General features: G+C 42.1%; 2 protein-coding genes across 2 annotated transcripts; one reads left to right on the top strand and one right to left on the bottom strand.

The window, feature by feature from the left end:
* The first annotated feature begins 17,366 nt into the window (after positions 1-17,366).
* LOC128424532 (proteinase-activated receptor 3) lies at positions 17,367-20,687 on the top strand. Its single transcript, XM_053410746.1, has 2 exons — positions 17,367-17,850; positions 18,479-20,687. The coding sequence occupies exons 1-2, from the start codon at positions 17,787-17,789 to the stop codon at positions 19,537-19,539; spliced, it is 1,125 nt and encodes a 374-aa protein (XP_053266721.1). The 5' UTR covers positions 17,367-17,786; the 3' UTR covers positions 19,540-20,687.
* Positions 20,688-32,510: 11,823 nt separating this feature from the next.
* On the bottom strand, positions 32,511-70,950 carry LOC128424920 (synaptic vesicle glycoprotein 2C). Its single transcript, XM_053411365.1, has 13 exons — positions 70,823-70,950; positions 62,607-63,478; positions 49,328-49,508; positions 47,256-47,407; positions 40,072-40,205; positions 38,453-38,542; positions 38,254-38,364; positions 38,062-38,150; positions 37,008-37,172; positions 35,731-35,864; positions 34,271-34,474; positions 33,908-34,067; positions 32,511-32,694 (listed from the first exon to the last, which is right to left on the bottom strand). Exons 2-13 carry the CDS (start codon positions 63,211-63,213, stop codon positions 32,511-32,513), a joined length of 2,211 nt encoding a protein of 736 aa, XP_053267340.1. The 5' UTR covers positions 63,214-63,478; positions 70,823-70,950.
* Between the last annotated feature and the right edge of the window lie 1,139 nt (positions 70,951-72,089).

Raw genomic sequence — 72,089 nt, 5'->3', positions numbered from 1 at the left:
ACAAAAGGTTTTATTTATAACTTGAGGGGAAAGGGGAGGAGGGCATCCAAAGGTAACTCAAACTCTTCACCTGGTTCGCAGTTTGCATCTGTGGCTCCGTCGGGCTATTTCTGATCCAACAAGAGAGAGACAGCAATAATTCTTCAGGAGAGTAGACAGGCAGGCCGCTGGCCTCTTACCCTGGTAGTGTTTGGCTGTAAGCGTCTGGGTCTCTTTCCTCTGCAGCTCCCCTCTCACTCCTTTGTTTGGGGGTTTTAAGATGGCTCCTGATTGCCCGGCTGATTCCCTTCACCTGTGAGGGACAATCAGAGCCACCTGGGAGGGGAGGAGTTCCCTATGATGATCCTGTGGAGTAGTACCGCCCATCCAACACCACACCCCTTGATCTCTCTTGTCTGGCTGTCCTCAACCATGTGGGGCACTGCTCACCGGCTGGGCCCTCACACTATATGCTGCTGACCACTGCTGGTGTTGACTGCTTCAGTCTTTCCTTCCCTCCGCTGCTGACTTCTGAGTATGAAGACTGCTCTGATGTTTCCTCCTCAATGCTGACTTCTGATGATGAAGACTGCTCTGATGTTTCCTCCTCAATGCTGACTTCTGATGATGAAGACTGCTCTGATGTTTCCTCATCGATGCTGCTGACTTCTGATGATGACGACTGCTCTGATGTTTCCTCCTCAATGCTGCTGACTTCTGAAGATGATGACGACTGCTCTGATGTTTCCTCCTCAATGCTGCAGAACACTGATGATGTTGACTGCTCAGATCTTTTCTTCCCTCTGCTGCTGACCTCTGATGATGATGACGACTGCTCTGATCTTTTCTCCTCAATGCTGTTGTCCTCTAATGATGATGACTGCTTCTTTTTTTCCAGTGAGTCGATGGCCATTAAAGAGTCTGACACTCTGGTTGTGTGGCAGTCAACTTGTTTGTTCAGCCACCAGCTTATCAAGGACAGAAAACAAAACTCCCTGGTCTGAATGTCTGCAAATATGCCCCTGTGTGAAGTAGGAACACAAACCTTTTTCACTGGACCTGAACCCATGTCTGAATTCCTGGCTGGTGCGATGCGCAAATAGATGAGATCTGAAAGCTGTTTTGTGAATACAAGAACCTTTTCAGATGGAGGCTTTTTCAGTGTTTGGAATGCAGAACTTTCATCTCCAGCTCCTGGCTTCTCCTTCTCCAGGAGCACAGCGTCAATGCTAGCAATTAATGACTGTATCGCCTGCCTGCTAGTGACTTTGGGATTCTCATTGAATTTTTTCGCGACCTGTGACAGTAATTCGACCGTCCCTGCTGTGGAGAACTTTTGAACTTTCTCATTCCTTTACCGATTGAGAAGTTTGGCTCTGCAGATTCCTTTCCATTTGCTTTCCTCACTGATTGACTCAATTATTTCATCTAAAGCCATATCAATCTCTGAAGAAAACGATGAATTGAGAGAGAGGCTGTCTTTGAACTCAAAGAAGTCTGTGATGTCAGGAGCTTGGAGCTTACTCGTGAAGAGTAGGAGCTTGAAGAAGTCCTACACACCAGGATGGAATCATCTGAAGGGTCCTGTTCCTCTGAGGAAATGGCCCGACTTTGCTTGCGCCATTGACACTTGACCAATTGTTCAATTTGTGTCACGAATTCGCCTTCTTATTAATATTTTCAGTTTGTCTGTTAAGTTTTGTTTACTAATTCTCTTCTCTTTTCAGAACTCTGCCAATCCCCTCCTGCTCTGCACCTTCCTCATTCCTCTGATCCCTTCACCGGCTCCACCCACAGACGCACCTGTCTTCCATTCTCTCATTAGTCTCCCCTCTATATCTGCATGCCTGTTCCCCTTGTCCTCTGCCAGATCGTTTAGTGTGTTCGTACCTAATCCATCCAGCGTTTACCTCCTAATTCCTTTCCTGCCTGATCTCCACCGTGACCTTCCTGCTTTTCCCCTGGACTCCTCTTCTGCCTGCTCCTTATTGGATTTGTTTGCATCGGACTGACTACCTGGTATCTGACCCCTGCTACGTTCCAATAAACCACGAACTTTGCTTATTCCCACTGTAACCCCTCTTTGCCTTATGAGGTTACAGGTATATTTGGGTTTCGGTTTCAATTCACAGTTGGACCAGTTACCAGGATTCTAGGTTAACGCTCATGGAGCCCAGAATGGAACATCAACATTGACCACACTCACACAAAATATGGTTTCAAAACTGTATTGTTAACAACAATTTTCAACATGGAAAATAATAAAATGCGCGCAAAATAAAATAGAAATATAAAGAAATGTCTTTATGGTCTTCTCTTCCTTGATATGAGCTCAGTTTATATCGTTGGGGCCCTTTGATCTTTGTGTTTCCTACCACACCGCAGGTTTGGGAGGTAGTTCAGTTGACTCTGTTCCTTAGTTCCGGCTCGCCATCTGGTTATCTCCAGCGGATGTCTGGAAGCCGCCTGGTGACTATCCAGTGCTGCTCTCCTATCTATCGTCGACTACCGGTGTCGCTGATGTCCCCTCGACATCGAGCGTCACCAATTCAAATCCTTCACAAAAACCTGACCGCCGAGCGGGCAACATCAACCGTGGACTGTTGAGTCAGCTCGTGGTGTTTTTTAACTACTTCTAGATATTTTCCAATCAGAGCGTTCCTCGTGCAACCGAACGGTGCGTTCTCTCCTCTCCCACACAGAGTTTTGCGTACCTGCAACGCCGCTGCACCGTGACGTCATGACGCACGTCTCTCTCCTCTCTCCGACACAGTTAACCCCATAAATGCCAGCTATCGCTCTCTCACACATTCATACAAAGTAATAGCGGACTTTTACTCTTTCTTTTAACTTTTTCACAGCTTATGAAGCCTGGGCTACACTCTCCCCCCCTGAGCTCATGCCCGTCCCGGGACATGGCAAGGGTTGCGTAGTTACTACCTGGGAAGTTGAGGAAGAGGAGCCTACAAAGTTCTCACCCAAAGCAGTGTCAACAACTGTGGATAAGTCACGAAGAAATGACTGCATCATAGCTAACAATGGGCTACCTAGTTCTGTGTATGTGAGTCGGTTAGGTTGGCCCTTAGTCCGAGTTGAATGTCGACCAGAACTAACCTGTTCTTGCTCTTGTGTATCAGATGTACATGTACCTACTGTCTGATTGTCACCAGTGTCACATGGAACGTCTGGAGATTTGTCACATTGTGTGTCAGTACAGTCATTTTCAGTAAAACCCATTGGTTCAGCCGTTGCGGCTATGTCAGTAATCGAATGTACAATGTCACTTGGCTGACTATCAGCCTGGTCAAGTACCAGAGAGGCGTCTGTAGTACAGTCAAGCCTAAAAGGTTGTTTGTCAATCTCAGGTAAATAATCAACACGCTGAACACTTGGAGTACTCTCAACAAGATGATCAAGTGGAAGTATCTGACGTTGTGCATCTTGCTCAAGGGATGTCCCTGGATTAAACTGAGCTGTGTTCTGAAAAGTTGGGAACTGAACACTTGAAGGATCCCTGAACCAGTAGATAGGAATGATCTCATCTTCCTCCTCGTCCGAGGGGATTGTTTCATCTGGGGAAGGATTTGCACGAGTCGACGGCCTACGCTTGCCGGACTGTGGGACAGGATGGCTGTCCTCTGTTGGTAAGTAGCCACACGGAAGTAGTAAGTCCCTATGTAATGTCCTTAAAGGACCTTCACGGTTCTCAGGCTTCACTGTGTACACTGGGAGTGTTCCAGCTCTGCTTACCACAACATGGACAGTTGCTTCCCATTTATCAGAAATTTTGTGCTTTCCCCGTAAGCGGACATTTCTGATGAGAACTCGGTCTCCAACATCCAAGTCCGAAGCCGTTACACGCTTGTCATATCTTGTTTTGTTTCGACTTGCTGTTTTTGCAGCATTTGCTGTTGCCATTTTGTAGCTTTCCTGAAGACGAGACTTAAGAGTCTGAACATACTGAGAGTGCGACATGTGCTGACCACCCTGCACAGGCAAACCAAACGCGAGATCGACTGGTAAGCGAGGCTGGCGGCCGAACATGAGCTCGTATGGCGTGAACCCCGTCACCTCGTTCCTCGTACAATTGTACGCGTGAACTAGCGGTTTTACAAACTCACGCCACCGAGACTTCTCTTGATTCCCCAGGGTACCTAGCATGTTCAATAAGGTGCGATTGAACCGCTCAACAGGGTTCCCACGAGGGTGGTACGGAGTTGTCCTCACCTTATGTATTCTAGCTACTCTGCAAAGTTCCTTGATCATGTGGGACTCGAAATCAGGTCCCTGATCACTGTGGAGTCTTTCCGGGAACCCGTAATGTACAATGAAATTGTCCCACAGACACTTCGCCACAGTTCGGGCCTTTTGGTTGGGCGTTGGTATGGCAACCGCGAACTTCGTAAAGTGATCTGTGATGACAAGGATGTCTTTTGTTCAACTACTGTCGGGTTCCAAAGAAAGGAAATCCATGCAAAGTAACTCAAGAGGTCTCGTGGTGTTGATATTGACCAACGGTGCCGCTTTCTCTGGCAATGCCTTTCGGCGCACACATCTGCCACATGTTTTCACCTTCTTTTCAACATCTAAAGCCATCTTTGGCCAAAAGAACCTTGTTCTGGCAAGATCTAAGGTACGATCAGCACCCATGTGTCCCATGTGATCATGTAAGCTCACCAAGACCATGTCACGGAGCTCAGCTGGCAAGACCAGCTGATAAGAAGTCTGGGCGCCGACTTGCCGTCTTCGGTATAGCACATTATTGAGGAGCTCAAGACGCTGTAGCTCTCTCAATAAGAGTGGAAGTTCTGGGAGTTCGCTCCGTAGCGTGGGAGGTGGCTTCTCCCCGCACTCAAGTTGGTAAATAACATGCTTCAAACACTGATCAGCCCTTTGTTTGCTCGCTAACTCAACTTCAGTTAAGTGAGGGATGAAAGGCAATCCTCCAAGCTGGTCCTCTTTCCCATAGCTGTCAGGTACAGCTCTCGTGGAGGTGGTAAGAGTTTCGACCAAAGTAGCACCACCATGAACATAAAGATTGTCACTGTAGACAAATTGCCTCTCACAAATGGCTTGAACAACAGCTTGGTCGACAGCATCGATACTGTCCGGGTCAGAGAGATGGTCGCGCGCGAACTGACAAATCCGTTCCCTCTCCTTCAGCGACTTGGGATCGTCTGACAGTTCGCCATGAGGTCTGCGCGACAGTCCGTCGGCATCTGAGTTTTGTTTTCCCGGTCTGTACACAAGCTTGAATGAAAAGGTAGACAAGGTTGCAAGCCATCTATAACTCGTTGCGTCGAGTTTTGCAGTGGTCAAGATATACGTTAATGGGTTATTGTCAGTAACTACAGTGAAGTGATTTCCATAAAGATAGTCACAGAATTTTTCAGCGACTGACCACTTAAGTGCCAAGAATTCCAGCTTATGGGCTGGGTACCGGCTCTCACTCCGCGATAGCCCCCTGCTCGCATAAGCTATGACCCGGAGCTGACCTTCTTGTTCTTGATAAAGAACAGCACCAAGGCCGCTGGTGCTGGCATCGGTATGTAGTACATACGGCTTTTGAGGATCGGCGAAGCCCAATACCGGAGCGGTGGTAAGCGCTTCAATGACCTGCTTAAATGCCTGCTGACAAGCAGGTGTCCAACGACCGCCAAAGGGTGCCTTTGGGTCATGGTAAGTCTGATCGGTTGATGGTTTCAAGTTGGATTTCTTACGTGGAGGTGGGTACCCGGAGGTCAGGCCGTGCAAGGACTTCACGATGTCAGAGTAACCCTTCACAAACCTCCTGTAGTACCCTGCAAAACCCAAGAATGACCTCAATTCTCGCAGGTTTCGGGGGACTGGCCAGGTTTTGAGAGAAGCAACCTTCTCTGGGTCAGTTTCAACCCCGTTCCTGGAAACGACATGTCCGAGATATCGGACAGATGTTTGAAAGAAAGAACACTTCTCAGGTGAGAGTTTTAGACCAAACTCCTTCAGACGACCAAGAACTTTCATAAGTCGGGTTTCATGCTCCTCCAAGGTCTTTGAGAAGATGATCAGATCGTCTAGGAAAACCAAGACTTCCTGCAAATGCATATCGCCCATGCATTTCTCCATTAACCTTTGAAAGGTACTTGGTGCGTTTGTCACACCCTGAGGCATCCTATTGAACTCCCAAAACCCAAGCGGGCATACGAATGCTGTCTTGGATTTGTCTTTCTCTTCGACTTCAATCTGGTAATAACCAGACTTCAAATCGAGGACCGAAAACCACTGAGAACCTGAAAGTGCAGAGAAGGTGTCTTCAAGCTTGGGAAGTGCGTATGCATCCTTTATTGTCTGCAGGTTCAGCTTGCGGTAGTCAATGCAGAGTCTGACGGTACCGTTCTTCTTCTTGACAACCACGATTGGGGACGAAAAAGGTGACTCAGATTCCCTAATTACCCCAGTTTGTAAAAGCTCTTGGATATGCTTGCGAACAGCTTCAACATCAGCTGGATGTATTGGCCGAGGCCGCTGCTTGAAAGGAGTCTCATCCGAAAGCTTAATGTGATGTGCCACTTTATCTGTTCGCCCAAAATCCAAGTCGTGTTGCGCAAACACTTCTGGCATGTTATGAAGTTTCTCGACAATGCGCTCTTTCCAATCGGGTGGGATAGGCGAATTCCCAAAGTTGAAGTGCAAGTTTGACTTCTGAGATGACTCAGCATCGGCTGGTTGATTCACTTGCTGTTGGGACAAGACGCTCTGGTAAGTACCGATGTCTGCAAGTTTACACCCTGCAGGGATGATAACATCATGTTCAGATACATTACTAACGATGACTGGAAGCTTGAAGGGTCGCTGGTTGGGAAAGTCAACCAAGCAAGACTTCACTATTAACCCGCCAGGCAAAGTAGATGAAGATGAATGCTCAACAACAACAGTCTTCTCATTCTGGAAGTCGTTAGCTACAGTGAAACCTTCGATGACAACGGTCTTTCCAGCCGGAACGACCTCTGGTTTCTTTTCTTGTAGCTTCACCATGCCATGGCTATTGCTAGCCTGTCTGCGCCTGAGTTCAAGGACCTTGATCACAGCTTGGTAGCCGTAATGGGCTGGCTGATAGTTGGTTGAATCACCTTCTGAAAATGTGTCATACAAGACATCCATGGTGTTGGTACCTATAAGCACAAGAGACTGTGAGGTGGCCCTGATATCAGGCACAACCAAAGCAAGGGTAGGTACCTCGATCGAAACACCAAGCAACGCCTGTGGAAAGACAACTGTCATTTCAATGTAACCTTGGTAGGGCACGGATTGTCCGTTTGCTCCCTCTACCTCTAGGAGATCGTGCAAGGGTTTGATTTCTTGTTCGGCTAGGTGCTGTTCATAAAATGAATGAGGAATAGTGGTGACCTGTGAACCTGTATCAAGTAGACAGTTAACTTGTTTACCGTTGATGGTCACTTCAGCTGTACTTCTGGTACCTACCAACCCAGAAGGAAGCTTAAAGGAGTGGTTTCTTTTAGAGTGTTCTGAAATGGTAAACTTTTGAACCTTGTATTTCTTTGAGGAACGTGGTTGCTTCTCTTCAGCCCCTGTCTGCCCCACGACAGAGACTGAATCTAGTTTAAAGGTAAGTCAGGGCGGTTCTGTTGTTCCCACCTGTGCTGTCTTTCCTCTAATTTTTTTCTCTTTTCAGTCACTAAAGTCGGGTTTGAGTCATTGGTGCAAAATGTTGATACGTGTCCATCCTCCCCACAACTAAAACAATACCAAGGTCTGGGTTTGTTTGTGTAGTTCTTTCTTGGTTGTTTCGTCATGTCTGGTTTTGTACTGTGTGATGTTGACACTCTGCTTTGTGTTTTTCCTGCAGCCCCTCTATCACTAAACCCCCCAGGCGTCCTCTGAGCCATTAAGGTGGTTAGCTGACTCTGGAGGCTAGCTACCTGCTTCCTAAGATCGTCAATAGCACTGGGCTGGGTCTCTGGGTTCTCTGTTGGCTCAACAATACAGCTACTTTGTGACTGGAGCTGAACTCTCTGCCTTGTGGAACCTACATGCTTCCTCATGCGACTAGCTTTTACTGCCTGTCTGTCCTCCTCAGTACGTAGCATTAGCAAAAGCTCTGAGAACGGAGGTGGAAGATTTTTCTTCTGCTCAAGTTGTAAACTAGAGAGCAGAGCAGTGTCCCAGCATCCTCTACAAAACTGTTTGAGGAGGTGTTTACCTACTTCCCCTGGTACGACCCCCCCTCTCTTAACAGCCTGGTTGAGCGTGAGCTGCAACCGCTGCAGGTAAGCTGATGGCTTCTCGCCTGGATCCTGGAGAGTACTCATGAATTGAGCAAACAGCTCTTCTCCATCTTCAACTGCACCAAAAGCAGAATCTAGAAGTTGCAAATAGGCTGAAGGCAATGAATTAGAGCACAAGCCTCTTACCACATCTGCTGCAGGTGAAAGCAAACTCTCCAAGATCCTTCGAGACACTTGAAGAGGAGACATACTGGGATCATTCAAGAGAAGGTCAATGTGCGAACGCCAAGTATCATAGTCCACTTCACTATTCGGTCTGGGAATTTTCCCTGAAAATGAGCGAAGTCGGACTGGGAATGAAGAGGAAGAACCTGCATCCCCCCTCCTCACAATGTGTTCAACCACAACTTTCTGAACCTCTGGTGGATTGACGTCACTCGCAGAAAGGGATAGGACTCTTCTTTGATCAACAACTGGTGCTGACATAGCACTGTTTTCACCACTGTCATCCTGAGGGGGACCTGAGAAAGGACTGGTGGGTTGTGGGGACTCTACAGGAAACTCACTGAGTACTAGAGGCGACGGCTCGTTTGCAGATTGCATGCTTTCAACATCACTACCGATATGCATCATCATCTCTCTTAAGACTGCTTCGTAGTCTTTGCCGCTTAGCTTTGCTAGCTCTTTTAGCTCTGTCAGGTAAGTTTTTGTAGCACTGCTACCTAGCTTAGAAGTGTAAACACTACTTAAAGCCTCAACATTGTACACAACATTTGAATCACTTTTTAGTGTGTGTCTGTATGGTAAAAGTGACTGCATAGCTTGTACAGCTGAGCCACTAGCGTACTCGACGATCAGGTTTTTGTGTAGATCAGAAGACTCATCCTCAACCAAAAGAGTGCGCTGAATGGCACCATACTTCTTAAGGAAATCAATCACTTCTTCAACCTGAACTGACTCAGTTATTCCATCAACGATGACTGCGTTGGGAATTTTAACACTTGACCTCTGGATAAAATCCATGTTTGAATAAAGCAATATTGATGTCACCTAACTGGGCTCCTGGCTAGCTCGCCACTTACTGTAACCCCTCTTTGCCTTATGAGGTTACAGGTATATTTGGGTTTCGGTTTCAATTCACAGTTGGACCAGTTACCAGGATTCTAGGTTAACGCTCATGGAGCCCAGAATGGAACATCAACATTGACCACACTCACACAAAATATGGTTTCAAAACTGTATTGTTAACAACAATTTTCAACATGGAAAATAATAAAATGCGCGCAAAATAAAAAAGAAATATAAAGAAATGTCTTTATGGTCTTCTCTTCCTTGATATGAGCTCAGTTTATATCGTTGGGGCCCTTTGATCTTTGTGTTTCCTACCACACCGCAGGTTTGGGAGGTAGTTCAGTTGACTCTGTTCCTTAGTTCCGGCTCGCCATCTGGTTATCTCCAGCGGATGTCTGGAAGCCGCCTGGTGACTATCCAGTGCTGGTCTCCTATCTATCGTCGACTACCGGTGTCGCTGATGTCCCCTCGACATCGAGCGTCACCAATTCAAATCCTTCACAAAAACCTGACCGCCGAGCGGGCAACATCAACCGTGGACTGTTGAGTCAGCTCGTGGTGTTTTTTAACTACTTCTAGATATTTTCCAATCAGAGCGTTCCTCGTGCAACCGAACGGTGCGTTCTCTCCTCTCCCACACAGAGTTTTGCGTACCTGCAACGCCGCTGCACCGTGACGTCATGACGCACGTCTCTCTCCTCTCTCCGACACAGTTAACCCCATAAATGCCAGCTATCGCTCTCTCACACATTCATACAAAGTAATAGCGGACTTTTACTCTTTCTTTTAACTTTTTCACAGCTTATGAAGCCTGGGCTACACCACTCTGCCTCATTGTCGTTTGCTTTTGGGTTCACGCCAGCCATTCTGCCAGTCCTTACAATTTGTGTGTCTGTCTTTAAAGTCTCGCAGGCATATCAGAGATAAATTGTGGATAAAATTCACATATTTTTCATTCGGAGAAGTGATGAATGTCTGATCTGTGTCGGCGCCAGGTTGGGATGTGCAATTTGGTTTTATAGTTTGTATTAAGCATGTATTAAACAAAGCACTTTGTCAACTTCAAAAACAAATGGCTTCTGAGTCCTGTTTTCTATTGCTGTTTTCAAAATGACAGTTTTTACTATGTATGACTGATAAAGGCATTTTCTTCTGTATCTGTGTATGCTGAGTGAATTTTATAGAAGTGACACTAAATTTGATTCTGATTGGGTTGCAAGTTGATTTTGCGCACCAGCACACATGCCAAGAAGTTAAAACCTGAACAATACGAGCTCTTCACAGAAATATCAGTAGTGGCATATGTACCAAACAGTAGCCAACTGTAAGCTGGACAAATTTAAGTGAAATTTTTGTTTTTATTCCCTTAGATTTTTCAATAATGTGTGTCAACTTTTTTAAACAAAAGTAAATGAAGAAGACAAATGTTTATGACTGTATTCGATTCTAAGCAGAAATTAGTGTGATCATATGATGTGAAGGCAGCAGGACACCAAGTCGAGCAGACAGGACACAGACTGACTCCAGGCTGGTGAACTGATAGCCCCTCCCCAGAAAAAGCATGTCGTAGGAGATTTGAGATCGAGGCTGTGCCGCCTGACGACAACTTTTGGACGTGGCTTGTTCGTGGAGTCAGAGCCCGCTCAGAGGGATGGAGGGATGGCAGTTGATCGCTGATCGCTGATCCTGGTCTTTTGGAAGCCATTTCGTTTAAACTGTAGTATATTTTGCTGCCTTTAACCTTTAACATGTGATTCTTTTCAACCAGAATCACATGTTTAAGCATGCGTCCCCCATCTTCAGATTCTCAGTAATTCTTCTATGCATTTCTTGTTAGTTCTCTACCCTAGGGAATGATCTCTGACCTATTAATGGATGAGTATAGAATGGGTTTATGTCTATTAAGCACGAGGCATGTCCTTATGAATTCATCCTTACATTTACATGTTATGCGCTCAGATACATGCAGTCATGCACCTCTCAACCATGGGATGTGGGACGTTGTCATGGATGTAGGCAACCTCTATATAATGTGGGCTTGACTCCTTCAAAGCAGGCTTCACTATTGGCGTGTGAATGTCTCCGGATTTCTAGAGTCCGTCCTGACCTGTAAAGACTTCTGTGTAATAAACTTTAACTATACAAGCAAGTTCTGGGTCTGCGGAGAATTCTTCCTTCAGCATCAACTTCACCATCATCAACCTCTCGGCTGCCCAAAATATACGATAAAATGATTAAAAATAAACCTTGGATCCTGTGATTGAGTTTGCAGATGTTCACCTGCACACACAGCAGTCTCACCTACGGGATGTGGGGATGGATTAGAGGGAAAGGGGGGGATGCATTTTTGGACATTGTCGTTCATTGGGGGTGGCATCTCCCATCATCCCTCTTTTACTGTATAAATGGAATATTCTAATAACATAACCATCTGCATTACTTAGTGACATAACCTCCAGTGACTCAGACTGAGGAAGACTCAAAATTAATGATTGATATTTAAGTAATTTAATCTACAAAGGTTAACAGTTCAGTACTAAACCAAATAATGAAATGTGTTAATACACAAACACTCACACAGTGTAAAGTATTAAACATCTTTATTAGAACCTAGTTCCATTTAAATTCACTCAAATGCATCACACACATTACATTACACGAATATACCTAACAGGTATTTATTAAGACATATTTAAATTTTAAAATTGATCTATGGAAACACTGCTCACACAAAGATGTCTTTCACAGGCAATGTTTGAAATTTCCTCACAATTCGATTCTTTGGCTGACAGAGCATCTTTTAATGGAGGAAACTTTAACTTTTTTCTTTTTTTGGCTTCTCACTCCAGCAGCTTGTTACACCCCAATAAATACATCACATAACAATGATTACAAAAAAACATTATGTTGGCTGGGGCCTTCTTCACAGGTTTGAAGAGGGTCCCAGGTGTGCGGACATAAGAACACATTCTCAAACATGGTCATATGACATAGAAAGTGAGTTCTGATTCCTTTGTCTCACGCACAAAGGAGGAACCCAAATCAGCGAGGCTCATACCACAAGCTGCCTCGACTACATTTTGCCACAAGTAACAGCTCAAACAGTGCTGTGCCAAATCCAGGCATCACTTGTCAGGCAAGTGTTTTTATAATACCTTGAAATATCCAGAAATGAACTGATTTGATTGTACACATGTTGGACTTTACTTTGAAAAATCTCTTAATCTATACAGTAAAAATGTTTTATCTTCAGTATGTAGTTAGTCAGAGAGGACCTGAACACAGTCGCTCTCTGAACTTATTGAGCAAAGTGTTTTTATAGTACTTTGAAATATCCAGAGGTTACTGCTGCATTTAATTTAGAAAGGAAAACAGCAACTTGAAGAATGATAAAAATAATAGACAGTCTGTACCATCAGGCCATCAGGTTACTCAATTTGCAGTAAGCTTAAATCAGATGTACTTTGTCGTTCACATGGGGATATTTCTCTTTGGCCAAAGTGATACATCAGCAACTCTACTACAAAAGACAGGACATCTTGTGTAAGACATAATGATGCAGAATAAAAGTGAGTTGAATGTTGCACCTTCCCTAAAAACATTTAAAAAGATAAAACACTCAAAGGATACAACTCATAAACGATGAGCAACTAAAACTGGCATTTAAACCTAAAAAATAGAGTGTAAAATGTACCAGACAAAGTACAAAGATTATTGAGACACAACTCATGATCTGCATCTCTGCACTCTCCATCTGCACATGTGTTTTTCTGCCTGTTTGCATTTTATTTAGAAAAATGTAGACCTACTGTAATTATTAATTGTCTACTCTCAATTATTGGGGTAGGTACATTAAATACCTAATGTTTCCTGATGCTGGGGATGTTTTTACATTCTGAGCAGTGACACACAGACATGATCCAAATACAATTTGAAATGTCATGAGGTGAATGCAGAATTTATAATCCTATTTAGGCAGAGGGATGAGGTTTGGGATACATTTTTGGAAGATGAGGGAAAATGCTGATGAGAAAACATAGAAGAAACCAAAAATACACCATGACCCACACGGCCAAATCTAATTATAAGAACAAAATGTCTTTCTAGTAATTAAAAAAATCCTAAAGAATTTTTGAGTTGTAGAAATATTACATCAAATTTAACATATACATGTTTTGTTATTCAAATAATAATAGTAATATGAAAAAGCACCCCAAAGGGAAATAATAAGAACTAAAAATACCTTTTTCTAAAACTTCTAGGACTGCAAAGCAGCACTTGGCGGGCCCGAGCACATGCATTTTGAAGCGTTGCATGCATTTTGCCTGAAAAAAATAAATAATGACTGAGGAAATATTGACACATAGAGCTGTTCAGGCTTGGACTCTGATCATGATACAGAAGTTTGGTGGTGATAGGACAATGCACAGTGGAGTTATGACAACATCGTCTCCTTTGGTGAAGAATGAACCTTCGCCGTACCTCAATGTTTACATGGTTTGAGGAAATGTCCCAATTCTGCAAGACATAAATATTCCATTGATCTTTGAACACTGACACTGCAGTGGAGCTGCAGTGTCAGTGTTTGTTTACCGCTCAGCATCAAAGGATTCATGGTCCAGAACATCGTGTTTTAATGGCGTGTAATAAAACTTTGACGCCACGCCACGGTCACACCGTGTGACTAAAAATCGATCTTTAATAACTTTGTATCTCCATCTTGTTGTGATGACACTCATATGGCGAAAATGGCCAATAAATGCAAAATAGCAGGCTTCCTGTTGCATTTTTCCTATTGCACCTTCAGACGTTTTTGTTTTTCTGGTCAAGATACACCTGTGTATCGATGTTTGTAAAGATCGGTCAATGTGAACACGTTCCGGAGGTCTCGGGGGTCACTGTTGAGCCATTTTGCGACGCCCATTGGAAATTCCTCCTGAATACTTAAATTTTCAACGCTATCTAACTTTCTGCAAATTTTGGTAAGAATTTGAGCATGTTTAAGCCCTGAAACAAAGCCAATACATTTGCCTGAATAATAATAATAATAATAATAATAATAATAATAATAATAATAATCCTTACAATTTCATAGGGCCTCACGTCTCTCAGTGCCTGTCAGTGCTCGGGCCCTATTAATAAAGACTTAACTGAAACAACTATCGTATATTCTATGTAGCCGAGAGGTCGATGATGTTGTAGAAGTTGTTGATGATGAAGAAAGGACTCCAAGGACCTAGTACCTTCAGTATAACAAAGTTTATTACACAGAAGTTTCACAGGTCAGGACGGGCATCTAGAAACCCGGAGACATCACACAGCCAAATGGTGAAAATCTGACTTGCAGGGGTCTTACACAAAGTTATATAGGGACATTGGTTCCTCCCTTGACTTCAGGTAAATGACGTCCCCTTATGGGATGTTTGACTAAATAAGGGCACGTTTTTGTGTCCGAACATGAAGACACATTGGTCAAAAAGATTCCATCCACCAGCTGGTCAAGACAACTCCCTAGGTCAAAGGTCATACCAAAAAGGTAGAGAGTAAATAAGACAAACATCTGGTGGACTCTCTGAGAATGTCTGAGTGTCCAGAGGGTAGACATCATAAATGTTAACCTGTCATTATGTGTTTTAAGCATATACCAACATGTTTTACTCTAACGAATACACGACACAACCTCCTGCATGAGCTCCTGGATCATTGTTTACAGGGAATAAGTGAATGGGGAATGGGCTCGCGTTGATTAAGTTCCTGCCTTTTGTACACACAACGGCACTTTCACTCATGTGCCCCCTGAGAGAGAGGTGCGCCGTGCGTAAAAGCGTGCTAAATCCACTTCCTCACAAACATATCTGTTAGATATGTTTCTTATTTGTAAAATAAGTGCATTTGAGATAAGCAATCATTTCATGGTCATATATTCTAATATGTACATATATATATATATCTTAGACTGATGGTTAAAAAAAAATAGCCATTTCATTTCATTTCATGGAATAACACATTTTTATTAAGTATAAACAAGTTGAAACATCATTCAAGATATAACAACATTTTCCAATTTTAGACCTTTGGGTTTACAACAAAAACCGAGAAAGCAGCTAATTTGAGAGGCTGAAAAAGTTTTTAAAAAAAAATTAACAGATTATATTTGGGATTTACAGTTTGAACTATAACTCATTATTAAATGTTGGAGCTTTAACTTGTTAATAAATGTATATATACAGAGTTACCAGGTCTGTGCTGGATTCTGACATGTTTCTGTGTTCAAACTCTGGATTCCTCATACACTCAAACAACTTAATAATAAAAGTGTAAAAACACGTCCATCATTTCTGCCACCAGCCAGTCTAAACATCACAGGAAAATGACAGAAATTGTGGGCCTACTCTTGGTGGCACTGAACTAAAAGAGGTAAATTATGTTGACATTAAGTAACTTGAATATCAGATAAGCAGTTGAATGATCTAATCCTATTAAAATAAGATAAATGTCGCCCTCTTGTGGGAAGAGCACATTTTTTAATGAATTTTTTCAAAGTTTTCAAACCAATAAAAAGCATATTTATGTTAAAAACGTTTTTTAACTAACCTGAAAAGTTTTTTTAAATCATTACAGGCCATAAGTCTAGGTATGAATCTAACATTTAAATATTTTTGAATGGACACGTGGGAGAAAGCAAATTAGGTTGTTATTATAATCTTTCATATCAATTATCTCAGTGTTTGCATCAACATAATCCTCCTCCCATGTCTGATTGTCAGTGAATCCATTCTGAATTAATCCACTTAATGTATTTAAGAAGAATTCGAAACACAAAGCAGTGTTGTAGGAAGTGAATTTAGTGTATTATACCTAAATCCACTAATGTCTAACCCTTAGACAGGAAACAGATGTTTGATGCAGATGTATTGCTTTTCTTTGAGAGAGTTAAAGAGAAAGGAGGAAGGTGCATCATGGCTCTAGAACTCAAATACTGAATCATTTCAATCGCTGACCATGTATTTGTGTTTGTTATTCATATTTATTTATTTAACAGGGACAATGCATGATTGTGAACATTGTTGCAGAGCTGTCACAGTTTTCCAGTTTTAGAAAGTTGACACAAAGTCATCCTAACAGTAAAAAAGTAGAAAATATAAATTACAGTTACTCTTTGAGCAACAGTAATTAAAAAAAAAGACAATATTCATGTTTATGTACTTGAACTGATATGTGACTCATGCAGGACGACCCTGACTATGTTTGTATCTTACAGTAAACATAACCTCCATGACTTTTCGCAGCTAGTATGAAAACAAGTTGTTTATGATTTGTTTGTGACGATTGTAAACTCAGTGCGAGCAGACGCTTCGCCCTGTTCTCCGTTTTGAGTCATGCAGGATGTTGTTAGCTGCACGTCAGCGGTAACGTCACAGGCAGGAAATAGATATCGCACATCTGCGAGGTGTCTGCATGTGGTGCACACTGAGGTCAGACACATGCTGTCAGTGAATGCGTCGCTGTGGCTAATAAACAGATTCAGCGGGAACAGGACACAGGTCACATCTGCAGTCAGCTGGGTGTTAGGGATTCAAAGAATAAAATAAAAACATTAAAAGGGTACTTCAGTGTGTGTGTCCAAAAGTGGAGAAGAAAACATAAAAGACACATTCCCCCTAATACAGATGCATTTACAAAATTGGACTTTTCTCATCCCTCAACATTTTTTGACACGTCAGTACACAACTTCCCAAAGGGTTTGTAATGTAACCAAAGTATGGTAAGGCTTACATAAGATCTTTCAAGAAGACTGGGAGTGAAGACTAAACAAAAAACGCTCATGTCCGGACAAGCTTATCGTCTTCAGACAGACATTTCCTTGCTTATCTAGTGGCCTGTTTCTGTTTATCCCCTCTCTCCATGTCACTCCAGGGATCATAATGCCACGGGTAAAAAGTACAGAAAGCTCCCAGATGCACAGATGTGCCACATATGTGAGGGTGGAGTTTTAGACAATTGACACTCACCCTGGGGGTTGAATATTTCTGTTAAGAGCCAAGTGGCTTTGGAGAAGTCTACACAGAATAGTAATGGAAAAACAATGTACATTCCTTTCAGAATTATCCCTGCTGAGGTGATTTAAGGGGAAAAAAGAGGAAAAACACAAAAGAGAAAGTGGGTTGTGACAGATACACATGAACTAGAGTGTAGATCAGTATTGTCGCCTTTGAATCTCATAAAACAGTATGATAGGGTGACAAAGTTCGTATGCGAGGGCGTCTCACTGTGCATGTTCAACAGAAGGTAAATTGAACCCACACATGTTTTCGAGGACGTCATGTTTCCTTTTTTTCTCTTCATTCTCGCTTGGGGGAGGTGTTTCCCGACCTGAATACACCCACAGAGAGGCAGCAGAGAGAGGTGGAACTGAGCAGAGTTGAAATGTGGAGCTGAGGCAACAACAAACACCGGAGAGAAGAGAGAGTCGTGACATTTGAGCTGAGCGCTGTTCAACGACAAGCAGAGATGAGGAAACTTGTATTTCTGCTCACTTTTGTTCTGTGCATAAGTGGCACACTTCAAAAAAGGGGTAAGTGGTGCTTATTTAAGTTGAGTTTTTACGAATAGACCTTTTTCACATTAGACTTATTCTAGTGATTCTCTTGGTGATGGAATGAAACTCTGAGTTGTTCTGTGAGCTGATGTGGAAACTTAACAAGCAAGTTGCAACTTGTGGAGTATTTCCTCAATGATTCTCACCAAATAGTTTAATATTATGACACAATGGGGTTCATAGCTCGGCTAGAGCTGAATAAACAGATGAATTGATTAGCAGGAAAAAGATACTATGATTATCGATCAACCATTTTAATCCTTGTTTTCACTTTTTTTTCTTTTTTTCTAGAAGTTAATATCAGTAGGTTTTGGACATAACGTGATTTGGATGTGTTGTCTTGTCCTTTAGAAAACTGCAATGATTATTTGTCCACGATTTTCTGATGTTTAACCACATCTTACTATAGGATACATCTATTAATCTAATAAAAGACAGAAAACACATGATTGTATAGTTGAAGCATTAATCAGGACCTTGTCTGTGTTTTCAGTTTATTGTTTAGTGATGACGACACAGTTGAATTTTATTTTGATCAAATACTTTTAGGTCCAAAGAATGAACAAGTTTTCACTAGCTTTTGTGTGTTCTCGTTTGGTTGCAGGTAAACAGAGGATGAAAAGGCATAACAGCTCTGACTCTGCCTTCCCTATGCCCAGAACATTCAATGCGGACCTAATCACTGAGACAGTTGTCCAAAATGGGACTCAGGCTCTCAATTCATCTCCTTCTCATCCAGCTCTGACGTTACGCAGCAACAGCACAGCAGGGTACCTCAACAGCGCTCTCAGCACCCGGGTCATACCCATTATTTATATCCTGGTGCTTGTTGTCGGGATCCCGGCCAACGCCGCCATCTTGTGCACGTTGGCCTCCAAAATCAGGAAGGTGTCCTCTGCCATTCTGTACTGCAGCCTGGCTGTCTCCGACCTCTTCCTCCTCCTCTCCCTCTTCTTCAAGGCTCACTACCATTTCTATGGAAACCACTGGGTTCTCGGAGAAGCCGCCTGTCGAGTGGTCACGGCCTGTTTCTATGGCAACCTCTACTGCTCGGCCCAGACGTTGGCCTGCATCAGCATCAAGCGCTACCTGGCTGTAGTGCACCCGTTCAAGTACAAATCCCTGCCCAAGAGGATGTGCACCGCCTGGGTCACGTTTGCCGTGTGGGCGGTGTTTGGAGCCGCCGTTGTTCCTGAACTCCTCGTCCAGCAGAGCTACTGGCTCCCTGAGCTGGGACGCTTCACCTGCCATGATGTATTGCCTCTGGAAAATGACTCCCATATGTTCCTGCTCTACTACAACCTGATCCTGACCATCTTCGGCCTCCTGCTGCCGCTGGTGATCACTGTCGTGTGCTTCATACGAATCGTCTGTGAGCTCAACCAGTCACACAACGACTGGTCGTTATACATCAAGGCCAGCTCACTGGTGTTTTCCATCTTCCTGCTGTGTTTTACCCCTGCTGGTGTTTTGCACTTCCTCCATTACGTGCAGCTGTTTGTGGACAGAACAGAGACTCTGTACGTGTACTTTAACGTGGCGGTGTGTTTGTGTTGCCTCCATGCCTGTCTAGACCCTTTCCTCTTTCTCTTGATGTCCAAATCTGCAGGCTCCAGCCGATACTTCAGGGCCTTTAAAGGCAAGACCCTGAGCCTATCTGTATAAGAGACTCACAATGCCAAAATCTGATCATCATACAGACAATTTTGTATCAATTTAGAGACTCAGATTTACCTAACCTCAATCTGCATTTTTTAAGATTATGAAAGTTAATCTAACACACAGGACAGACATTTCTTTGAATAATCAATCTGGTAGTTATTTGGAAATCTGGTAGAGTCAGGGTTGGGTTTGGTTTGAATCTAAGAGCACATGTGGGTCAAATGAAAGTTCCAACAGTCCGGGGAGGTTACCCCTGGAAGTTTGAAATGTCTAACTCCATAAAAACAGAGATTTGGGCTAAATTGGGCCCTAGAATGAAGCTGGCCAGTTCAGTTTTAGTTGCCAGGGTGTAGGTTGAAGTGGCGTATGATGAAAATAACAGGAATATTTGTTATATTTTGCTTTTTTATAAAAAAACTAAACAAATCGAAGATAATGTCAATGTTAAATCTAAATATTGGATTTAAATCTAAATGTTGGAACGTAATTTGGATTTAAGATTTAACATTCAGGTTTAGAATTATAATTCAAGATTTGGGTTTATATATGATACTAGTATGTAGTTACTTTTTCACCTTAAAATAAGAAATCACCACATTTAATTCATGGAAAGTTTTTAATGCGTATTATTTCAAATAAGTAACGTTTGGCTAATGCATTTTCTTTGTGTATTTTCATTTATATTTTTTTGTTGAATTGGGGGGAAAGGTTTTTTGGGGCTGGAATCCAAAAAGAAAGTAAAAGGACCACCTGTGCATCTTGTAAATGAGAGCTGGACTTGATTCTTGTGACATCACTTAGATAACCTCTTCTTGTACTTAGACTTGTATAGTTTTGTATCTGATTGTCTGTGACAGATGGAATGAGCAGACAAATTCTAAATATGCTATAAAAGATAAAATATATAAATGTTTAATAACACACAACAGTTAATGTTTTAGGCCTATTGCTTTTCCCTCTGTAGACATTCGAGAAAAGTTACACGAAAATAACTTGATCCTCATGTATTTACAATAAGCTTGAAATATGTTACTTACCATAAACAATGTGAAACAGGCTGACTTTAGGAAATAATCTCCCAAACGTTTGTGTGTTCCTGTAATCATATATACAGTGTTGTCCGTTCAATAAAATTGAAAACATCTCCAAGATTTTTTGTTACTTTACATTTTTATTGGAGGTTTTTTTTAGTGCTGCAGTGTTGTGCAGCTTCCCACGAAGAACAGTTTCAGATATAATCTAATCAACTCTGAGTCTAGATCTTTGTTTAGTTTTATCTTCTGATCTCATGTAGAGAATAAACTACGGTGGCCCTGAAAGCTCAACGAACGGCAACTTAAGAAAACACATGCAAGTTGACAAAACACCTGCAAAAAGAGAAAAGCGCTGCAAATACCGGAACGAGCTGCAAATAGAGAAACGCGCAGCAAATACCGTAACGCGTTGCAAAAAGCCAAACGCGCAGCAAGAAGCCAAACGCGCAGCAAGAAGCCAAACGCGCAGCAAGAAGCCAAACGCGCAGCAAGAAGCCAAACGCGCAGCAAGAAGAGGCCACAACACAACGGAAGTGTTTCCAGGGGACAGCTAAAAGTGATGGACACTGCTGCCACAAAAACGTCCAATACACCATAGAAATTCGGTTCCACACAGGGTTCGGCCACCCGCGGCTCTTCGGCCCCTCTGCAGTGGCTGTACAGTACAATGTTGTGCATATGTTTAGCGAACGCTGAACTTAACGAATCAGTTTTCATATTATTAACGTGAACGTAACGATGAACGTGAGTGAACGTCACGTACATTTTTTAAATCATCACCATATCAGGCCATCATGAAATACCAGGAGCGGGCGAGTGTGTGTGTGTGTGTGTGTGTGTGTGTGTGTGTGTGTGTGTGTGTGTGTAGCGAGTGCTCCGGTCCCGGGCATAGACTGTATACAGGTCCCGGGTCCCGGGGCTCCGACCCCGACCACTCGCTCTTTTGATAGTAAAGGTTTCGTACCCCTGCACACTATGGACAATATATTGCCTCACAAACAGGGGCTTGCTTGTTAGCGCTGTTTATTCAGTTTAACAGGAGAAGACGACATGTCTCTAGATCGGATCATCTTCCGTGATCAGAGCTCACTGTGGCTCTCTCCGAGTGAGTGGGCGGGGTTGGAGCGCCGGGGGACACACGTACACACACACACACACACACACACACAAACACACACTCGCCCGCTCCTGGTATTTCATGATGGCCTGATACGGTGATGATTTAAAAAATGTACGTGACGTTCACTCATGTTCATCGTTACGTTCACGTTAATAATATGAAAACTGATTCGTTAAGTTCAGCGTTCGCTAAACATATGCACAACACTGTACTGTACAGCCACTGCAGAGGGGCCGAAGAGCCGCGGGTGGCCGAACCCTGTGTGGAACCGAATTTCTATGGTGTATTGGACGTTTTTGTGGCAGCAGTGTCCATCACTTTTAGCTGTCCCCTGGAAACACTTCCGTTGTGTTGTGGCCTCTTCTTGCTGCGCGTTTGGCTTCTTGCTGCGCGTTTGGCTTCTTGCTGCGCGTTTGGCTTCTTGCTGCGCGTTTGGCTTTTTGCAACGCGTTACGGTATTTGCTGCGCTTTTCTCTTTTTGCAGGTGTTTTGTCAACTTGCATGTGTTTTCTTAAGTTGCCGTTCGTTGAGCTTTCAGGACCACCGTAATACGCCACATTTACGCTTCTCTAACTGCGTTGGTATTTCCTGTCCAGCAAGTGACAAAGTTCAGGGTGACACACAGGCACAGACTTCCCATTCACTTTGCATCACACCATTTACCACATTAGTCAGGTGCACATTTATGCTCCAGATCTCCTGCTCTACCAAAGGTGTTTTTCTGGATTCACATCAGGTGACTCTGGAGGTCCCTCAACTCACTGTCATGACACCAGTGTGAGACTTGGATCATTATACTGCAGGAAGTAGCCATTAGAAGATGGTTAATGTGGCCATTAAGGGATGAACATGATCAGAGACAATACTGAGATTGTCTGTAAAACTCAAACCTTTATCGATTGGTATCAAAGCCTAAACTGTGTGGAGACAACACCATAAGTCTGGACTGTTGACACAGGCAGGTTCTCCCCATGGATTAATGTTGTTGACTCCAGATTAAGACTCTAACGTAAGCAGCCTCTGCAGGAATCCACATCCATCTGGCCAGGCTATGTTATTCAAGCCTCAACTGTCCAGTGTTGGTGAGTCTGTGTCCCTGAAGCCTCAGGTTTCTGCTCCTGACTGACAGGAAAAAAAAAAACTCAGACCACTCCGCCTAACCTAAACTCATTCTGCATGTTTTAAGATTGTGAAAGTTTATCCAACCAATAGGACAAAAGCTCCTTTGACTAGTCAATCTGTTATTTATCTGTAAATCTGGTCAGGATTGGGTTTGGTTTGAATCCAAGAGCACATGCTGGCCAAGTGAAGTTCCAACAGTCCGGGGCGGTTACCCCTGGAGCCTTGAAATGTCTAATTCCATAAAAACAGAGACTTTGGGTAACTCATGGCACTAGACAGGAGCCGGTCTAGTGCCGGCTTCTGTTTTTACTTGCCAAGGTGTAGGATTAAGTAGCGTATGCTGAATATAAGAGGAACTTCTCACTAAATTTAGTGTTAGGATTAGGGTTACCCCCCTAACCCTCCAAAAAAGTGAGTATTTTTTAGTTTTGTCAGATTTGTAGCTTCTTCATAAAAAGAAAAATGATAATGTCAATGTTAAATCTACACATTGAATTTAACTGTAAATGTTGGAATGTAATTGGGATTATAAATTTAAGGTTTAGAATTATAATTCAAGATTTGGGTTCATATATGATATTAGTATTGTTGTGCAATAGTAGTAGTAGATTTGACGTTGGCTAATTATTAATAATCATGAGAAATGATTATTAAAGTAGAAATTATTTGTTAAAAATAATTAAAAATTATAAAGCTAGTAATTAAGAATAGTAAAATAATTAATTAGAAATGATACGGTTATCAATTAATAATGGTTAAATAATTAATGAAAACAATAAAATTATCAATTAAGAATGAAACAATCTGTAATTAATGCTTATCGTAGCGGGGCACCACCCTGGTTACAGGGACCAACGAGTCAAACTATAGTTATCAGTCTCAAGTGATAAAAGTTAAATTAATAATCTCAATATTTAATATTAATGATTATATAATAAACAATGAAGGGTTTTAAGTTCGAGCACAGGCTATAGTAATCCAGCTGTATTCACATACATATGTACAAATAATCACAGAAATACAAATACTTTAATTACAAAGATATTTATTCAAAAGGGGAAATAAAGTTAATGTTATTAATGTGGTGTGTGTGTGTGTCTAAAGAGAAAAGGGAGTGGCTATGGCGTAATGACGAGATCACGTAGTGACGTAGTCTGGCCAGGATCAAGATGTTACGTTCACGTACTTTCAAGATGGAGGTTTATGACCCCGGTGACGACATGAGGTCGAAGACAAGATGGCGGTCGGTCGCCTGTTACACAAAGGAACTTTAGACAAAGGGATTTCTTATATCCTGGTTCTGGCGCCGAATGGCGTCGAGATGTATTAAGGCTCTTTAAATCTAGAATTTTCTATGCCACATGAAATATGTAAGTGTAGGTCGGGACGTGTGTAAAAACAGGTTTAGGAGAAAAGGGAGAGAGAGAAAGAGACATCAAAAAACATCGTCTGAGACCAGCTACAGTGACTTCACCACTCAGTACACAAATTAGAGTTGTGCACCGATCTTTTAACAGGTTAAGTCTCTGCAAACTTAGTCGGACGATAACAGTGCTGCCGGAGGCTCTCTGTCACGGCGCGAGGCACTTTAAAACATTCGACAATGTAAACAAGGAACCGGAAGTGACGCATCGTTCCCTCGTGTTACACTGCTTAAAACCAGATCAGCGATCTACAAACAAACACACTCAAATAAACATGACACGCTAAGTATTTAAACTAGTCTCTGCCCAGACAATAAAGCCTCTTACTGTGACCTTCGCGGTGTTGCTTGCGCGTGGCGCGGATTTTCCAGAAGTCCAGTGAATCTCGTGTTGTGTTCCTTGGGGTACATGCGGTCAGTGTTGCCATAGTTACTTTGAAAAAGTAACTTAGTTACTTTACAAGTTACTTGATTTTAAAAGTAACTAAGTTAGATTACAAGTTACTTGATTTTAAAAGTAACTAAGTTAGATTACAAGTTACTTTATTAGTTACATTCAGCAGCTGCCGACAACCAACACCCCCGCCGCCTCAACATAAAAATGACAACTGGTTTGGCCAACACTAACTTTATTAGACACCGCCGGAGCCCCCCCCCCCCCCCCCCCCCCCCCGCGAACGGAGGGTTCCCCTAACGGGCGCTGTAGCTGAGGTGATCCGCGAGAAGAGCCCGACACACGTCCAGAGTCGCTGTCGCCGACCGTCGTACCCGGTCCCCTCCAACCGGTCCCCGCCTTCCGCAGCGCCGACGGACACCGCCCCGCGGCATACTATAAGGAAAGCCCCCGCACCGCGGACGAGCACCTCCCCCCCTAAAAAAACGTCGAGGCGTGCCGCACACCGAGCCTCCGGCGGCGTGGTGAGGAGGGCGACGGGGCGACTGCTCCCCCAGCCGCAGGACGTGCCCAGCGGGCTAACCACAAATACCGAAATAGTAACGCAAGGTGACTTGGACAAGTAACTTTAATCTGATTACTGGTTTGGAAATAGTAACGCGTTAGATTACTCGTTACTGAAAAAAGCGGTCAGATTAGAGTAACGCGTTACTAAGTAGCGCGTTACCGGCATCACTGCATGCGGTCAGCGAATCCCCGGAATTAGGTGAAGAAGTCATGGCTCGAGCTGGATAGCGCTGGTTCATCTGTTGCAGCGGCTTCGTGCTGGGACCGGATATGGAGCGAATTAGTCTTGCTCGTGGAACGGAATTCGGCCTCGTCTCTTCTGTGACAGAATGATGCTTTGTCCTGCAGGGATTAACAGCTGTGTCGCAGCTGTGGGGATCGTGAAAAGAAAAGTCTGTGATGCTCGGCCGGCGAGCGAGTTCCTGTGCGCGGCCTCTTCAAGTTAAAATAACAAAAAGTCCTATCAAAATAAAACGTCGACTGAATAAAGAAATAAAAGAAGATGGAAATAAAACAAACGTCTGTAATTGCTCCCTAAAATTACCTCCGGATCAACTAACTGGAAAGGTCAGCTCTATCTTCAGGGAATCGGGAATGGGCCGCGATTATTGATGAGCAGCCCCTCTTATTAACCTGTGGAGGCCCAGCCTCCTTGAGGTGTGGTCATGGGATGATGCTGGCTTTAAGCCAATTGAGTGTCAGAGGTCAGATCAGAGTGGGAACGGCCAGGAGCAGAGCAGGGGTTTCTGGGAAAACCCCAGGGAGGAAGTTACCACCAATGGAGATGCTATCTCCATGCTTGATCTTAGATGGAAACTTTAGAGCTGGTTCCATCTTGGCTCACAGGCCTTACTTTTACGACTCATTGTGTGGATCCCACCACATGGCCAGTTCAGCAGGGACTCTTGCCCAACAGTCCCCCTTTTTGGTCTGGAGAGTGGGCTGTGACCCCGGTCTCCAGGGCAAACTATGGTCGAGAGTCCAGTGATAATCCATGAGAGGTAATCCTTGAGTGGAGTTGAAGCAGTGAAAGTTAGTTCATTATGAGGCAGAGAGGCATAAATGTCTTTGAGGCATAATTTGGACACAGAGAGGCATGATTTTGTCTGGGCAGACAGAGGCATGAATCTGGGCAGAGAGACTAAAATAACACATATCTAAAACACGGCACACACTTTCAATTTAACAATGCTTATCGGCAGTAATGGTCAACGTACCAATGAATTTGTGTGAAGAGTGAAATGAAAGAAAAGGGAAAAAGGAACAAAGAAAATTTTGAATATGTGCTGGTGTTTTTGAGGTAAACATGTGTTATCATGTCAAACCACAACATTTAGAACGGCGAATCACATTCTGTTGTTTGCTAATCGGTAAATTAATGATGAATCCTATTCCTAGGTTCTGCAGATCTACCGATATAGGAAATTGCACTGTCTAGACTGAATTGCCAAGTTTACCCGGGAGGGCTGCATAACCGTAGTGGTAGAGGACTTCAAGATTCACTCAACGAGGTCTAAGAAGGTTCACTACCTGAACATACGTTATACAATTTACTGACAGAGTGTCTAAGACATGCAACTATTGATGATGTGAGTGGTTTGAGTGATCTCTCTGTTTGGAGTTGGGATTTCTCCCCCCCCCTTTTCAGATGTGGAGGGGAGAGGGAGTTTTGTTTAGTTTTGCCCATGGGGAACAGTGTCTGGTCTCTTAGGAGAGCCTGGAGGAACAGGTGGCACAATGTCTCATTGTTTCAGCCACACATCTCCCTATTAACTCCTCTGTCCCAGAATGCATCCCATGTTTGGGTTTCGGTCACCATATCTATACTCCTGGTACTGATATGGTTTCTGTTGGCTAAACAACTTCTCTTTTGAGAGGTATTCATATAATGAGATCTAAACAGATTGTGGGAGTTTTGTTTTTGCTCCGCCAGGCATGCTGCTAGCATGACTCTGAGAGCATCAACATATTCTTGGGCTTGTCCCTCTGTTTGCAGAGGAGTGCCAGGTGATCCAGAACTTAGGATAAACTCAATTTCGGACCAGTGGTGTTGTTGAGGTGTATGGTCAGTTCTTCGATCCTTTGATCGCATTAACTGAAATCATAATCACTCAACTAACTCACTTCATCACTAGAAAAATTGATCAGACTGGCAACTGTCTCTGACAGGTCGTCTGGCCTTGAGGGAGCCCTGCCCCAGTGTGGTCCATGCTACTCATCATCTGAGTGCGAAAACACCTGGTGGGCTACACAAGCTTGCTTAGATAAAAGCGGACAAAAACTTAATAAACACTACACAAGATGCAAAGGTGAGCTTCACTCTGTGTCTATATAGTAGCGCTATGTAGGATAGCTCAATCCTTTAGACCTAGTTGGTTAACAACTAGTCTACTCGTAACTAGTCTCTCAAATCTAGTTAGTCTCCTTGAAATTCAAAGCATGCAGAAATTCTCCAATAAAAATATTACTAACCTACTGAAACGTAGTCAGCAACCAACCATAGCTATACACAACGCCTGCTTAGCAAAGGGAATTAAGAATAAAGAAAATTCAAAAAGATAAATAAATTTCCAAAATTATTTTTCTCTTAAGAAAATTAATTATAATTATTGTGCATTGAGATGACACAACCGCTAATATGCAATAAGCATCCAACCACGGATACACAAGGCAATAGTATACCTGCTTGGCACAGGTGCAAAGGGATTACAAATAAAAATTCAAAGAGAAATAAATTTCCCAAAATTATTTTTCTCTTTAAGAAATTAATCATAAATATTGTGCATCGCGAATACACAACCACCGATTGCACTCTGCAGCCAACCACAGATACGCAAGGCACGAGTGTACCTGTGTTGCAAAGGTGCAGGGGAATTTAGAAATTAAAAAAAATTATTTGCAGAGAAATAATTTTCAAAATTATTTCTGGATCATTGTACACAGTATTTTGGTTCTAAGTGTGACTTCACTTAGAACCACTTCCTCTTTCGAAATTAGAGAACTGGTTTTTGACATCTGTCCCTCAACTTTCTTTCCTGATGGTTTTACATCTCTGTGTTTGTCTGGGTGTTGAACTTCCTCTCTCGAACACTGAAGCTGTGGCGTTACATTGTGCTGCTGTCTACACAGTTATGATCTCTGATATTTTCTGAAGTGGACATAAAAATGAAGTGTTCTGCCTTTTTACTATTCAGCACTTATTATATTTATATTATTTAGTAGCGTATGAGCTTCTGTTCTTACGTTCATATATGTACAGATGAAAAAATAAAAGAAATATATGTCTTTCATGTATCAAAGGTTGGTATGACAAGTTTCTTCTTGATCTGAATGAGTTTGTTCTCTGGATATTATGCAATTTCCTGTCTCACAGCTTAACGTGGTGATAAAAGAAACCCCAGTTTGTTTACTCTATTAGTAAACTGAGATTAAGTTCTGCTTTATACCCTATCATTTTCAATATTTGACCTGGCCTCTGACTTACTTTTCTGCCAGACAGGTGATCTTACTTTTCAAGCAGGAAATAACACAATCTTCCCTTAGCAAATTATCTATTGAATTTGCTAAGGGAATAAAATTTGATTGATAAGCAATACGACAGATGCCTGTGATAGTTTAATTCACTCAGGGGTTTTATCGCAACATCCTTACTTGGTCTTATACGACCAGGAACCATATAATGGGTAGATTTATAAAATGACAGTTCAAATTTGCCACATAAACATAAATTATTTCGTCCAGTAAAAGTTGCACAATCTTGCTTTGATTAGACGGGCTTCTCTGAAAGAGCGACTTGTCTCAGTGACTTGCACGAGTCGAGTAAGAATCTTGTCAAGACTTTTCAAATAGGAAGTCAAAAAGTTATTCAGGTGTTACTCTTAAAATAAGGCCCCATCTCTGAAAGGCCATAACACCTGTCACTCCAGAGGAGCACGTCCTGGTTCATTTATTGTTAATGGTGCCATCTACAGGTGTAAGTGGATACTACGGGGACACTGAACACAATGAATGAAGCCCCACATCTGTTCAAATGAAACTCTTTATTCAATATGTAGACACCAGAGGAATCCACCTTTACATCGCATTCTCTTGCACCTTTTCTTATCAAAATAAATCATATCAAGGACAGGTAATTATTTTTTACACACTCCTCCACATTTTGTTTGACAAGCAGAGGTTTTCAAATCTGAAAGTAACAGCATCCGCATTTCCACTCCTTCTCCAGTAACAATGGTTAATCCAACCGGAAACAGATTTGACCACCCCTGCTACATCTCACCACGCCCCATTCACGATGACCTCGAAGTCAACTTGATTATAATGAACACCAGTCCACAACAAATCTGACAACACGCACCAATGATACATTCACCTTTGACCCCGGGAATTGCACGCCTGCTTCCTCCCGCGGAGGAACACTGAAGACACCGAAACAGAAAGAGCATACACAACAGGGGGAACTTCGGTAACAAACATGCAGGATTTCTTGGGGGAAACAGTGAAGTTTAGGGAGTTTGTTCAGCACAGCTGGTGGTATTCGGAGGAGGGCACAGTGCAGACTAGTAGACGGATAAAGCATCACACACACTCATAAGGAAACCAAATTCACTCCTCCATTGAGTGGCAGAAACTAATGAAATGTCAAATGTAAATTGATTTCCATAGTACGAAATGATATTAGCAACAGAACACCACATACAGTATATTGACAGTAGCCCTCATCATCATATAACCCATCCGAATGAACCATTACTTCACTCTTGTATTAACTGACTCCTTTGAAGAGATATTATAGGAATTGATTTTGCAAAGGATCTGATGCATTTGAACATGAATGCACTCACACTGTAGCAGCTAGAGTACCAGTCACAAGAGGTTTTAAAGGGCCTGTTCACCCAAATCACCAAAAATACTTATATAATTTAGCTTAAAGGTATCTAGCCATGCAGATAGATTTCATTCTATGTGAACAGATATCCCTCTCGCATTTACCTGAAAGCTCTCTATTGGCACCTTCTGTACAATAATGGTCCATTAAAGTGAAACAGGGTGCTATGGTTTTTTATACAGGACAGAGGTCGGTCTGAACTTGGCCTTCATCTCCTATACATGTCATTTGTCAGTGTTAGGAGCATAACTCAGCGAAAATCTCAGCACAAAGCCATAAAACCCTGTGTAGGTAGTGCGTTTATTTATTTTTTTCAATTTGGGTGAACTGACCCTTCTTCCATGGCTTATAATTTCGCTTTATTATGTTAACAAACTCTGTTATTAGGTAAAGAAAAGAACAAGAACAATTTAAAAAATACCTTTTTCAGCATATGCTATGCTCACTGCGTCTACTAAGTGTTCATCTGAAAACGCACTCATACACACACACGCACGCACATACCTAGAAACTGCAGTATTAATATATGAGAGGCCGAAAAAGCAGGGCAGAGCGGCAAAGCTTTCAGCAGGGGTTAGAAAGAGAGACGAGGAAGAGGCACTGCATTTGAGAAAGGCCTTTGAGTTTTAGAGGGAGTGGCGCAGCAGCAAGGCAGGAAAAGGTAAAGAGAGAGGACAAGAAGTCAGGAGCAGACACACAATGAGGAAACCATGACGTGAGACGCATAAAGAGGAAGGAAACACAGGGAGAAGAGCAGGTTCTTATAACAGCAGAGGTTTCCTACGGTATAAGTTCTTCTTGACAGATCAGATTACAACGGAGAGCAAAGCCCTTCATGGTGAGCTCAGCGCCACGAGACCAACACAACACAGACACGAGAGAAGGAGAGAGGAAGCATTCAGACAAAAGGTTTCCAATCTCAAAAGTCTCTTACTGTAAAAAGCAGAAAATGTAAACTTCTTTTCCCTTTAGAAATGTAGCTGCAGAAGGTTTCGACTAAACTACTACATCGTTACTGTATTATTTTTTTCTATGGCCTTTTCATTCTTGCACATTGCGGCAAAAGGCTTGAACATCATCAACTGTTGGAGGAATACTGATCGCAGTTTCAGCTGGTAAATCAATAAATAACACACATAAAATACTACAGGAATAAATATGCAAATAAACGTAATCATAAATACTCAGTTGCTACAAATTGGTTTGTACTTAATAGGTATTGTTCAGCATTTTGTACAGTTATTCACTTCCTTGCTGAGCTAGAAGTGAAGACTGATACCATTGTCAAATATGAGCCAGTTAGCTTAGCTTAGCATAAAGACTGGGAGCAAAGGGAACCAAGTAGCCCAAGAAAACCAAATCCACCCAACTGCGCCTCTGAAGCTCACTAAGTGTGAAAACTTTTGTGTCGTCGTTTTAACTTAGTAAAACCACACAACACTTTTGTGATTTAAGGATTATGGGGCACTTGTGGGAGGAAAAGCGGGTCGTCCACTAACCAGAAAGTCCACGGTTCGAATCCCAGTCTCTGCCATTCTGCATGCCAAAGTGTCTTGGGCAAGATACTGAACCCCAAATTTCCCCATGATGGCTGTGACAGTCGGGAGGCAGATGGGAGCATGGCTTTGCGTGGAGTTCATCTTTGATGAACTTTGACCTTCGACATTTGCATATGTGTGACCGTGCCCTGAAGCGCTTTGAGTGGTCATCAAGACTAGAAAAGTGCTATATAAATACAGACCATTTACCATGAATGTGTTAAAAGTTGAGCTTTGGATGTGATATCTCCAGACAGAGGCCAGGCTAGCTGTTACCTTTAGCTCCACTCTTTATGCTACTCTACTTTTCAAAACACACATTTCCCAAAATGTTAAACTATTCCTTTAATCTGAGTAAAGTCGGATTTAAAAGAGGGTACGATGTTGGAGTTCCAAGCCCTTTGCCGCTTAGACACATGTGTTTGTTGGTTGCACGTGAGAACAGCCCATGGTGGATACAGAGCTGCTGATATACAGAGTTTTAGAAGCACTAATTATCAAGTTCTTTGTTTCCTAAGATTAACTCTTTCATCCAGAATCCCTGGAAGAATCGCAGGGTTTTGGTAATCTAGTCTCTGACACCACACAAATTTTTGATTAGTGTCTTCAATCTCTTCATATCCACAGCTCTATGTAAAGTTAAACTGCATCTGATTATCCCAATTGACCAGGTATTTCACTCAGAAATAGCAGAATAACAGTCTCTGTCCTGTTGTTTGGATTGTGGACAGAGTAACATTATTTGTCAAATAATAACTACCAGGGATGATCACAGCTACACTTGTTTTACTGAAATTCAAATAAAACTTTACAGGACACAGCGTAAACAAATTATCCAGTGCACTGAGTGAAAAACCTGGTAAACAACATATTGTTCTGGGTTGAAGTTTACATGAGGACATTGGCGCGTGTGTCTGGCAGTCGCAGGCCCACCAGGCCGCCGCCAACCAACACGGTTGATGCCAGCAGGATGGGGATCGCCTTGGTGATGCCAACCAGTGAGCCAAAGATCAGGTTGCCCATCACCGCTGCCAGCTTGCACATGGCATTACAGAAACCAAAGCCTGTGCCCCTGGAAAACAAAAACACAAGGACACAAGGAAGATATAGAGGAGGGCGGAGCATGTGCAGCAGTGTGTTTGTGTCATTTCATTTTTGGATAATGATTTTTTTGTAATTCAAATTTAGATTTTTACAGTACAGATGATATATACAGAGAGGATCACCTACCAATAACAACTTAACAAACATGACACTAGGGTTGTTAAGCCATTCATTAACAAATATAACTTTAAGATTAACTTCAACTTCAACTTAAATTTAACTTATATACTATTGTAGCTATAGAAGGATGTTCTCACCATCTGTGGGTTTGTTTGACTAGGAAATAACACAAAAACAACTGAATGGTTTTTCACCAAACTAAGTGGAACGATGGGACATAGACTAAGGAATCAGGAATCTAAAATGTTTTAATGGCCAGCCCAAATTCAGATCTGCTGAATGTCACCCTGCTTTTCTGGAATCTATGTCATATTTTTAAAATGATAACCCAGAATCGGTGACTGAATAAATGTGAGAATATGACAAATTAGCAATGTAGTTTCATACCAAAACTGAACCCATGAGATGTGGTCTGGCTTTGACAGAGGATAATAGGAGCCGTTTTCAGTCCAGAATACTATACACATTTCAAAAATAAAATAATTGTATACTGAGATTTTAACACCCCACTTATAATGAGAATATAGCTGGGATGAGAACAATCTGTCAGCGGGTCAGATGAGGGACGTAAATAATCTGAACCTTCACCCATTATCATCGGAGGTTTTAGGATATTGACAAGGAATGAAACCATTTATGAGTCACACAACTAGACATGTTTCTTTAAGTAGTGACTTTAGTTCAAACAAAGGTCAAAGAGCAAGTTCAAGTCATCGAGAAAAGATCCAGAGATGAATAAAATACAGTTTTGCTTCTGAGTTTCCGATTTTTTCTGGAAAGCAGAATATATGAAAGACTTATCTAACCCGATCTAATTTTTCTTTCTAGTATCTATTTTTTTTTAAAGATTATTTTTTGGGATTTTATGCTTTTATTGATAGTTTTTAGAGACAGAGTTGAAATGGGGCAGAGAGGGGAGTGACATGCAGAGAACGACCGCGGGCTGGAATCGAACCCGGGTCCGCTGCTGGCCGAGGCCCATGGGGGGGACGCCCTACCAACCGAGCTAAGGGCGCCCCCTTTTCTAGTATCTTTAACTAAGTTTTGTTTGCAGCACTCACCTCCTGTCTGTTGGGTACAGCTCGGCGGTGACCACATCCAGGGAGTTCCAGGCAGAGATGCTGAGGCCGTTATAAAGACAGAGCATGAAGATCATCATCGACTCACTGGTTCCGAACCACAGGAAGAAGCAGCTGATGCCTGACAGCACCATGGAGCCTCCTGCAGGGGGCAACACAGCACACCTTTTTACACCTCAGACCCAAAATGGCCTCATTTGCGTCACTAGAGGTCACTGCAGGTGCAGCACAAAGGCCAACGTCACAAGGAGTCGAGACATTTTGCAAGAGAAACGGCTGCTTTCCATAAGGTCAAACAGAACATCTGAGCAGCCCTCACGGACAAGGGAGGATGTTATGTCATACCTAACATGCTGAGGCGCCCTATTTTATCCATGAGGAGAGCAGAGACGATGTTTCCGGGCAGCACAGCCAGAGTTCCCAGGAAGTTGACGAAGTACACCCAGTAGGCGCTGTAATCATCCTCAAATGTCATCTGACACCCCGTCTTGTTGTGGTGGAAGGAGCTGTTGATCACCTCTGAGTTTGTTAGTTTGGCATCGTCAATATCTGTAAATGTGAGAGGACATAATTCAGTCTTCAAACTGTTAATAAAGAAAGATTATGTCTGCCTGGCATAAAAAAAATATCTCAAGGAACTAAATTCACCATCTCCAGGTTGCTGAGGATTTTTTTTAATGTAAGAAACTTGATTTTCATTAATTGTTTGATAGTGTTTAGTGATTTATTGAATTTGTTAAGAATCAGAAGTTGGAGACCACAATGAAAGTCATCTGATTAGGTTGAATAGAATCTTGCACTTGATTTGTGGATGTGGTTGACACATATAAAACCTTTCGACTGTAAATATAGGGAAGTCATGTATAATGCTGTCATTTTTTACATTTTATAAAGGTATAAAGGGCTCTCTTCTTAAGTAGAATTGGCATATTAATAAAGCTGCATGAATGAGAATACATTCTGCTCTCATTACACACTCCTCCCTCTCTCATTCTGTTTCTCCTCATTTCTCTTTCTCCTCTGCTCTCAAGAGACGCATGGCTGGGGGGCAAAGAGACCTCATTTCCCATGGGGCATTACCAGAAACCTAACGGTGCCCTTACTGTTTCCATGTTCAGCCCTTTCCCATCAGTGCAGAAGGGAACTGTTTTTCCACCCTCCGCTCCCACAAGGTCTGACTCAGCTCCAGTTCTCTCAGAACATTTAAAATGCCTCTGCCGCCTTTTCCTGTTCTTCCTGCTTGTGTTGTTGATGGATTGCACTTTAATATCATAGCTGTGGTTTTGGCAAGGGAAGATTCAATGTTTCAGATTCTGCTGCAGATGCCCTGGTTCTGAAGTTTTTATCAAAACAACAACCCAACATACTGTGATGAATTATTCAGGTGAGCAAGGAAATCTCCCTTTAGGACTTAAATACCTCACTGTCTTGAATTTATGTGAACATCTTAAACATCTGCTACAACACGTGAGTCCAGGAGCCTTTTTGTGGTTAGAAAATGCTTTGCAGCCCAGCCTGGTTCAGTTTCTTTGTTAACTACACTCACATGAGTTCAGAGAGGCAATCTGTGCAGGGGCACACAGGTTAAGCAGTAATTTAGTCACATAAAGCAAAGCCATAAACGCTCAAATCCATTCCTTCTTCCCGAAGCCAGAAGCTTGGACATTAGACCTAAAATGAACTGTCTGAAAAATACAGAGAGGCTGATTGAAACTTATGTGTAGGGCACCGATAGCATAATGGGATTTTTTCTGGGAAGGAAACACCTCGGCTGTGAGAGCTATGTGCAGGGGAGGAGTACTCACCCGTGTTGTAAAAGAACGAGTCGATAAAGGTGCAGTTTTTGAAGAAGGATCCGACAGAGGAAACATCTTCAAAATAGCAGTTGAGGAAAGAGGAGTCGATGAATGTGACCGCCTTGAACTTCATACCGATAAACCTGGGAAGAGATGAAGACGAAAGGGGATGAAACAAAATCTAAGAAACGAATAAAGCAGGATCAGAAGGGATTGGTCACATATACCTCTGATGAGGGAAATTTAGAGGAACTTTTTTTTTGTATTTCTAAGGGACACTGGTTAACTTTTACAAGGACATATTGCACACAACATTTATCTGACAGCTGTAGTTACTAATTAATTTACAGAGAATAAGATTAAATATGATCTTCCCAATTATGATGCATCATCATAGATTCAGCTTTTACATGACATAAAGCAATCGACTATTGCGTAAAAAATACAACTTTTAAGGACACATGCTATGTTCATATTCAGGTGGATAATTTTTATTTGTGTTATTACTTCAAGGTTCATTGTGTAAAATTTAGTGACATAGAGTGGTGAATTTTCATGATGCAGCTGAATACCCCTCACCTCACCCTCCCCTTCCAAACATGAAAGAGAACCTATGGTAGACTTCAGTTGTTATAAAAACTCAAAAGGTGTAATCAGTGTCCAGATGTAATTATAAAGTATTTAAATATAAAGGGCCCATTCTAGGGTAAAGAAAAACAGCATTCATACAATTTACATGCAAAACACTAGTGACTACATCACTAGGGTTATTTTGAGTTCAATTTCTGCCCTTTAAATTCTGGGCTTTTACATGTAACTGAGTAGTTTTACAGATGACTTCTTCATCACCTCTGGTCCATCCTTTAGCATGTATAATATGAGAGGGCTGCTGTGCACACTTTTCATGATATTGGCCCTGATTTAATCTGTTAATAAACATGCATTCTAGTCTCCAGTGGGTATTGGAAAAGAACAAATACAGCATATCGACGAATCTCCTCTGTGGCCTTTGTGTAAGTGAGAACTATAATCAGGAGGAGAACGAACAGTGTTTGTGTGTGTGTGTGTGTGTGTGTGTGTATATTGAAGAGACAGAGAGAGAGAGATAGAGAGAGAGAAGGAAAGAGAGAGACAAGCCATTTAATTTCCTGGTGTTGAGGCAGATAAAGGAGGCAGGATAAATATTTCAAGCAGTGCTGTTTTGTTTGTGGGAATGACTATCCCACAAAGAGGCTTTTTAAAAAATCTAATCAGAAGTCAGTTTGCACCCGCACTGTTTCTTTTACCTGTCGTTTAGAAAGACAGAGTTCCTGTGGATCTGGTTTTCCAGGGTGAAGTTGAAGGTGAAGTCTTCAATGCGTTCGTTGTTGTGAACCTTCACTCTGGAGGCGTAGTCATCAGCCTGAAGATGCTTGATGACATCCGGGAACCACACAGACAGCCCGTAGTACCTGGACACAACAACAGCCCTCGGGAGTAAACACGTTGTCATGGTCTTCCAGCTTCTGCTTACCGTGGATTCATCATCATGATGGAAGATGCAGTGATTTATTTGTGCTTGACTGCTTTTTTGTGATTGAATTTGATTTCTAATGAATTTTTAAGACACAATATCTCAATTTTACAAACAGATAAACTCCCAGCCTGAACTTTAAGTCAAATATTTGAGTCTGCTTGTATGTATCTTATGTGTTAGTATGTCACAAAACCAGTTTAGCATTTACTTATAAGTATATGATGGTAAGTACACATATTATTTATACATTATATATTACAATAACGTGTAGAAGCAGAGTCGCTTGGTTTTACCAAAGGTTAATTGCACCAGTGTGTGACCATTTTATATAAATGTTCTGCTAAAAGTTCAAGTGAATTTGTATATATGTGTGTGTGTGTGTGTGTGTGTGCTTGTACACCAAAAAACTTTAAAACGCAGAATTCAGTGACAAACCTACCCACAGTGTAATTGTGCTGTGGTGTAGGCCTACATCTGCACAGGACAAAGGGTAAAGGTGGTGTCACAGGTGCAGGTTGTTTATATGTATTTTCAGGCTATAGAAATCAGGCAAAGAGACCTGATTTCTCAGAAAGTAAGGGATTAAATGATATTGGAGTTTATAACAGTAGTAAAAAAACTTAGCGTCTAAACAGCGCCTCTCTTTCTAATCTCACTTCTCAGCAGTCATGTGTCATATGTGAGAGAGCATCTGTGCTGAGAACTTCCTTGAAAGCAGTGGTGACTCTGCTGAGTCTCACCCCAGGAAGCATTCAATAACACCAATGTGAAGTGGAGCAGTAGAGCTGGAGGTGATGTTGAAGACTCTGCAGAAGGATTCTTACCCAAAAGACAGAGTAAACCAAACTGCAGCCAGTTTGATGGTGTTGTCTCTCACTGGGTAGTCGAAGCATCTCATAAAAGTCAACCAGATCTAATTTCAGAGGGAAAAAACAGAATAAAAATCTTCACTTCTATAAAAGCTAATTATAAAACCTAGGTTTCCGAACTAGGGCAAAGACAAATCAGCGTTGTACCCCTCTGAGCTCGGTCTTGATCTTGAAGAGGACCTTGAGCGCAGGGTTGGCTGACACATCCTGCATCTCCACCAGCTCGTCCAACTGTTTGGGGATTTTTATCCTGTTCACCTGCAGGGGGAGACACAAATCTGTCACCTGCCGATTGCACTGCAGCAGGCGGGAGGGTTGCCAAGTGTGGGGAGGCCAGTGTACTTACAGTGAAGACTCTCTCCGGTTCTCCTCGGGCACGCATGTTAGTGTCATGGATCTGTTTGAGCACCATCCAGGCCTCGTCGTGTTTACCCATCTAGGAGACAGTCAAGTTGAACATGTGATGCTCACACAAATGCACATTGCATATATTAGGATTTCCCCTTTCATCCTCAAGTGACTTTACAGTGACGTGTTTACAGAAAAATAAAACAGCACTCCCCAAATCAACTCTGAGGATGAGAAAATTAAGTTTTATATTATCATAACTCAAAGCTATGGGTTACAACTGGTAAAGCCTAAAAAAAATTATATTCTTGGAAGACTGACGCCCATGAAAACTTGTCGGGAGAAGTATTAGTATTTTCTGTTTGCAATGTACTATTTAATAACTTTATTTGCAGAGCAAGTGGTACACAACAAGAAAACAAATGACCAAAGTAGAGAAGGATGCACATGAATAATAATGTAATATAAAAGAGATACAAAAAAGTAAAAGAACATAGCCTCGAGCCCTGAGTAAATTCAGGATTATGCCTTCTGAAAAAAGTATGTTTTTAGCTAAGACATCGTCTCAGACACTGTCTCAGACACCCTTATTACCTCAGGCATTTTCTCCCTGAGCTTTGGGGGCCTGAAGTATCAACAACTATCACAGATTCACTTTGATTCTTAAGAACACTTTGTAAGATCTGAGGTTACAATGACGAGGACAATTTTGGAGAGCTTCATGGAACCTTTATTAGCAAATGGACACCAAAAGATAATTATGTCTTCAGGAAGAATCATAAATCTGAGGGGAGATTTGGAAACTAAGGGTTTTAAAGTCCCTCAAGCAGCTCAGCTTTACGCACAGTGTTGTTAATCAGGCCAAGTCAGCAGGCAAATGTACAGTGGCTAAACTCCCATTGTTTTAAACACCAGTGTTTTTATTGCCTTGCATCTCTCCATCCATGCTTTTTCACATCTCTTGCCCACCCTGTCCTGGGCGTTTGTACACAGGTTAACAACCCCGCCTTAATGCAACGATGCAGTCTATAAATATACAACACATTACATCAAGGAAATGCATTTCGACATAACGAAATAAAATGCAGCGCCAATAACTCTGCTGGCATTAATATTCCCCCCAAACATTTTTTTACATTGTCTGATGTCCACGAGAATTATTACCTTGATGAAGGAGGTAATCTTTTCACCCGTGTCTGTTTATTGATTTGTTTGTTGGTGTATTTTCAGGCAAAATTAAGCAAAAACAATGAAACGGATTTCCACCAAACATGGTGAAGGGAAGAAGCCACCAAATTTGTTGAGGATGCAGATTAACGAGCAGATCCAGGAAAAAATTTCTTACTTTTATTAACATAGGTCATTTTGACGAATGATATGCAAGGGTACAATTTGGAGCAGATTTTAATATTCTAATAGGAAGATAGACCTTTTTCAGCCACTGTACTTTAAAATGATGGCTGAAAACCTGCAGCTACCACTTATGTGTAGCTGAGATATTGTGGGTCATATACGGCTGAGGTATGCGCTCTACTGAGTGCCATTCTAGTTATAACTGTCATTAAGAGAAATGGTGGTGCCACCACAATAAACTGTCTCTTTCTCTCTCTCTCTTACCTCCAGGTAGAAGCGGGGGCTCTCAGGCATAAAAGTGAGAGCGACCACTGCAGAGACACACGGCAGCGCACACACCACCACAAACACTCTCCAGCTGTGGAACTGGTAGGCTGAACCCATGCTGAAACTCCAGCCTGCACAAAAAAACAGTCACAAAGAAGAACATAAATCATCAGAAATAATGATGGTGGATGTCATCAGGTTACTGTTTGATGTTTGCTAGTCATGCCAGGGCGGGCAGAGGAGGTTGGTTAGGTGATGACATGACTGATATATTCAGGTGAAGTTGGTTTCTGGTATATTGGTCTGTATATGAGGATTAAAGGCATAGTTCACCACAAAATGTAAATTCATTCATTATCTACTCATTACTATGCCGATGGGGGGGGGGGGCGGGTGAAGTGATTGAGTCCACAAAACACTTTTAGGAGTCGCAGGGGTAAACAGTGTTGCAGCCATATCCAATACAATTTAATTAAATGGCAATCACTTCTTCAAACGTAAAATAACAAACAGAAGATGCCTCCATACTGCTCCTGTGATGTCATCCAAGTGTCCATAAGCCCCAAAATTGAAATGTGAGTCGAAAACAGCATCATGTGCTGCATGTTTCAGCCTAAATGTCTGCTGTACTACAGCGAGAACTCGCGGTAGCTGCAGCTGATACAATTTTCACGAGTTCTCGTGAGATGATATCAGCGAGAACTTGTGAGTTTGAGCAATACTCGTCTCATGCCCTCAACCACAGGAGCAGTATGGAGGCATTTTATGTTTTTGTTCAGTTTTTTTCTTACATTTGAAGAAGAGTTCAATAGGATTTGGCTACAACGGAAACTCCAAATGTCTTTGGTGGAGTCAAACACTTCACCATCCCCTCCATTGGCATAAGTACGTAAGTAGTAAGTACTTTAGATAATAATTTAATTTAAATTTTAAAGCCTAAATTTGAACCTTTCAGCACCATGGAGAGCGACACATAGAGAGAAGCTCTGTTGCATTCAAGGGTTAAATCCTAAAATAAAGTTCCAAGATGGTCCGTCCAAAAATACCCTCATAGAAAAAAGCCCATAGATGCACTGTATGAATGTGTGTGTGAACGTGTGAATGGCAGTAAACTGTACTGTAAAGTGCTATGATGATCACGGGGCATCAAAAGAAAAATATGACGAATATTAACAAGCCCTCTACACTATATGCTTCAGTTGTTGAAGTTAAACATCAGAATTAATATCATAAACTCAGGCTCTGTCTACATTAAAGCTGGTATTTTTTAAACAGCTATTTACCCCTCAGTTAAAAGTCTCCCTCCACTTAAAAATATCTCCATCCACACAAGGACTCAAAAATGACTACAAACGACCAAACAAACAATGCGGTCCAGTAGGTGGCGATAAAGTCTACATCAATGATGCGTCAAATACCAGGGAAGAACGCTGTGGCCAAAGTCATAATTGGCGAGGAGGATTCCTGTGAATGTCAGTAATGTGGTGCAGTGATGCTAAATTTAGCTGCTAACTTGGAATTTCACCTTGCAGTGCAAACCAAACAGAGAGAAATCACCATATAGCACAAATTGCTGTTGTTGTTCCTGGCACATGTTCATATAACAAAGCAGCAGTTGGGTTGCATGAATGTGAAGTAAGCTATGGCACCATTGTTTTACATGTGCACTCGCATACACAGAATCCTGGAGTTGTTTTAATTCTTTACTTTGGAGGGCATTTGTCAAATTCTCCATCTTTGTGACAAAACACAGTTTGCATGTGGCTCAGGCGCAGAGAAAATAAAATTTGTTTTGAAAATCCACATGAATGTAGACACAGCAAAGCTTTATGGCTGATACTCGTTATGGAATTTTCGGAGACACTGTCTCCTGTCCTATCTCTGGGGCATAGTGCAGCTGGATGTCGTGTGTTGGGGAAGTGCGAGAGCTTGGCGAAGGTCAAAGGCTTCACTCCCTAGATACGACAGATATGAGACTGCGTAAGCAGGTAATACTCTCTCCAGAACTATAACATATATTTGATTGTTTAGTAATTAGCAGACCCATAGATTAAATGATCTGTAGGGGTTGAAAGTTGGACTGCAGGAAAGCAGACTTCAGAATATGAGAGGACATCATGTACAGTTGTTGTATCAATGAATTCAGAGGGATCCTGAATGCTTTCATCACTGGTGAGTTGTCCATTGACCAGCAGGTTTTTCCACAACAATATTTGCAGATCATTTAAAATTTCATCGCAATTTTCTGAGAAAACTTTGATTATCGCAATTCCTATCTTGACTACAAAAGCTGCCTTTCATTTTTCCACACTATCACTAGAATCAGTGATCAAGGAATTCATCTGTGTGTGTGTGTGTCTGTACTCTTTTGGGGTGGGGGGGTTGTCTCAAGCGTGTACCAGTACAAACCTCATTAGGGGGATTATAGCTGTAATGGACTGGAGGTGACGGCTGAATGATTGAGATACTCAGCAAGATTTATGTCCCTACTCTACAGTAAGTGAGCACAACTGAGACACACTTGCACATAACACACAAACAAGCTGTCCTTGGCCATCGGTCAATGCTGTGGTTCAAATATTAAAGCACTATGCCTGCATGAATACACACACAGACACACACACATACATGTGCTTCTTCTACTTTTCTCCTCATCCTGCATCCTGAACATCTTACATTGCGACAGTGTCAAGTTCTCTGGACAATTTCATTTACCTGTAATTTTTTCAGTTCTGTATCTGTATCACCAGATTAACACTTTAAAAAGGACAAAATAACACACATGAAGACATACAGCCTGATACAGTTTTCGCACACACACACACGGACACACAGGCACACACACAGGCGTGCACACACACAGACACAGATATCTGGCCTTTGTCCACCAGTCAATGCAGAGAGCACTGCGGCGGAACCTATTACCCACACACCAGTGCATCTTGGAGAAAAAATGTGTTAAAACACTGGCATCTAATCAATTGACCTCAATTATGAGCCTGTGTCGGCACCCTCACACTCACTCACACACAAAAACAAAGTGTGTGAAGACACACACAAAGCCTGCAGATGGACACTTCTTTAGCACATCTTTTGTAAAACACAAATGTGCTTGTGAGCATCTGCACATATATTATTTTCCCCATGCAACAATACCTCTTTATCGTTCCGTTTGCTTCCAGTATTAGCTGAAGGAAAATATTCCCAAAAAGGGTAAATTATAATTTTGTTAAATACAGTATGGTATCACAATAAAAGGTTAGGGACAGTTTTCAAAGAAGCTACACTCAACCAAACAAAACTCTTGACAGTTTAGCCTATGGATTAGCCAGATAAACTATTTCACTGCTTATTCAATTCTTAAATGTGATTTTATTTTACTCCATTAACTGTTGTGTTTGTACTGGGAGGGAAACAGTTACAGAGATGAAGATGTCAAGACCTGAAAAAAGAAAAACCATCACAAGCACATATTAGTTCACTGAAACACCACGATATCATGATTGCCTAGACATGAGGAACAAGGGAATACAGTGTGAAAACGAGCACCTACTTTTAGAACAGTTCTGGTTCCGTAACTGAATTTCCCATTCATTTTCTCCATTGACGTTTCAGAAAATCCCTATTAACAGAGTTTAAAGCAAGGAACAGATCCGACCAGCTACGAGAGGAATTCTAGTTAAAAAAACATTTAGTTATTATTTATATAGCGCTTTTCTAGTCTTTATGACCACTCAAAGCGCTTTACATTACAGTTTCACATTCACCCATTCACACACACATTCATACAGTGCATCTACTTGCAGCACTTTTGTTATTCTATGGGGGGCCATTCGAAGTTCAGCATCTTGCCCAAGGACACTTCGGCATGCAGATGGTTCAGACTGGGGATCAAACCGCCGACCTTCAGGTTGGAGGACGACCACTCTACCCCTCAGCCACAGCCGCCCTTTCTTTCCCTTAACGTAACAACAAACTCCATTAGAGAAACTTCTTTATTACACCTGGGGATTGTGGGTAGTGTAGAACTTCTCCTTGACATCGCAAATGAAACATGTTTTTCTTTGGCCCGACTATAGAGGTTCACACTTTCCTTTACTTGGTGTAGTGAAGTTGAGTGTTGCTCTTGTGACTTTACCCTAGATCAGTGGTGGAATGTAACTGAGTATTATTTTTATTTCGTTACTGCACTTAAGTAAATTTGTAAGTATCTGTACTTTACTTAAGTAAAAATAATAGTGCATACTTTTAACTTTTACTCCGTTACATTTTTCAGCTATTATCTATACTTTTACTCCACTATATTTCTACAATATGTGTCGTTACTCATTACATTTTATGAACACAGTTTCGGGAAATATGGACTGCGTTGCTGTTTTGGAAGTTTAAACGCGCAAACACACACGTGTCCTTACAACACGAAAAGACGTTTAGAATTATGTTTATAATAATGACAACAAGTAACGAAATATAACCACAAACCTTATGCCTTTATCAACCAGGTGCTAAACAACTAAAAGGAATGCTTTTTCATGCAACAACGAGGCACACCTGCCATTTAGCGATCTTTTTCGTTTTTCAGGAACTACCTTTTCAAAATAAAAGTATAACATTCCTCCTTCCGTCTAAACCATTTCAAAAATATTCAGAAGATGAATATTTTGGCTGCCTGACCAATGGTCAAATTTTCATTTCAAGGTCCTTCATTTAAAATTCCTCATCCTAAAATCTGCCTTGTTCTGACCAGTTTTACAGTTGTTTTTCATGTTCCATGTTTCCATTTTTTACACGTTTACAATTAAATAAAAGATTTAAAGATATAACATGTTGTCTTTATTGGTTTGGCTTAATGGTAATAACTTTGCAGATAATCCCTGGTAGATAACTTGTCATCCGCAGAATTGTAAGATAGAGTGAACAGTATTACAGAGGGTAAGCACAATAAGTACACCAACCTTTCCAATAAACAAATGTTGTTGTTTATAATTATTACTAGTAGTGACATCTGTAGAGGCATGAGTATTACCAGTAGCTATATCTGCATTCTTTATCAAAATGGCACAGCCTAGACATTGAGAGACAACCCATTGCGTGAGTACTTTTACTTTTAATACTTAAGGTAAATTTAAAAGTAAGTACTTTTTACTTTTACTTAAGTATATATTTTCCTGGGTACTTTTACTTAAGTTCTAAACTTCAGTACTTCCTCCATCACTGCCCTAGATTAGAAAAGCACTTTTTTGAGGTGCTTAATCAACCTGTTGTCGAAACATAGTCCCCCTCTCAGAGGTATGTCCTGATCAGATGGTCCAGGAGCCAACGTTCATCACACGGCATCAGACCAACATGGCTCATCATCTCCTCTTCTCCGTCCCTTTGATACTTTTCCCTTTTTCCCGTCCTATTTGCTTTCTCTGGCCGCCTCCCTTTAGCCCTCTGCAGTATCCCCTCACCTTTCGATTATCACTGACTCAAGCCACATAAATCAAGCGCACTCCCCGCCGACCTCTCGATCTCTCTCTCTCTGCTCCTCTCCTCCTCGTCCACACCCCTCCGCGGCAGATTGATTTAATTTCGTTCATTTTGTTCTTATCCTCTGACACACACCTCCTCCCCTGTCTGTTATCCTCCCGCCCTTCCTCACGATGGTTTATGAGATTTGTTGTATCAGCCACTTTCTTTACTGCCTCAGACCTTGTCACTAAAACTCCAGGAAATAAACACAAACACTGATTATGCACATTATGTGTTGTGAACTGTGATTTTTTGAAGATTGCAGTACTGCTGCTGTAAGGTCTTGGTGATGGTGAAAAATCGTCAATATGGCTGAACAGTTGATCCTTCGTTCCTGCGTCAGAGAATGTCTTTCCTGCCCCCCCCCTTTACGACCAACTTTACTTTTAAAGGCCGTCACGCTCAGATTCACCATGAAGGCTGACATTCTGTTTGCTTTGCTGCTTTCATGCTGCCGCTATTGTCGGAGCTCGCTTTGTGTTTGAGTGCCCCCCCCGAGGATCATGATTTCTAAATTTAGATTTTTCTTTTCTCCTGCATTTTCTGTATCACGCAGAGATCCACATGAGCTTCGGTACAGCAGGGAGCATCATCAAGAGTAGAACCATCTACCATCTATTTGTAATAATGTTTAAACTAGTGATGCTAATGATTTCCTGACGGTGAGGAACTCGCTCAGTGTGGAACCTGGGTTTACCGGAGCTGAGAGCAGATGGACATTAAGTTACTTTGCTCTAATAGTACACTACTGCCGCAGAGCCCTTCGGAATTTGCCTGACAGGAATGGGCTGTTTGCTTGGCTGAATCTCTTTTTCTGAAACTGCAAAAGTGACCTATGACATGTCCTTTTTTCTACTGAAATTTGTCATCCATGTATTTCATAAAACATATTTGCTTTACTATTGTTCATGTGGGTGGCTCACATGTAAGTAAGTGTTGTTTTTTAGAAAAATAACAAGACACAATCTTCAGTCCCAATTCTGCTCGGTTTACAGCATTGCAGCAAAACAGAAAATAGTCGTTTTAGTCCTGTGGTGGACACTGCTTCTCGCCAGCGTATCACAGGGCCAACATACGGAGTCAGTTAAGAGTCTCCTGTGTGAGCCTTGTCTTTGGACTGTGGAAGGAGTACCCAGATTAAACCCAAGCAGACATGAGGAAGATGCAAACTCCACACAGATAGCCCTTGTGAGATAACATTGCTAACCAGTTTACCCCCATGCCGCCCTTTTCGTTTAATATAATATTCATAAATAGAGCAACTCAGGCTGAATAGCAGGTGTGCCAAGTGTTGGAGGCTGCAGGGGCTTCCAGAGAAGAGTTGAATGTGGCTCAACTGTTGCAGCAACGCAGGGTGACGTCATCATCAAATACACATTGCGCATACTATTGGTGTATTACTCATTTGTAATTCCTTTTCAATTTTAAGTATAAGCAAGGCTTAAATATCTGATAATTCTATAAACTGGACATCCTGCAGGTTTCATATTTCACCTGTAGATTACACACTATATCACAGCCCCCCCCACCCCATCTCACAAGCTGTTTCCTGTTTAAACCTCTTCTCTTCATTGTTATGTTCTATTATTGATAGAATTATGTGACTTGGCACTCACATCAGTGTTGTTTTGTTATGACTGGTGTATCAGGTTGGAGCTGTCACTCACCATAGTGTGGGATGATGGCCCAGGCCATGGCTGAGGCATAAATCCCTCCGATCATCCAGAACATGCAGAGCCAGCTCAGATGCTCTCCTCTCTTCTCCCGAGCCAACACCTCCGCAAAGTAAGAGAATACTATTGGAACAGCTCCCCCGATCCTGCAAAAATAGTTATAGTTATAATGAGCTATTTATGCTTCAGTTGCCATGGTTCCTTTAAACATGCAAAACAAGAAAGATTTATGGTCACATGAAATCATTGAAAGCCAATGATGATGAAGAAGATGATGAAGATGGAGAAGGATTTTGTCAATTTGCAATGAATGAACTCATTGTCCCATGTGACAAAATACTGTCAAATATATGACTTATGATTATGCCTCTTTGGGGATGTTAGAGTTCAACAGATTCCCACTACCCCTGAGAATGATGGCAACTGAGGCAAACTATTTGAAGAGTGATTGAAATCAGCAAAAAGAGATCAGTGTCGAAGTGGAAACCAGTTAAGTGGCAATTTATCTGAGCAACTGCATCCAAAAATATTGTGTGTTTAAGAGGATAAAACTGAATTTACCACATGTCCAAATCGCAACTAAATCTGCCACACACTTCCATGGGCAATTTACAATACACATGCCAGGTGTAAAGTCGATGAGATGAATGGTTCTCAAGATATGAGTTGCACATACTGACAGACGTTTATGGAATTGATAGTTACACATGTATTTCATTTTTCTTATATTGGATTTATGATGTGTTAGCCTTAATTAAAATTAGTTTGCGGCACCTTATCCTCTTAGGACATTAGGAACGACACGGAATGTGTGATTTGACAGAGAGGCACTTTGAGTCTCTCTTTTCTCGCCTTCACTGATTGTTGAGACAGCTCATGGTAGCAAAGTTAATGAGGTAAGGAAACGTTAATGAAACAAGCAGAATCTAAGCCCGTCTGGCGATAACACTCAATGCTGGGTCGTTTTTCTCTTAGACTGAGGCTGTAAAAAAAATGGAGACCCCGGCGTTTCCTTCGAAATCTGTTACTCTGTCACAAATGCCGCCACAGCTCCCAGGAGTATAGATCTGTTTATTCAGGCACATATTCTTAAAGGGATATGCGCAATCATAAATCTCTTTCACAATACAGATTGAAAATGAAGTGATGAAATAAAAGCTAAAGCTACTAATTAAAAATTTTAAGAAAAGGCATTGGTCGTTTTTTAGACGATAAGGTACAATGAGAGTCTTACTGGTTGCTTATACAAGTGTAACTAAACATGAATGAGCAAATAAGGTAACTTCCAGAATAAGTCGATTTAACTAATTGTATTGGAAACATGCTTGACTTGTGGTCTGTACTGATATGAATATTTAACACACACAAATAATTGTAGGAGTCTTTTTAACATTTACTTACTGGTTCTTTGTTTTGACAGCTCTCCCCAGCAGAGAGGTTTTAAACCACTCACACAAATGCCCTCAGGCCGACAACAGCACCCTCTGACTTTAATTTACATTTAGATCTTTTTACTGTTATCCAACCCTCATCCAAGCTTAAGTAATCACCATGTAGTCACATTAGAACAAAGTGTGTCCCATAATGATTTTTGTTCCATGTAATTGACTTTGTATTTACCTCAGCAGCCCTGACCTCTGCACTAGAGGTGACCTTTATAGGTCATAAATGAACAGGGATGTCAGATCACTAAGATTGGAGTGTGTGTCATTTATCAAGGATGTGGGCAGCCAAGCAGACCACACCAACGTTCAGCACCAGATGTTAATTTGCTGTGCTCAGCTCATTTCTGCAAACGTTCCTGTTTCGCCTTGTTCATTCTCCCCTCACTCAGGGGATGAGGATGTGCTGGTGCCAGGCAGTGACAGAACCCCCTTGTCATATGCTTTGACTTGTGAGGAGGGGAGACAGCAGAGGAAGGGGGGGACGGGGACTGATCAGGTCAGAGATGGAAAGTCCTCTGAGAGGCTACAGTCTCTGGAAGAAGGAGGAGGAGGAGGATGGGATGTAAAGTGGAACTATTGGGAAGACGAGGGAAAAAAAGGAAAAATGTAAAGTGGACTCACCCAAAACCAGAGACCATGCGGCAGACGAGGAACATGCTGTAGCCTTGAACAAAGGACGAGAGGAAGGCGAAGAAGCCGTTGACGGACAGGCATATGAGCAGGCACTGTTTACGGCCCAACTTGTCCGACAGGCCGCCCCAAAAAAAGGCTCCAAACATCATCCCCAGGTACACAATGCTACCTGGAGTAAGAGAGGCAGGAAGGGAGAGAGAGAGATGATCACAACCATCTGGAGTAAACGTTGCAGTCACGCTCATTTTTGCATTCCTCATTTAACAAATGTTAGATAACTAGACTCTGCATGACTGAGTTATTGTGTATTTTAAAGGCTGCTTGGGGCCTGTAAACCTGATTGAACGCTCAAATATGAAAACAAATTTTGAGAATGACCCCCTAAATGTAGTTATCAAAGTTAGGGTTAGCAAGTTGTTTTTGAAACACTTTTTGTTGTACAGTTCAGACTCTTAAAACCAGCGTTAACCACGTTTTTGAAATAGAAATAAGCTGCTAACACAACACTGTGATACCATAACATTTTTAATTGATTTGCCAAACTCCTAAGAAAACATTTTTTGCACTTCCAGCAGACATGTAGCTATCCATTTACCTCAGTTTTGATCTCCACCAACTAATGAGAGACATAATAAATTAAAGTTTAAAGCTAATGTAGCACAGTACCCCAGTTGTACATTATAGAAAACTAACCATTCACAAAAAGACATTAGGCAAAGTTGTGCATGAAATTTCTTGTTGTTATGTTGGATCACTCTGACAACTAGTGACACTGCAGATATCAGTGGTCCATTATTGCAGTGTGATTGGACACAAACACACATCACAAAATCAGCTGAAACTTTAAGCGGTGCTTACCAACAGCATCACTGAGCTCAGGCCGAAATTGGTTGTGTTATTTCCCGGCTATCGACAGAACACTGAGAGGTCCCCTAAAAAGTATGTCTCTATAAATAGCTGAGTTGGGATCGATGCGTTGAGTTTGGCTCGGAGCACTTCAACAGGCAACAACACTGCGGATCAACTCAACCGTGTTTAGACTGCATTGAGGGTATAGCTCTTTCATTTCCTTCTTCTAATTATGAAAGTCGATATGTCTGAGTTTGGATGAAATCTGCAGTCCATGGTAGACAGGATCAATATTTGATCGCAAACATTGTGGTTCTGTATTACATGATAGAAACTGCAGTGTAGCGGGATTGAGTTACAACACAACAGCTGCTGTTAGATCTCTTCACATGCACAATGTGCTTCAATAGATGTGTTTGCATTTCACTTATCTATTGACTGGTGACCTGCTGTCTGTAAAGCAAACAACTCTTGCGGAATAATCTAGATTTGACTCCAATTTAGTTCTTTCTGATTGAAATGAGTGTGTTTGGTAACTGATGTTTCATTAAGTGACCACAGGGGGAAACGGAGCAGCAGTTGAATTCGAAGCCCAGCTTTTAACGTCCAGGCATTTGTCTCGTGCTGCTGCTTGTCCACAGGAAGTCCGGGTCCTTTCTCTTACTGTCCCCGGGAACATCACAGCATAAAGGAAGGGCGTGGGGGGATGGTGCGGTCTGTCAGGCCAGCAAATGATCCACTTTACTCTCTACGTGTTAATAAAAATGCTAATTTTTGTGTAAGGGGAAGATGCGACTGTTTGATGAGGCGGCGGCGCAAAAGAAGGAAGAGGAGCCTTGACTTTTTCTTTTTGTAAACTTCTCTCTTTTTTTCCCTCCCTCGCTCTGTTTGAGTTGATGAGACCGATACACTGAAAGAAGAGGCTCTTATCGAGCTGTGCAGACATAATACTGAGAGCTAGTGATTCATTACGGGTGACAGCCACTGCTACTGCAGGGGAGGCTCCCCTATGTAGCCAGCAGGCTACACCGGCGCTAGCTTCCAAATATCAAAGTGAATATCAAAACTACTGCATTCAGTGCAAACTGGTGACATATTTTGATTGGTGTAGCTACAAACCAACACTGAATATTAACGCATGTACTGAAGGAGACGCTATCCGGGAACATCAGCTCATTTGTTTTATGGCTTCCCTCACACTGGGTTTGTATCTGTAATAAAGGGGGAGGGTGGTGTTGGTGATGCGGCACAGGATGAATCTTTATGGGAACTGGATTTGTGCTCTTCTGCAGGGTTCAAACGCAGGTCATTTGTTATAACCTCCACTTGTTTTCAAATTGCAGGGCTTTATGTAAATTGGCCAAGACTAAAATCCGTGGGCGCAGGATCCCCAGTGTTTGACCTCATGTAGAGAAGCAGGTTAGCAGATGAATATCCACCAACAAGACTTAACCTGCTATCAACTCTAAAATGCCTGTGTATCGGAGCTTTATCTTTCACAATATGGCACGAAAAGACGTCTTTAAATGCTGCCTCATGAAGATATCATTAATCTGGAAGAATAAGATAATTATATCCTCGACAAAAAGCTCCTACTTAATTACCAGTGTCGCACCATGTCTTCAGGCTGAGGAGTTAAAGTAGCACAGCAGCAGCACAGACACTTCTCCATCAATGTCTGTATAGGACACGTTCAGCCTCAGCGCTGCTCTGTGCCAATCCATCAGCCACCGGTTAGGGGAGAGCGGGGTAATGTGGGACATTTTTTACATTTGCTCCCCTCTAGGCGAGCTAAAACGATATATCAGTAAAATGTACACATTTCCCATTAATTCAGGATGTTTTCTAGCAATGGAAATGATCAGAATGTCTTCAGGACAAAGGGCAGTGAAAATATGATTGTTAAAAAAAAAAGGTGTCTTTTGTCCCACTTTACCCCGGCTACGGGGTAAAGTGGACCACTTACTTTTTCCACTTTAAAACTACCATACAACACATGTTGTAATAGTTAAAATCTCGATAGCTAGATTGACAATCACACATTCCAAAACTAATATCGGACTAGTAACAGAAACATGGGGATTGGTCTATTAAGCCCATTTATGATTATTATGATTCATGTGATCTCTTGCACACCCTAGCTTACCTGTACATTGTTTCTCTGTCCAATTGGCAGGGACAGGGATATTGTTTTTCTCTGCGTATTCAAATGCCAGTTCACGGCACTTAACTGGAGCAAGGCCATGGAACTGGTCAGCTAGTTGTTTCAAGTGTTTGGCAAGCTCCTCCTCCATCTCATCTGTGAATATTCTCTTTACCTCAGCTACTGCACCCCAGGCTACTGATTTTACTTTCCCTTTCTCTTTTTTCTTTATGAATCTTTTGAGGGTTGTCTTGTCAATATTTCTATCCCTTCCAGCTTTTCTTAAGGAGTTCTTTCCTTGCATGACCTCAGCGACTGCACTCTCCATCTCTGCGAGGGGTGTTTGGCCCCAGGTTGTCTTCCTGGTGTATAGTTTCTTGGCATGATGGCTTTTCTACAATGTTTATGACATTAAAAATAAAACATATATAATGTAATATTACACTAAAATATGTTTAAGACTAAACTTAACTTGTGTTTCATGGTTTGCATTTGTCCCGCTTTACCCCAAAGCCACCGTTTTAGAAAAACAACATCTCTTAGCAATTCAGGCTAATCTTCAGCTAGCATCAATCACATGGTTTTATATGTTGGAAGTTCACCAACATGTATGATATAAGTTTTTCTACCTGATTCAATTTGTTTTGACACAACAGTTGATTAAGTTCAAAGCAAGAAAATTTACCTTTACATGTAAATCCCAGATTTTTGTGAAAAAACATGCTTTCCACAGCACCAGCATCAACTTCTCCTTCATGGCAAGGGGGGAATGGGAGGGGCTTGAAAACATAATGGTCACATGACCCCAAATGTGTTCCGTTGCCTAGATACAGGGGGTGTCTCACATTACCCGATGTCCCACATTACCCCGCTCTCCCCTACTATAGTTTACAGGCAGAAGACAAAATGTCATGCGGCATCAGCTGGTTTTATTCTCTGTTGATCTTGAATGTCTGTGTGGAATGTCATGACAATCCATCCAATAGATGTTGAGCAATTTCAGTCAGGGGCAAAGTGACAGACATTATAGCTATCTACAGTAAAAACAGGTTTTACACTTAGCCCTAGTTTTATTAAGGCATGCAAAAGATTTTTGTTCTGTTAAAGAACGAGAGCAGGGCCCGTTATGAATCTGCCTGTTTGGAATGGACTGTTCTCTTGTTCTTTGTAAATGCTCTGGAGTTACTTCCGAATAATTCCAATGTACTGTCACTGTTTATTGTTTGTGTGCTGGACGTTGTGTGCAAAGCTTTTAATAAAACGTGAGACTTAGTTAGAAAACTTTTAACGTTCATTCTACCTGGTTTATTTGCATCCATGATTACCTGGATTCTGCACCGTTTTTTGGGAGGGTTGATTTGTCATTGTTTTTCCTAAAATTAAACTGAATTTGCTTTATTACTGTTCACGTCTGTGGCTTATATAAAACTAAAAAATGATTTCAGAGGATCTGTTTAGCAATCAACACTGATTCCCATACCAAAGTTAACACCTTTTCAAAATAAAAACTCATGCTCAATACAAACCATTGCAGCAACAAAAACAGATGTTGAGCTTTTACTAGGTAGACTCATTGATAAGAAGAAGAAATTCAATCGATGATGTTGCTATGACAGCGATCAGGACCAATGACACCCCTCAGTTCAATATGGTGGAAAAAATGTAATAAAAAATAATATGATCAAAATTATCTTGTGGGTCAGTTTTGGCCTGCGGGCTATGAAAGTGATAACTGTCTGTCCAGAGTAACTTGGTCACTACTCAATTTTACAAATGCTGCAAACATCACAAATTAATTTCGAGTGTAAATATGAATACATAATTCGGGTAAATCAGTGCTTTAAACAAATCCAAAATCCAGCAGAAACACTGTGTTTTGATGCCACAGAATCTATGGTGATCCACCTCATCTGTACTGTACATATTTTATCTCGCTCCCTGCAGAATGTCTTTGCTCTTTTTACAGGTACACTGTGCTGCTTTTCTCTGCATCTACAGGGATTATTTCATCTCACTCTTAAATTGTCTCCATGAAGTAATTAGCTCTTATGTGTTCAGTGTAATTCTCTCCTGACACCTTTCTATTTTTCCCCTCCTCATCACCATGCAGCGTGGCATGGATGAGAGAAAAGCGCAGGCACACAGACAGCACTCAGTCCAACCAAGCGCTAATTTCCTCAGTGGAAACATTTAGGACATTAAGTGAGAGTTTCAGGATTTCAGCAGATGAGGGGATTCCCGGAGGGGCCGTGCGTGATTGACAGCAGGTAGCGAGAGGAGGAGGAGTGGGGAAGCAGGGAGGGAAGAGCAGACCCCCGGAAATAAAGCACATTCCGTGGATATTAATTATATCAACACCTGCTGATTTGTTTTCTGTAAAAAGTTAAATTTAAAGTAAAACTATCCACTTCCACTTCACTGAGACAGAGGAGGCTAAATGTAGTATGAAGGTATGTAGGTGTGGTATGAAGTTTTCAGGATCAGTTGGGGATTTAGTGTTTGACTGTTAAGTGAAGACTGGACACAGTCACTCCTCTAGTTTGCAGGGAACAGAATCATAATTTATCCTAATTTTATTGTAAATAGAAAAAATATATTTTTGTGTATGTGGTGAAGAGAATTATTCATCCATTCACTCTCACATGTTTGGTTAAGATATTGTATTCAACAAGTATTACCCACCATGACCTGTCTCAAATGTTTCAGCAGACAATGGAATTGTATCATTGAGAATATAGGTTGAGATGTTGAATATACCTTTTACGTTTAAAGATCTTCTGCACAATTTAGGTTACCATCTACCAGTAGATGTTAGAAGGTCTTACTGGCCACCAGTGAATGTTAGGGACATAACTTCCCTAGCACCTTAGCATCATCAAGTGTTTTGTTCTTGTAATCAATGATACAGGCCGAATTTGAGGGTACGCTGAGGCTAAAGGTAAATCTGACCGGCTACTGGCTTGTATGGCAGCACTATGAAAGCCATGTGACCTGCAGGGTAGATCAGATGTTATTACCTCTATGCTTTTTTAAACTAAACACTTTCCCTTTTTTGAACATAGGAGAAGATGGTGAATACAGTACGTTCTGCCTTACTAACTAAGGTCTAGCGCCAGTTGATGTAATCGGATGTAAGTCACCACCAGCGGATTGTGGGGACATATCTTCCTTGGTGTACCTTAGTGTCATCAGGTGTTTTGGCCAAGACACCCTCTTCTAAGGTAGACCCCCCAGAGGTTGATCCGACCTGGGTAAATGTGCCTAACATCTTGGGGCCCGTTTGGGACCTTTGATCCAGAGCCATTGACTGCAGCGTTCTGCGGTGTGCGATGTTTCTTATATGGTCTGGCGCAGGACTTGTCCATGCCCTAGATCTTTGAGCGGCCAAATATTGCTTTCCAGCCCCGCCGCTCTGCCTCAAATGCCATGTCTGCATAACGCAGCTTTTTCCTCTCATTCTGTTCATCAATTTTATCGTCCCAGGGTACTATCAATTCCACAAAGTAGACGACGCGCAGGGTGTTGGACCAGAGTAAAAGGTCAGGTCTTAGGGTGGTAGTGACAATCTCTGTCTCTGGCTTTTTCCAACTGACCACTCCTGGTCAGTGGAGGAGGCCCTTTCTGTCCCTGTTCCGCCTCACGGAAAGAAATACTCTTTGAAGTGCGTTGGATGTTTTCGATGTCAAGGCATTAGAAGCAGATCTCTTTGTTTCTTTGATTACTTTGAGACATTTGAGTACCTGGTTGTGTCTCAATGTATACCTACTTTGGGAGAGACTGATTTTACAAACAGTGAGGATATGCCTGAGGGTATTATTTTGGATGAGGGAAGGATGTCATAGGTTGGTCTAAGCAGGAAGCTAACCCTGCTTTCTTAAATTCCCCATAGGTCCTTCCAGCTTATCTTTCTTTTCTCTATGCTTTCCCATTTCATCCACTGCCCCTGTCTGGGTTGAGTGACAGCCTTCATACATCTTGCTGCCTCATACTGATGCCGGATTTCCAGAACTACCCATTTCCGCCGCTCTGAAGGAGTTGCTTTGTTCCACAAGAGAGTTTTGGGTGATAAGGGACGACGCCTGTGTCGATGAGCTGTAAATAAAACATGTGATCTCCTCAGCCTAACCAATAAGTTACGTCCTGCTTGCAAGGATTTGCTGTTGTTGTAAATGCGTCTCAGTGGAGACTATCAGGATGCATTTTTCTGTCTGGACCCAATCCTCAGAGTTCCATCAGAGGTCATGGACCATGGTGTAGCATTCAAGTAGATTTTTAGTGCTTTTCGCAGTTTTGCTGTTATATAGGTTCTTTGTAAAATGTTAAAAAGTCCAAAGTCTCACCTGGTTGAGCTGCCACCCCAACGAGTCATTTGATTTTCTATATGTCCTTCCTGACTTTCTCTCTGTCCCCTTTTCACACTTGCTCTCCCTCCTATCGATTAAAGGCCAAAAAAGCCTTTAAAAATACTCTTTAACCCTCCTGTTGTTCTTGGGTTGGATTGACCCAGAGTGTGTGTGTGGCCATTACAACAGAGTGGGCCAGCTGGCCAATCACAGGAGACTGGGCTTCAGGAAGGGGGACTTAAATAATCTAAAACCAAGTGTTTCGTACAGATGCTGAAAAGAGGAGCAGCAGCAATGGACAGTATGATAGTGGAGCATGTAAAACTTTTGAAGCAATAACACAAATTAAAAATATGTGTCTGAAAATGAACATAATATGTCTCCTGTAATGGGTGCTGATATCTCATCAGTTCTTTTGGCCAATTGGTAAAGTATCCAGCCGTCCGAAATCATCACCGTTACGTTACATTTTGTGTTTTTATAACTTGTGCATTATCCCCTATAATTTTAATGATGCTTGTGTGTTTTATGTTTTCTATTAGAGTTTTTCTTTTTTTCAGCACCATGAATCAAGCTCCTCCTCATGTTGCCCACTCAGATCAATACTCCACACTGCAACAAACAGCTCAATCATTCCGGTTTTAGAGGAAATGCCACAGTGAATTGTGAACTCTCTGCCTGGGCAGTGAGGAGGGGAATAGATCCTGAGCTGGCGCTTTGTTGTGAATAAGAAAGCGAGAAAGACGGGAGAATGAAGAGATAGCAGCAAATGTTGCTGTCCCCAGACTTTTTAATTAACTCACCTCAGGCTGCGGCGGAGCCTATTTATCATTGCATTGTGTTGATTTACTTCGGCTTTCGATGGTGTTTGTGATCGCACACATGAAGCAACCACACCGCTCCGAGCAAAACCCCCCAAAAACAATTAGCATCAGTTACACAAAGGTCCTCTGAGCAGACCTTGCAGGTGTACTCAGGAGGTCTTGACCCCATGATATGCAACGGGGCTTCATGCGAGCCATGACAAATTTGACCAAACATCCCAAAAATGGTAACAGTGGTGCAGGAAAACACCCGCAGACAAATTAAAGCCATGTGTGGTAGAAGGGAAGGAGGAGGATGGGGGGCATTGAGGCATTGATAGGAAGTGTATATGAAAACGGCGCTCTCCCTTTCTTTCTCAGGGGAGGTACGTGAGCCAGTCTACCATAGCTAAACTGCAGAGAAGCACAATGCTGCAGAGATTAACTCCAGCCCGTATCTTCAGATCTCCTGCACGGCTGCAAGACACACAGAGGCTGTAAGAGAGGGATTACAGCAGGAGGGTAACAGAGAGGACAGAAAAGAGCAGGGAGATGAAAAATGGAACAACCGATATCTGGATAGCATCTCACCTTTATATTATATTACAGTGGAAACCCTTGTGGTTAAGGATCCTGTATTTCTATGTCGTTAAGAGCTAATGAATGAATGAATACGTTATTCAGGAGAAGAATGAAAGGATGAATTCAGAGATAAAATGTAAGGAGGTCTAAAGTAATAGTATTTAAATATACATGACTAGATTTAGATAATTAAAACCTTTTTAATATGATGATTGATGAAAATGGAGTCTACTGGGCTGTAGATTAAAACAAAAGGTAAATTTCCATTTCCAATTGTGAAATATCCACCGCTATGCCAAACATTTTCAGACTAAAGCTGTCAGGATGCTTCAAAGTGTTTGTCAGAAAGTCCAACAGCATTTGAAATGAAATCGAAACTTACTTTTTTGTAACTTTGTTAGGTCGATGCCCCAACACCGGAGAGCAACTTACCAAATGCCAGATGTCACAGACTACTTTATCTTTCTTACTTCTTACATGTACTAGGAAATGCCATGACTGGATGATAGTGAGCCTCCCTGAAAGTTGCATTCAGTGTGCTTTATCATTCCCTTATGAGCCGCTTCTGTTGTGGCCATTCAGCCATAGAAACCCATCCATTCCAACCATCTGCTTGCTACTGTTTCTATATACAATTTACCTGACCTCCATGTCTCTGATGTCCCTACCTACATGAAAACTGCAAGTCAGACTCCAACAGATACAGGCTGATTGTGGGCGGTTCGCTCCTGTTTGCCAGAAATGGGCCAAAAGTAAACCATAGCAATGTAGCATGTCAATCTAAGGTGCCAAAGATAGATGCTATTTGGACTATATGGGCCATTTTAGGTTTACACCATGCCTAGAGCACCTCATGTTTGCCACTGTTAAAGGGGACATATTATGAAAATTCAACTTTTGTAGTGCTTCTACACGTTAATTTGGGTATCTGGCATGTCTACCGTCCCAAAAGCTCTGGAAAAAAACAACTCCCGCGATTTGTTGTGGTTCCTCCATATAAGAAACGATACGCTAGAGTGCGTCGAATGGGATTACGACCGAAATAAACGTCATAGTCTCACCATGTCCATGTAGGGAGTCTCGCTACATGGCCTTGGACGAGCGAGCTTACGCTAGCCGGGGAGCCGGGCTCGCGAGCTCCCTAGGGGCTCCCCAGCTAGCGTTAGCTCGCTGCTGCTACCCGTCAGACATTTAAATGGCCGCATAAACAAGGGACCCCCGGGACACCTCTAAACATTGACTCAACAGTGTGGAAGGATGGTGCTGCGCCAGCTCAGGCTCCGACTGCTCCCACTGCAGGGCTGCGCTGGGGAGCTGGGGCTCTCGCAGCCAGGCTCACCGGGGTTGAGGGGGGCGGGGCACTCAAAACAGGTCAATCTGAGGAGGGCTGTTTTAGACAGGGTAAAAATTGTGCTGTTTTAAATGATCCTTGTGGTATTTTGACCAAAATATGTAACAGACATTTCATTAAGACCCCAAGGAACCATATCAACTGTGGTAAAATGGGCATAATATGTCCCCTTTAAGGGATATTTGGGCCACACTTGCTATTTTACAAGTGAACCACTAGGCTCACATTCATTTTGTCCACGCAACAAGAAGGCTAACGTGCTGCATCATTGCCGGAAGTGGCATCTATATGCTAAATAGCATGTTAAGTGCCATGACATAATGGATGTTGACTTTGGCACTAGACAAATAAAATTGCCCCGAACTTAATTGAACAAAAAACATTCCTGCTGTGAGGCAACGGTGCAACTTTGCACCTCCCTACTCCCAAATTACAAGGTAGTGTCAGACAGCTGAAATTTTATTTCAACTTATTTACAACAACAAATAGAGTAACCATAGTTATGATGAGGAAATGTTGCTAGTTTACATCTTTAAAATGCCACTTCCCAAATAAATACTAAGGCGCCAAATCATGTATTTGCTTCTGTCTTTACTCATTTGTAAAGTTTTCAATAAACCTTTTCCACTTAATCAATATCTTTTTTTGTAGATTGCACATACAGATTTGATGTAACATAGCGTGCGTGAGTCAGCCAAAACAAACCTCAGTCTGCAACTTCAAGTCAGGATAGCTGTTGCAATATTTCTCCCTAACATTTAATCCAGCTCTTTGCGTTCCTTTGCTCATATACTGTACCTTAATTATTTGTAGGAAGTGAAATGATGATAATAAATCACTTAATGCTCAAAGCGATGGTATGGAAGAGCATTTGACTGTGCAGGACAACCTCGGTATCATTTTCTTTTATTCATCTTGTTTGGTTTCAGTATCTCCTTCCAAACAGATGTCCAGAGAGGACCGATAGACTCATAGAGACAGTGACCTTCAAAAGGAATCTCTGTGGTTAAAAAAAAAACATCAGTTCTATTTCGTGTGGCATACATCCATAAGTGAGTGTATACACACCTCCTGTATTCATGCAGTGTGTGAGAAAGTTGGTAAACTGAGTAATTCTTTCTATTTTCTTGCTCCCGTCTCCCACTTAGAGATGAGTCATGAAACAGACCAGAGACAGAATAATAGAAGAAACAATCCTGCTTCCAGTAATAAATAAGATCAGTATTCAAACCATACAATCATAATGTGAAAAGAAGAGAAGTGGGTTTATTCCCTTTAATCTGTGTATGGGACTGATAGTGAGGCTTTCAATCAACAATGAACATCAACAACCTGTATTTGGGTGTTTACATAATGAGAAAATAGCCAGAACCATTTAGTTATTTTTGATATAAGCGAGAGAAATAATGAAGCCAAATCCCACACAACACACACTCCAACACACAGATACATTATCGACAGACCAACACAACTTTTTCGCTGGTGTGGGAGAGTTCCATCGAGCTTAACACACCTCCTACTCATGTATCCAAATACCTGGTGCCATGACAACGTGCTTGCAGCTCCTAAAGCAATGAGATTACAGCGGAAAGTGTCACCCACCACCGCTCCCCATGCACAGCCCTGCATTTTATAAACAGCACAGGTCATTAGCAGGTTGTCAGCACGGACGAAAATTCCATTAACCCCAAAAATATTTGTATAAGTCATACATGTTTCACTCCTGCCTGTCTGCCTCAGTCAGGATCCATTTCAATCAGTTTGAGCTGAATTTGTGACTTCTGAAAACTGTGCCAGGGGAATTTAAAATGTCAGACTGCTCCTTTCCAAAGTCAGGAAATTTGCTGTCATTTCTACATTAGATATTCAGGATCTTTGCCTGAGTGACAATCGTACTACACTTTCACTTTACTATTGGCAATGAATCTAAAGCTCCGATAGCTGGCACCCAGAGTCACAACATGTGTGACGCAGTGAAGCACTTTGAGGTTACACTCAAATATAAAAAACTCTAAATCCACTATTATCAAATTAGGCGGGTGTTTTCCTTTAAATTTTGTGCTTTCTTAAAAGTGCTTCAATGTAGAATTTATGTGACTCATCAAAGTCAACATGGCAGAATCAGAAATGTCAAATTTTTTTAATACAATCCTACATCAATCTAAGCTTGGCATTAATGTTACCTACAATGCAAAATGACCTCAGACAGGTATGTTGGAGATAGGGCTGTGTTATGTAAGTGTTCGTTCAAACATAGAAAACTGACATTTGATACTTCCATAAATACACAATAAGGCAGCTGCAGACAGACGCTTTCTATCAAAACACTTCCTGGTCTGCTGACTAGTGCAATTATGCAGTTGGTGCCCTTGTAGACAATCACAACAATGAGATGCCTCGCACCCGAGTCTGTGTAAATGATCCATACAAAAGTCCAGCCCAATACTATTATGCAAGACCACAATCACCACCTCCTGGGCTTAAGGTCACTTAAGACTATTTGTATTGGTTTAAAGAAATACGTATAAGAAGATTTTTCTCCAGTAGCAGAATGATAATGGACACAGACCATTCTCTGGAGCTGATACAGTGCTTGGACATGGTGTGGTCTGGCTATGTGAGACTAAACCAATAAACATTTGCATACTAATTATTGCCAACATTATAACAATTAAGATCTATTTTATCTATCCATCTATTTTTAACTCACCACACCCACATTTTATAAAGACATACCTGACATTGCTTCGAATAACATCAGGTGAGCCAATTTATGAGACTAATTCATTTGGAACAACAATAGGTTATAAAACCTCTTTCACATACTGTATGTAACACTAGTTCCCAAGACCTGGGAATTAATTTTTATTATGTAAAACCAGCAGAAACAACATCCTTAGCTTTTGAAAGTTTGATGCTAAAAGACCTCTGCTAATCTGCTTCACAGGTGACCACATCAAACAGTGAGTACACTCCAAAATCACAAAGTTTAAACAAATATAAGAGTATAAAGGGTTGATAATTTGCTCTCCAGTCTCATCTCTTTATCTCATGATCACATATGTCGTTCTCTGGGTAGAGAACTGGGTCCTGACAGGTAAGACAAGGCGGTGTTTTAATGTTGTGTATCGGAGGAAGAATACAAACAATTGGGTGTGTGGGTATTTAAGAACTAAACTGCATTGCAGATCCTTACCAAGCCATCCGGCACCAGAGTTGGGGACACACATGTCTGTCTCAGCACTAGGCAAGACGAAGCCTACAACAAACACTTCCACGCCGTCTGACATGAGCGCCAGCCCGAGTACGAAGAACAGCTGCCACTGGAATCTCCCATGGCCACACTCCTGCATGATTAGCTCGTACTGCTGGGCCAGCTCCTCCTCATCTGCCTGTCTCTCGTTTTCCAGCTCCTTACTGCTCTTTTGGCTGTCGGAAACCGGCTGGCCGAGAGCCACCTGACCCTCCCGCGGCTTGCCTTCATTGTTGGCAGGCACACCTTGGTATTCCCCCTCATAGATCTCATCTTCATCGTCGTGGCCCTCCGTGGCGTCACTAGAGGCTCCGTCCTCATCATTGGCTGCATTGTCAGCATATTGACCATCTTGCTGAGTGTAAGTATTGTAGTTGTTGTCATCTTCATCCTCGTTCTGGAAACGATTGTAGCTGCGATGAGCTGAATATTCATCTGAGGCACGATCGACAGCTTTGCCGAGGTTTTTGGCAGCATGCCTCTTGGTTTCTTTAGCGATGTCCTTGGCACCTTTGACCAAGGAAGTCCTGTTGTTGTGCGTTTCATCCATCTTGGCACGGGGAAAGCTGGCACTAAAATCTCTTAATTCAACTCTAATGAGCTTTTACTCCAACAAGTTTAAGTTACAGTTTTTTTCAGGAATTAGAGCAGTTTATTAGAGCTGAAAAACCACTCAGCTGCAAGGATACTAATGATTAAGTAATGATGTCTGATTCCATTGGATGGGGGCCAGACAGTGCTGAAATGGAGACAGTTGATCTCAAATGGGAAGTGATCCTCAGACCTGTCAGAGCTCAGTAGAGGAGAGCATCAGCCTGTGGGGACAGAAAGAGAAAAGCACACTTAGCTTGATTTAGGACGTCTGTCACACATACTTGACGGCAGTGTTTCCTGGCACTGAGAAGAACTTCAAAAAGAACATTTCAAACAAAGTTCACACTGAAGCTGACACAAACTGCTGTTGACTGATAAACTGAAAAGCACAGAAAGAAAATCTGTACCCTGTGAGAATGCATATGCATCATACTATCAAGGTTAGGGTTAGGGTCAATCAAATTTTATTTGTATAGTCCATATTTACAAATCACAATTTGTCTCATAGGGCTTTAACAAGGTGTGACATCCTCTGCCCTTAACCCTCAACAAGAGTAAGGAAAAACTACAAAAAATTACTTTTATAATGAGTCTGTTAGTTTGAAGCCAAGTTCCATTTTACTGCAACTGATGACTTTGAATTTTGCTGGAGTCCCTCCAGTACTATGCCTCTCAGAACACTGAGCTTCTCCGGTGAATTGTACTCGCCCCATTGATGTACTCTATTATTTGCCATAATTATCGTTATTACTATGATTATTATGCCATGGTGTGTAGAAATAAGTCAGTCAGTGCCATCATTACTGTACAGGGCCACACAGGAGACTAACAGCTTCACTGACGACCTTGCACGGCCTGAAACGTCTCTGCTTTGTGCAGAAAAAGACCAGCCTCCATCAATCATCCTCCACAGGACTGCTTTGGACTCCATGTTCTCTGCCTGCATTGCCATGCAGAAAAGGGTAAAATATCCCGCGCGTTGCTCGATATCAGCTGGTTTTTGCTAATGAATGGATCTCATCAACCTTATAAGAACGTCAACATGTCGATGAAGGTTGATACCTTCTTTCTATATGACGAAAAAGCGACCTGACATAGAAGAGAAGAAATAAATTCTTGGAAATTTGGCCAGCCATGTTTTCTGTCAGAGTCTGTAATATCTCAGCTTCATGTTACTAGCCTCAGAATACATGTCAGCCTGTATGACCGACTCCCCTTGGGGCTCTCTCGGCTGTGACACTGGCGTGGTGTCTCAGAAGAACTGTCAACACATCAGGATCAAGTCTACGTCCGTCTGTCACACTGTGACCGGCAGCCACCAGACCAGAGGTCCACTGCAGCAGAAACACCAGTAAGCTTTGGGCCCTCACATTGCACTCCAAAGCCCTTCAGCAACACTGTTATTGACAGACCGATTACAAATGTCAAACTGATCTATACAGAACATGCATACCACATGTGAAGTACCATTTCCGTGACTTGTCATTTGAGGGGGAAGCATTGAGCGAATACACTTTGCATTTTTTAGCTTAATATCCAAAGATCCAGTAAAATTCATATTCAGAAATTGTTTATGAACTTTGAAAGATGATGGTGTAGTAACAATGCAATACAAATGTCATATTGTATTTATTATTAAATGCAGTTTGTAAACTTCAATGTTGATCTCAACAGCAGTTATTGGCATCTGCTAATGGAAAATAAACACTGCAAGACAACCGGAAACAGACTCAGCTGAGTATTCATGACTCATACACAGAATACTCAGCTAGTTCTCTATGGTTTCGATTAACCAACACTGAATATATCTGTAAACTGGCCTTGCTACACAATAATAGTGTTACACTCAGTATGTGTCTTGATACAATGGACTGTCACAAGCAATATAAAAGACAAATTCACCTTTTATCATTAGGTTCCACATGCTAACATGCTCTATTTGTATCTGCAGTGTCAGGAGTGGAAAGCATGCACTGAGGTGTTGAGACTGGGTTAGTGCCCAAATAGAGTGTGGCAGGTTGATGTATGGTGTTTCTTCTCACCTTTGCTCAGAGAGATTAGATAAAGCATGAGCTGGGATCTGTCATTTGAACATTAGGGCCCGCGGCTCCACAGCGACGTAAAAGCAGCCCAAGACATTTTTTGGTGCAATGCAGCAATGAAGTGAAGTAAGAAATGTGTTCTAACTAACTACTGCATGTGCTCGGCGGACAGATGATGGGACACTAACTCCCTCTGGCCGTAGATCCATCAAAGCGCCAGGATGACCATCCAAACCCACTGTCCCGTGGCTTCAGAACGATAAGTCACGTTTCTGTAGCTACTCAGGTGTTTATGCTACAACAGGCTCTACAATAAAACTTTGAGAGGTGCAACTTGAAAGAAAATGTGAGCAGTTTAAAAACGTTTAAAGGTAAGTATATTGAGTTAAATTGTGCTGTTTTGGAGTTTCGATGTGTTAAAATTTATTATAATAATTAATTTCAACAATTGTACTGAAACTGCATGCAGTGCTTGATATATGAGCGTGTATGCAACACAGAGAGAATATCATTTGTCAAAATGACTTTGGGGGAATATGCTTTTTCTTTCTTGCCAAGAGTGAAATGAGAAGATCGATACCACTCTCATGCCTGCGCATTATGTATGGAGTCAGAGCTGGAACAAAATTAACTTAGCTTCTTATATGAAGAGGGGTTAAAAGTAGTTACAACTATTGCACTAACTCCCAATAGAACTACAGAGTTTTTTAGTTTGTGTGAAATCTTTATGCTAAGCTACGCTAATTTATTAAATATATTAACACTTATATTTTAACGATATTTTTGTTAATTAGGCAGACTTTGTTTTTAAAGGATTGTTTAAGATGAGGCATCCAATACAAAGTGACACCATCCTATTTCCAAAGCTTTAGATAATGTATTTAAAGGCAGGGTTGGTCACTTGTTTCTGAAAGACTTTTTTATATTTATTCGTTGAAATACTCTTACTAGCCATCAAAAAATAGCATTGTCTAACAAAGAAAAAAAGACAGTGTCTCTATCCCTCACAGGACTTTAATAAACACAAAAAATAATTTCCATGATGTATGGGCTGCCTTTTTCAAAGTGACGCCTCCTCTTGCTAACTTTTCCAGGATTTCCAACCTTAGCTTTAATAAATGGCTGAAACCAGACTGTTAAGACGTTTTTCAGTCGGTGACTTCTACTCGTCTTTGCAAACTTCCCCAAACTCCTCCAGCTGAGTGCTTTACGTCAGCGACTAAAGGTCAAACTCTGTGATAGACCTCATGATATGCTCTGAGAGATTCCGCACTAAATGGCCACAAATAAAACAGACCAAGGAACTGACTGCTCTTCAACACTTTTGATGATGGAGGGAAAATGACTAACGGTGCAGAACAGTCAGCTGCAGTTCTGTGCTTAATCCCTGGTCTCAATTTACCTTCTCCGTGCTGATCCGTAGTTTCCCCTCTCCCTACGACTGTCAATCTCTCTTCACTTCTACCTTCTGTCTTTCTTCCTGCACACTCTCTTTCTCCATCCCCTCCTCTTTCTCATCCGAGTGCTGCAAAAATTTCAAAGACTTCGCCTCGATGGCAAAGCAGAACATGAAAGATATCCCTCTTCTGTTGACATTTCATTATTCATGATGGGATAACCGTTCTCCTCTTTATGCAAATGGTCATTAATACTGACATTTAGAAGTCTTTCACTGCCGTTTGAGCTACAGAGATAATTCTTTCAAGTCCAGTCCAAATGTACGGCCCTTTTTTTAAGCTACCCATATGGAGTTTTCACACACCATATACTGCTGATGTAGGGAATCGCATATATACAAGAAGTCGCTACATTTCAACCGACAGCTTTGGCCTTTCCCCCTGTACACAAGAGGGCTAATATCATTTATGGCCGTTTTTATTTCCTTTTTGATGGCGACTCCTCTCGCCCTCTGCTGTGATGCTGTGATTGGGGTTATTATAACAGCACCCTTATGATATGGTTTTAGCAATCAGCAAAATTCCTACGAGCTCTGAATCAGCAGTCCACGGAGAGGGAAGAAATGATTTCCTTGCAGTCGTGCTGTCATGGCTCGCTGACGCCATCCAGCTACGTCCATTAATCACTCACATACACGCACAGACACAAACACACACACACATACAGCAGATGCATTCACACACACACACACAGACACGTGAATACACTCTGCAGGTGCATACACATTGGATATAGTGTGCAGGGGGAAATAGAGGAAATGTCTGCAGGACGTTGTTCTTTCACAAAACTTCATCAGATCAAACCTTAGACAAACTGTGCGTTTGAGGGAGGGAAAAGCGAAATGAACAATGCGGAACATGCAAGTCAGACAAGATCCTCTATCTGCATGCACCCATACTGGTTGAAAATATGTGAATGCAAGTGGTGTGTGCAGAGCCTACAGGCTTCCTGCGGTGGCCACAGATGGCTACAGTGAGCATTTGTGAATGCACATTGTGTGAATAAAACTTCACGCCAAGATCTGCTGATAAGTGAGTTTAGGTCGTGACAGAAATAAAGCAGCATTTCCCGTACAGTGGTGCAGCTAGTTATACAATTTCATTTTTGGAGGTTTAACTTCAATCATTTTTAATGTGGCCACATAAAAAATCAAGCATTGTCCATCAAACTATTTAACCCGGCCCAAGTTTTGTTAGGCCGCGAGGCATCGTTAGTAACCCAAGCATTGTGTTCACTTTTCTAATACAATGAAGTGCACAGTTCTGGTAGTTTACCTTTATTTCTAATGCAAACCTCATGATTGTCGCAGTGAATGTTAAGATAGGGACTCTTAGGTCGGTCACTCAAACTGGTCTTCCTGGATCGCATTTAATTTTTTCTCTGGCGCCTGACAGCCTAATTTTTTACATAAAAAAATTCACCTGCAGAGAGCTGCTGCACTGGCTACCAGCCATGTAACTGTAGTGTTAAGTAGTGGTTAAAATATTGCAAATTAGTAAATACCTTTATAAGTAAATACCATTTCACAAAAATGTTGCCAATGTCATATACATCAGATACAGTAAAGAATAGCAAAGCTTAAACTTTTTTGCTCCATCATGAGTAAAACCACTGCAGGAAGAAACCGGAGGTGAAGTGTGAGAGTATTAACCTTGTACCTTTGCCGTAGTGCTGGGTACTTATCTGGAACCGGATCCACACATTTTCACCAAACATTTTGGAGCAAATGCCGAAAAGCTGGCAACCGTACGGCTCTCAAAGCTGGAACCACTGCCATCAGTCTCTGTGGGAGGGGCTACAATTCTTCACCATTTTGAGCTAATTTCTAAATCGTTCAATGCAGCATGTAATTCATTTAAAAATAAATGTATGCAACGTGAACCAAGCAGTTGCAATATATAAACCAGGATTTCTTACCAATGGAAATCTAAAAAACGTTGTCTTCTGTCTTCTATTGTCAGTTAACAACATACTGGTGGATTACAGCGTCCAACTGGTGTGCAGTATTGACTCTGTACCATTCAGTTCTCAAACTTGTAGAAATGATTCAGTGTTACCATAACCAACCCATTCTAAAATGGCTTGCAAGGTAGTGCAAGCATGTGCTCTGCTTTCCCAAAGGGAGAAACAGGCTGATGAACAAGCACTTTGAACAGGCAGCCTCAAGGGGATGTCCAAGTCGCATGAATGTTGCATGAATGGGATGCAGTGAGGAAGAGATTTATTTTAAAAGTACCAAGTATTATTATTAAGTACATTATACAACAGTATATAGAACCTTAGTACTACTGCAGAGGCTCTACAAAGCACAAACTCATAACTTCACACACACTTACACACACACACATTCACACACAGCTGCTTGATTGCTTGTATATAATGATGGCTGTCAGGGTTTACTGACTGCTGGAGCTTAGCCAGCTCCTGTGGGGGTCCCTCTGTGGAGGCCCAAATCGGGGTTTGATAGAAACTGTGTGTGCATCTGCATCTGTCTGTCTGTCTGCGTGTTCAGTGCAATGTTAAAGGGCCTTGTTCATAACTTTCGAAGAAGAAGTGTAATCATTTCACGGATAAAATAGGGCAACGTTTGGGTAAAATGCACCTGATGCTATTCTTTTTTAAATGGAAACGTCTCTGTGAAGATCATGTCTGCGAATGGGAAGCTATGGAGCCACTGAGCTTAGCTTAGCATAAAGGCTGGAAAAAAGGGGTAACAGCAGGCTTACACACTCTGCACCTCTAGAGGAAAGCTGCCCATTTGAACAATACTATTCTTTCCAGGCTATAGTGATTGGCCATCACTTTGCACCCTGACTTTCTGCCCTGACCCTCGTCATGACATGCAGACCCATTCAAGCCAAACCCTCCTTTGTGTTCCATTAGTTTTCCATCAAATGGATGACGCTGAGATAACACACAATATGGTAACCGCAGAGGTAAAGCAAACACTGATATACGTGCATAAGGCAAACATTAATCTACCCACTGTGCTTGACAAGTGTCTATTCAAACTAAACATTTATCCAGTCAGGGGACAGCCCTGGAGCAAACCACCTGCCTGCTCACGGTTTCTGCATGTTTGATCCAATCAAACTCCCCGTTCAGCCTCCTGAGAAACCTCAATGCAAAACTCATCTGTCACTTCCCTCCTCTTTTGTTCCACCTGCACCATGCACCAGCGCAGCCTGCACAGAGGCTCCACAGGCTGCACGAGCACGGCCCACACACCACATGCAGGAAGGAACATCAATCACCGCGCACTGTGTTGACGCAAGTCGCGTCCCATAATTAGATTTCGGGGCTGTCCCGCCCGGGAATCAATCCTGCGCCATGTGCAGTTAGGCGACTGTCCGCGCACTGCATCGAGATACGGGGACTATACTGAGTAATGGATGGAGGTGCTCCCTCCCTGCGCAGCTCCACTGCAGACTCACTCTGGATGCATGTGCGCGGGAAAGCTCGGGGGTTGCCTCCGCCGCCTTGCGTGCGTGCGTGCGTGCGCGTATGTGTGTGCGTGTGTGTGTGTATGTGTGTGTGTTTGCACTAACTCATCTTTACACCCACCATTGATCACGACGGGATGGTTCAATATCCCCGCAGCCTCAGCACCGTCACACACACACACACAAACACACACACACGGGAGATGAAAAGTATCAGCTTGACTGCAGACATGTGCACACACTCCTTCAATCTGCTCTGAATTGTGGAAACCTCGTCAAATGAACAAATGAACAGATGCATTCTCTTTGATTAAACGCACGCAGACACATTCTGACCCAAAGGGGTGCGTGGTGGGAATTTGTCATCCTGATCACATCTATAAGCGACGCTGCACAACTTGTAAAGTTCACGAACTTTTCTGTCAATCATGCGCACATGAGGCATTATTCTGTATCGAACTGAGCTTTTCTTGCGTCTGGAATCTCCCTTTTCCGTTCTGCATTCTGTCAATATTACTATGATCCAAACAGGTGGAGAGTGATGCGATCCGAGTGCGGAGGAAGATGAAGTTACAGTTTGGCACATAAAGTGTTATACGAGGAGAGATAATAAAATACTCACAGTCTGTCAGAGAGGAGCAGATCCGTCATGCTGAGCTCGGTGAGTCTGAAGGCTCCTTCCCCCGGTTTCCTCCCTTACACAGCGGCAGAGGCAGCGGACATCGCGCCGAGGTTCCTTCTGGTTCCTTGTCTTCTTGCCGATGCAGCGGTTCTCTCTGTCTGCTGCAGTCCGGGGAAGACGAGGCGAGAGGCGGGGAGGCTGAGGGGGAGGTGGGAAGCGTGAGTGTGTGCCGTGGGATGGAGAGGGATGGGTGGGGGTGCGGAGGGGGGAGCTGTAGTATCACAGGCAGACTGAAATCAGAGAGTACAGGCCTGGATCCCGTGCGGAACAGTATGGTGAGTGTGCGCTCTGATGGTGCAACATGCGTGTGGCGAAGGCTCAGTGATGCAGGAGGAGAACAAAGAGGGGCTGAGATGTGGCTCCTGCAGGGACCAAGTTTACTGAGGGATGACGGACTGATGCTGGATCTGCAACGTCAATGCAAAAACCACTGGAGGATACACAGCCAAAACCCAGAGTTCACTTTCCTCCAGGCTGGGGTTATATATATATATCATATATCATCTTAATCCATCCCCCAACTGGATGATGATCAAAATGTATGGTTCAAAATAACTAAATCTTACATTTACAACGGGAATATACTTACTCAATATATCTATCTATCTATCTATCTATCTATCTATCTATCTATCTATCTATATATCTATCTATCTATCTATCTATCTATCTATCTATCTATCTATCTATCTATCTATCTATCTATCTATCTATCTATCCATCTATCCATCTATCTATCTATCTATCTATCTATCTATCTATCTATCTATCTATCTATCTATCTATCTATCTATCTATCTATCTATCTATCTATCTATCTACCTATCTATCTGTAGATCTATACATCTATCTTTACGTCTCTCTATGGGCGCGGCTGTGGTTGAGGGGGTAGAACGGTTGTCTTCCAAACAGAAGGTCTGCAGTTCGATCACAGTCTTCTCCATATGCTTGCCTGGGTCTCCTTGGGCAGGTGCTGAACCACGAATTCCAATAACTATCTATCTTGGTATTTTTCATTCTGCAGGTATGTCTCGCTGCAGGATCCAGATCTGACCTCTCTTTTCTCTGATCATCCTAACTGGTCGAGGCAGATGTTCGCCCACATTGAGTCTGGCTCTAGAAGTGTCGTGTTAAAAGAAATATCTATAGTCTTCAAAGTTTTTGCTTCTTTACTGTTGGATTTCGCTCTAATTTAGCTAGGTCTTGA

Source organism: Pleuronectes platessa, chromosome 19, assembly GCF_947347685.1.
Source record: "Pleuronectes platessa chromosome 19, fPlePla1.1, whole genome shotgun sequence".
Taxonomy (NCBI): domain Eukaryota; kingdom Metazoa; phylum Chordata; class Actinopteri; order Pleuronectiformes; family Pleuronectidae; genus Pleuronectes; species Pleuronectes platessa.
The sequence above is the reverse complement of the archived record's forward strand: the minus strand, read 5'-3'. Positions and strand labels throughout refer to the sequence as shown.

What these genes read in the sequence shown, in the direction of transcription:
- LOC128424532 (XM_053410746.1), top strand. Translation starts at nt 17,787, where the DNA reads ATGAGGAAACTTGTATTTCTGCTCACTTTTGTTCTGTGCATAAGTGGC. An exon ending in TGGCACACTTCAAAAAAGGG is followed by an intron (nt 17,851 to 18,478) that starts GTAAGTGGTGCT and finishes GTTTGGTTGCAG; the next exon opens with GTAAACAGAGGATGAAAAGG.
- LOC128424920 (XM_053411365.1), bottom strand. Translation starts at nt 63,213, where the DNA reads ATGGATGAAACGCACAACAACAGGACTTCCTTGGTCAAAGGTGCCAAG. An exon ending in CGCATGGTCTCTGGTTTTGG is followed by an intron (nt 47,408 to 49,327) that starts GTGAGTCCACTT and finishes CTATTTTTGCAG; the next exon opens with GATCGGGGGAGCTGTTCCAA. An exon ending in AACCGGAGAGAGTCTTCACT is followed by an intron (nt 38,365 to 38,452) that starts GTAAGTACACTG and finishes CTCCCCCTGCAG; the next exon opens with GTGAACAGGATAAAAATCCC.